The 72,089-nt window shown below is 34.4% G+C and overlaps 1 protein-coding gene across 1 annotated transcript; it reads left to right on the forward strand.

The window, feature by feature from the left end:
* Nucleotides 1-6,028: 6,028 nt before the first annotated feature.
* Nucleotides 6,029-57,601, forward strand: LOC149774317 (protein phosphatase 1H-like). Its single transcript, XM_089945448.1, has 11 exons — nucleotides 6,029-6,408; nucleotides 18,482-18,638; nucleotides 21,935-22,033; nucleotides 25,381-25,527; nucleotides 27,501-27,613; nucleotides 33,432-33,516; nucleotides 39,162-39,280; nucleotides 42,425-42,488; nucleotides 50,686-50,793; nucleotides 53,720-53,871; nucleotides 55,577-57,601. The coding sequence occupies exons 1-11, from the start codon at nucleotides 6,191-6,193 to the stop codon at nucleotides 55,782-55,784; spliced, it is 1,470 nt and encodes a 489-aa protein (XP_089801574.1). The 5' UTR covers nucleotides 6,029-6,190; the 3' UTR covers nucleotides 55,785-57,601.
* Nucleotides 57,602-72,089: the final 14,488 nt, after the last annotated feature.

Here is a 72,089-nt window from a genome sequence, read left to right on the forward strand (position 1 = left end):
GATAGCTTTTCGGATCGAAGAACATGTAAAGTATCAAAAAGGTCAACGTCGTTTGGAAAGGATATCCTCTTAGGTTTGATTCTTGGACTGCATCTTCACGTGTCATTAAGTATCAAAGGAAGAACTTTGGAGAACGAGTAAATCTCGAATAGAAGAACTATCGAACTGTAGATATTCAATTTTATTTAACAGTGCCTAAAGATGGTTCTAAAGACGTTTGCCAATAACAAATTATGTTTGACGTTTGCCAATAACAAATTATGTTTTTTCATGCAATTGGGCCACTAAGCACGCTAGGAAGGGTATTTGGTAGAAATAATTCATCCCGCTGAAGTTTCAGATAGTACCACAGATAAAGCCACTTTTGTCGTGGAAATACTCAGCTAACAAATACAAGAACACTTGGACAAATGATCCTGGTCAATACAAAAATGACAAACGCAAGCAGCAAAAAGGTGTGTGTGTGTGTGTGTGTGTCAGTGCGATTTGGATTTTTAATGTAGCTTTAACAAAGCTAATAAGTCATATCGCTACAATGCCTCCAGTGTGGTAGTTTATACTGATATCTACCACTGGGACATCATGCCGCAGACAGTGTTTCCCTTTATGCACATTTGTGCATCAGGGACGCACGCTGGAGAAAATTGATGCACATATTTTGTTGCCGTGCGTTTTTTGATGCAAAGGATTCACATAATGCAATCAGGATTTATTTAATATCCAATGCATTGGACGATGGATGGCATCGTGTATACTTCGAGCATAGGCATTGACGGGTTCCCCACCTTGTTTGCTCCCTGCGTTGCGCTCCTCTATTCGTATAGCAGAGTGTAAGGCAGGGAACATAAGAAACAAGGAACCAGATTAGCATAGGCAATGTTATGATGGAGTAGCTTCCCCTAATATTGCGAGCTCTCACGCGATTTCCATTGAGCTGAGCAAGATATCACTAGATGTTTAACCTCGTTCACCACAAGATGTCTGGAGAGCACATTATACCCCAATACATTCGTTCACAACAAAGAAATCAGTAAACTTGCCGAAACAAATGCGTTATTTGGTATACAAAGTCAGTGGGTAATTGCAAATTTTGTTGGTTTTTAACTTTGATGCAATAAAAGAAAGATCTTAAACTTCAAGTGTAACTTATTAGAAAGAAGATGAATCATCAGCCTTCTTAATTTTTGGAGACATTTGTTCTACGACAAAGTGCAACGAAACCGATGGTAGTACCCATTTTATGATAGGCAGTAAATTAACTGCCATTTGCTGAAAAAATGTATTAGCCTTTTTGTATTGGCTTGTATGATATGTGTTGGTGTGTAATATTGCTTCATAAAGATTATCAGGAGACTGTTACAAGTACGACTTTGAAAGAAAAATGAACTAATAAAATTATTCTTTGAATGGACAATGCATTTGTTTGTAAATTGTGCATGTTGATTTATTTGTATGTAGAGAGAGAGAGAGAGAGAGAGAGAGAGAGAGAGAGTGAGAGAATGTTGTGCAAGTTGCAGTATCCTATTGCAAGCTAAACAAAGTACGAGTCAGATGAAAATTTGTCAGTACATTTTTGACCCCCACATTTTTTATTTGACCCTCCGTTCTGACACCAAAGTTTTTTTAACCCTCAGTTTTACACCCCTCCGGGATACACTGACTGACATGTAGCATGTATCATCATGTCCCACCCAGTCACACAGTGCCGGATTACAAAATAGGCAGAGTAGGCACAGGCCTAGGGGCCCCGCGACAACGTATCAAAATAATATTGCTAAAACGTAATAGAAGATAATTTGCGAGGGGTCCCCAAGATTTTGACTGCCAAAGAGCCTCTACAGGGTAAAAATCCAGCACACCGGTCACATTATCCTGACACTAGGCCGACCAGTCCTAACACTAACCTCTTAATGCCAAGCGCCAATCAAAGCAGGTGCTAGGACCGTTTATTTTTTAGTCTTTGGTATGACTCAGTCGGGATTCTAACCCGTGAAGCAAACAGAAAAGGCAGCTAATCCTCGATTAAATAATTGTGACTTGATAATTTTCCTGAGGCGTATTTTTGCATTCCTCAACATTTCATCGATACGATTTAGAATGTTTTCAAATTCCTGCACGTATTTTTCTTATTGCTTATTATCATTTCGTCCTTTATTGGCGTGGACCCCTCGAAGCCTTCCACCTATGATTAAGATGGCTGGTTTTGAGAGGACGCCCTTGTTCCAAAAGATTTAAAGGCTTTTATGTGTTCTTGTTTTCTTACCCAAGTCTGTTGTTGTGTGAAACCTGAATTTTGATAAACATTTTATTAAGTTTGAAAAAATGATTCAGTCTCCACCTGACTCTAACCTGTATCACAAGGCTCGTACTCCCCTGGCTGGTTTCCCAGCGTTTTACTTTAACTAGTGATCCTTGCTAGGGATCAGTGTATGTCCAGTGTTTGCCATTTGTATGGTGCTATTTTGACCAATCTATCATGTGTTTATGTTTGGACGGGCTTTGAAAGGTCAAATCGAGCTAGTATGTTGTCACTATTTATTTCAAAACCTAGCTAATAAAAATAAAAATACATCCGGCTAGGGGGCCCATGGCCTGCATGTGATGGTGGCAGGTGGCTACCCTATCCACCCGCTTCCACTACAGAGGCAGGCCCCTTCTTTCCCACGCCTTACTTTTCCTATCTGTATTCTCTGTGGTTGTACTATATAGAAAGAAAATGCTATTTTAATTTTTTTTATACAAATAACCCCAAACGAACAGAAGTAGAGTCTGTATGTTGTAAAAATACGTGTTCTGTGTGTGAATTTGCTGCCTCGTAGGTTTTAGCAGTGTGTTTATGTTTCCCCGTATTTATGTTTTCGTAATGTTCTTGTATTTTGGTCGTCGTGTAGGGGAGATTAGAATTATATTAGCAGCTACGAGACTGCATGTTACTTTATTAGTTTTGTTATTGTAAGTTTTGGCGACCTACTCTCCTGTTAAAAAGGACAATAAATAAAGAGGGACAGTGGAGTTAGGAAGAGGGGACCCCAACGGCTCCATTTGGGAGCGACATGCCGTGTGCGCACCGCCCCTGCCCCCACCTTCTCCTCCTTCAAGCAGGCAAGTGAAGGCGACTATTATTATTATTATTATTATTATTATATATTCACTTGACTCCTGTGCCTTTTCAAGCATGTCTAATCTTTTGGACTCATTATCGCGACTATTTTCACAACTAGGTCATTGTATATGTCTGTGTCTCTGATCTGATTTGAATATAATACATTTTTAGCATCAATTCCTTCATATCTTTCTCTTATTTTATTGGTTAGACTGTTATCTGTCGGTAGCTGTTTTGTACAGCGTAATATTATGTGATGTTTGGAGTCAAGGCAATGTCCACAAAGGTGACAGGGTGGGATTGCATGAATAATGTGCCTTTTATAGGTTATCTCGCCTGTAATCCATACATTATGTAACTAGATGAACATCATGCTTTGTTTTGGCAGTTGACGAGATAGCCTCGCACCTCTTCCTTTCCAATTTAAGCTGAGGTTACTCGTGTCTACCGGAAGTTTTGCTTTTTTCTATTAGTTTCTTTGTTGATCAAGTAGTATATTTTTGCATCATTTTTTCCATCCCAGAGTTCATTTTTCTTTCTCCATTTAAATATGTCTCATATGATCCTACATTTATTAGGCGGTTCAGTTAGTTTCATTAGTTTATTGTTTTTGTATATATATCAAGATTATGTTTGCACAAATATTCATAGAAATAAATGCACATTGCCTCCCAGTGATACTGGTGCTTATTTGTAAGGGGCCTAATTTTGCTCAATCTGATTCTGTTCGATACTTGCTTATGATATAGGTGAAATATTCATAATCCTCCTTCGTTTTTAGGTTTATATAAGTTTTCGTTGGATATAATGTATCTTACGGTTCCATATAAAATGAATAATTTTTTCTTCAATCGTGTTTAACATTGGTTCGGTCAGATCTACTGTTTGTCCCACGGAATTAATCTGGTTCTGTATATTGGTATTAGCGACCTGGATACGTTCCATTAAGTATAAACCAGTGACGTCCATGGCTTGGTGTCATCCAATGCGGTAACTCATGATGTCACCCTCATGGACCTCCTTCCTACACAAAAATTCAAGAATTTTATAGACAGTCATGTGCGGTAACTCATGGTGTCACTCCCATGGACCTCCTGCACAAAAATTAAAAAACTGTATTGACACCACTGATGGTGTCAACCGGTGCGGTTCGCCCCCGCACCCCCTAGTGACGCCACTGGTTTAAAGTAACATATGACCAAATTTCTATTTTTCTTCTACTTTCTTTAGTATTTGTCTATAAGTAAGTTCAATTGAGTTTTTTTCCATAAATTATCCCTAATGCTTTAATTTGCTGTTTAATTAGGTGTGGGCGGAAGCCCAGGGTGGTTTCCCCGCCACTTTCCAATTAATAAAATTTCGGTTTTGTCACGATTAATGTCTTTCCAAACTGAGAAAATTCCTTTTGCACAAGTTTGAAGGATGTATCGTCCCTGATAAAATTCGTGCAATCATCTGCATGTAGTACAGTTTTAAAACTTTCCTAAATTTTGGAAGTTTACTCCTTGTATATTATTATTGTTTTTGATATTTTTATTTAGCGCTTTAATAGCGATAACGTATAGTAACATTGACAGTGGAGATCCCTGTTTTATCGATCTTTGTATTGGGATGTCCCCCGTCAGTGCCACATTAATTGTAATTTTAGAAGTTATTTGGTTATACGTGGCTTTGATGCAGTTATGAAGTTTTCGCCAATGCAGCGTGTAGCAAGGACTTTTACAATGAAGCCATTCGATCAAATGCCTTTACCTGAAGCATGGCCCCCCTTTCGCCTTCACTTTCTATCAATTCTATAATTGCATTATTAACGTGGAGTTAGTATTTATGTTCCTGCCTTTTTCACCACAACTTTGATTCTTATGTACGACTGCTCCAATAAAAGTTCTGAGTCTATTTGTTATAACCTTACTTAAAATGTTATAGTCGGTATTTAGTAATGTTATAGGTCTTCAATTTTTAACATCCTCCCTATACCCCTTTCCCTTATATACTAAAGCGATTATTCTCTCCCTCATTAATTTTGACATTCTCCTTTGAACAGGATATACAATTTTATTTTGACATTTTATATAAAAATCTGTGGTTAGCCCATCCAAGTCCAGAGAATTCCCTTTGGTCAAATCTTTAACAGCTTTTAAAATTTCCTCTGACGTAATGAATTTATCACATGTTTCTTTTTCATTATCTGATACTGCATTAAATTTATACTCTGAATGTAACCATCTGTAGTACCCGGGTCAATATTCTGCGATTCCATAAAATATATTTGTATCTCATTTAAGATCTCTTTTTTAGTTGTAAGTGTTCTATTATTAATACGTATTTTATCTATTTTTTCCTTCCACCTTTTGGTTCTCATGCGCTTGTAAATACCTCTCCCCTTAATGTAAATGTTATTGTACTTTCCCACTCAATGTATTATTCCCTGTGTGATGTTATTTTCTATCTGCCTCATCTGTTCTTCGATCTTTCTATCTTATTACGTTTTTGTCCCTTGTTTATTTTGTATTTACTTATATTTCTCTTTTACCTACTCTCTTTGTATGTTTTTTAGTTGAACTGTAGTATTTCGTAATTTTCTTTATTGTATGTTTCATGTATTCCTACAGCTCAGTTATATCCCCATGTATTTCTTCCGTCAAGTTGTCGAGTTGAAGATGAATAAGGCTCACATAGTCCCTATCATCCAGGTGAGCATTATTCATCTTCCATAGACCCTGACCCAAACACCTATTTCACATAAAAACGTAATATTATCCACTAAAGTCACTCCATAAAATGCTGTATAAACTGATCGTTATCCTGTTTTCAAAGCGTACAGTTTGCTCAGTGTCATGCAATACTTACGTATCGTACCAAAAGGGAGGTAACCCAATGACGCGATGACAGAATTTGACACTCACCTACTGTCACGCCAAAATATGGGAGGCTACTCGCACACGAACACGTAGATAATGTGATTTATACATGCATGTAGCCTAAACATGACACAATCGCTTCCTCCTTCCCTTGCGACCGGATCGAACAATATAAACTGATCACAGATGTGTCAGTAAGATATCTCTAAATGGAGGATATGCCGATATGTTCAACAAAATTAAAGCCATGGTCATGGAGAATTTTTCGAGAGGGTCATACAAACCTGTTCCTCCCCCGCCGAATCCAGAAAAGTTCCCATTCAACAGACCGCAGTTTCTTGGTCTCAGTGAAAGAGAGATCGAAGAAAGCAGGAACTACGCTGTCAGGCCAATTCTGATCCCCCGAGATGTGCAGAAAGTCCCATGGTGTGCAGGATATGCCGAGTATGATCATATTTTAAACAATAGTTGTAGTAGTCGTGCTCAAATGTTGTGCATTCTGCTGTCGTCAGCGTTTTGCTGACCACCATTATCAGCTGACCATGTTCTACGCTGACCGTTGTAAAAATAATGATGTCATTAATTTGCAGATTAATCTTGCATAAGTGATGATTTGTTATATTGGCTCGTCGTTTCCAGGGGAGGCTGTAGATTAATTCACAACATATATATATATTTTTTTAATTGTAATATTGCCGTTCATGACAATATAATCTTATACCGTGGAATATATATATGTGTCCTGGAATAATAATAATCATAATCATTAGTACTAAACCTGTCCATAAGATGGCGGACGTTGGCTTCTTGCGTGATCATGTTAGCATAATATCAACTCATATCTGGTCAAATATCCAATCTATAACACTGATAATTAGCATGAATTATGTTACATTTCAGTCCTTGTATTATGTGTACCACAAATCAGTCTTTTTTCTCATTCAAATAACTTTATTATGATAATGTTCATATTTATTTTATGTAATAGAACAGAACAAAGATAATGAAAAAAAGAATAATTCGTAGTTATTCTTGCTATTATTATTATTATTATTATTATTATTACAATAGTGATGGCATGAATTAAATATTATTTTTTAGATATTGAATATTATTTCGTAGTGGTAATTATTGCACCTATACAACATTAAAGACAAAGACCAAGGCATATTTGCATCCTGTAATACAGAGTGTATATAATAATAATAATAATAATAATAATAATGATAATAATAATAATAATAATAATAATAATAATAATCACAGTAATAATTGTAATAGTAATAATTTTTGTGGGGTTTGGTGCCATTGCTCAGCACATAATAGGCTGCACATGGCAGCCAGTTTATTTGATGTGAAGATTTTATATATATATATATATATATATATATATATATATATATATATATATATATATATATTTGTGTATGGCTTCCACTTTTGTTAACTACAAATTCTATATATATTGGGGTCAAAGGTTATTGTCAGTGTGACTGAAAGAAGAAAATAGCCTTGCATAATACCTTTACCAAAGTTTGTGTAGGGCTTGCACTTCAGGTATGAAAGTGTCCAATTTTGGGATCAAAGATCAAGTTCATCGTAGATTGTGGCTTAAAAAAACATTTTGTGGATGAACTTTTATTTTAGAGTAATGTTCTTGATCAAAGTTAGTGGGTAATTAAAGAAACCTATAAATCAGGGGTCGGCAACCTACAGCACAAGAGGTTTTGTGTGGCATGCGAAGGGCAGCCAGACATCGTGATTTTAACAGTTTAACTCTCTTACTGGTTACTGGTGGCATGTGCTCATTCATTTTGTAATTAATCCAGAAAAAAGTGACATGCTATGTAAAATAAGTTGCCGACCCCTGCTATAAAGTCTGGATTGAAAAGGTCATGGTCAGGCTACGAAGATAGTAATGTTTATGTACATTAAATTTAGTGTGTTAAGTACCTCAACAGGGCACTGTTAAATACAGGGCTGGCATATAATGTGCCAGTTAAGGTACTCTTCTTTTTCTTATCTAATCTTTTTAAAAAATAATTTTCGTGTATGAAAGTAAATACAGGCTAAATAAACTTTTCAGAAAAAATTCTATATCTTAATGCGGTAGTAAACACAGTAATAAATGTAATATACGATAAATGTAATAATAAAATTCATACTGTCGTCTGATATTTAATTTATGCTGACATCACTTTAATATCATTATTATTATTATTATTAATATTATTATTACACTTAATGAAAATATGGAAAAGGAATGTAATGAAAATGATATTAAAGATTATCATTATTGTATAATAATTTTAAGATTATTATTATTGTACTATTAAATAAATAACATGAAGATAATATATATGATGCAGAAGATTTCACTCATTGTATTAGGGATTGATCAGGGTGGTTTTTCTCAAATGGGTTTTGAAATTATGCTATTTTATTAATAATTTACAACCTCCCAATGTTATTTTATTAATAATTTACAACCTCCCATGACAGCTGATGAGGCAGTAGCACAGACCATTGTTTGTCATCTGGAAAATCAGCAAATGAATGAAAATAATGGAAATTTACAACAGTCAGCATGTCAGTATTTTAGCACTTGGTCAGAAGGTGATTGACATAGGAAGATTGGTCAGCAATTTTGCATAAGCCTTGTTTTAGAGCATACACATACACAACTGAAAACAATCAGGTAGATGGACTTCTTTTTTACATCCACTAAGTCATATTTTACTTTCTCTTGGGCTTCACAAGTCAAAAGTTTTCACTCTTTTCTTAAAGGATAAGTGAATTTTCAGCAGGAATTCCATAGCAATGCAAATATAATAATTCAACTACAGAGCATGAAACTTTTTTAAAACCGCCCACCACCTCCTTTGAAACGAATTTTGACAAAAAGTCAACATTTTACTTTGATGGATTGTGTTGAAAGAAAAGGAGTTGTCGAGAATGGCATGAAATCAAGGCAGATTGAAGTGAACCTCACTTGCTGGGCAGCTTTTGGTGAAATGATGGATTCTGTTGTGACTATTTTTCCAGAATCCCTTGTGTGGACATGATTCCTTATATAGCAGATGTGAAAAAACGTAGTCTTTATCCTTCATGAAGCCATCTAGTTAGGACCTCTGTTTGGTGGTATTGATTCTATCATGTGTTTAAGTAATGTTATTAAGGCGTTATTGAAGGATTTCTCTGCAAATATTTCAAAACTTGTCAGTGGCATATTAAGTATAGTTTGGAGATTGTAGCATACTTTGTGGAAAAGTCCATCATTTACCACCTCTTTAAGATGGGGCAGACTGTAAGGAATACAACAAACAGTGGTTGATTACAGTATTAAAACCAGCCTATGCTACCTATTTGAAACTGTGATAGATATAAGATTTTCTACACCAGAAGCTCACAAAAAATCTTTTAACATTTGTTTTTTTTATTGTACTTTTTAAAGAAATATAGCATCTTGTTGGAGAATATAGGATTACATTTGTTTTGGAAATTGAGCAGCAATCTTGTTGGAATATATATGTTTACATTTGTTTGAAGGACTTCCAAACCACAATTTGTTCCCCTATACCATTATAAACATTTCCCTTTTTCACAAGACCTGTAGAAAGTGAATGTCTTGCAGCAAATTGACTTTCTCCTTACAAAAAAGTAGAGATTGTTAAGATGTAAACCCATTGAGACTCTATACTGAAATTTTCATTAGGGCACACATCAAGACAGTTCTAAGTGCTGTTTATGTGGTAGATTTCACATTTGTGATATGGCATACCAATGTAGAGTAATCCCTTTAAGTCTGAACTTAGTCCCTGGCTCATAATTCATGTGAATGTGTGGAAAGTCAATTCAAATTTCAGTACCACCTCCACATGTGACTTTACCTCCCTCAGTGACATTCTGCAAAACCATCAGATGTATAATATTCTCCATCAGTACATGAAATCAATTGCTTCACTTCAACTTCACCTTGGATTCTTTGTCAGCAAGGACAGATCCATTATTGTGCAATCTTAACATTTTATCCACTTTGATTTGGAGTTCAAAACATGTGAACAGGGTCTGCATTCCTCAAGAACATGCTTTGATTCATGGAGTATTTCTCTCTTAGAACCAATCTATCCAGGGAAAAAGTCTTGTTGGTTCTGCTCAGTGCTGCAGCAGATAATCTTGAGACATATGTTTAAGAGACCATTACAAATTATTCTCTTGTTCCATTGGTACCCAAAACTTTGCCTATGAGGTCAGCATGAGATTCCATCACAGCAGATGGGAAAACCTCACATACTGCTGGTACTCCCTTGCAGATTCAGGCTCTGGTAATTATGATTTGCATTTATGCAAGCATAGTAGGCTGGGATCTTTATCTCCTACACTAGTTTTGTGAATTATGTGCAGTGTTAATTCTGCATTATTTTGAAGTCTTTTTTCGCAGCTTTTACCTTTGGCTCAACTACCAGTGGTCATGACTTTTGACTTGCCTGCATTTATCTTCATACCATTGTGTTCACACCAGCTGCTTCCTTTAAAACCAAATCCTGATTTCATTTTGTGTTAAGCTTATGACCAGTTCATATGATGATATATAATGTTGTGTCATCTACAAACAGGTTAATTTAGGATAGATCACTGAGATATGGTGAATCAATGATATACAGCAGAAAGAGTAATGGTCCAAGAACTGATCCTTGTGGAACAGCTGACTTGATGAGTTTCCTGTCTGAAAGTTTATTTAAAATAGAAACTTGCTGTCTGCCTTCAAGGTAAGATTGCAACAAGTTAAACTTTTGTGGTTAACTTGATATTTGCTGAGTTTTTAAATTTATGATTAACAAGGTCAAAAACCTTTATAAGGTCAAGAAACACTGCTATCTAGGCTACATTGATTTGTTGCTGTTAACCCATCATCCCCATTCTAGTTAGTGTAGTGAATATCCTTCATGAAAGCCCTATTGCCCTGAATGTAGTATATTGAAAGGTATGAATATCCTTCATGAAATCCCAGTTGCCCTGAACGTAGTAAATTGAAAGATATTAATATCGTTCATGAAAGCCCAATTGCCCTGAATGTAGTAGATTGAAAGATATTAATATCCTTCATGGAATCCCAATTGCAATGAATGTAGTAAATTGACAGATAGTAATATCCTTCATGGAAGTCCAATTGCCCTGAATGTAGTAAATTAACAGATATTAATATCCTTTAATAAAGCCAAATTGCCCTGAATGTGATTTGGATTTGGATTTTTTTAAACGTAGCTTTAACAATTTTTCAGTCATATCGCTACGATGTCTGCACTGTGGCAGTTTATAGTGATTTCTAGACATGTAGCATGATGTCCCACCCAGTCACATTATCCTGACACTAGGCCGACCAGTCCTAACACTAACCTGTTAATGCTGAGCACCAAGCGAGACAGCTGTTAGTACCAGTTTTGTAAGTCTTTGGTATGACTTGGCCAGTCATCGAACCCATGACCTCCCGCATCCGAGGCAGACACTCTAAGCACTAGGCCACCGGAGTGGTGCCCTGAATGTAGTAAATTGAAAGACTTTAATATCCTTCATGAAAGCCTAATTGCCCTGAATGTAGTAAATTGAAAGATATTAATATCCTTCATGAAAGCCCAATTGCCCTGAACGTAGTAAATTGAAAGATATTAATATCCGTCATGAAAGCCCAATTGCCCTGAATGTAGTAAATTTAAAGATTTCAGGTAGTTTCTAAATTCATTACAAAGATATATTTCGTATATCTTCATTACTGATGATAAAACTGATAAAGGTCTATAATTATTCATATTGGGAAAATCTCTGGTCTTGTGTATTTGGAGCTGCATTTGCATTTTAGACATTGGAAAAATACCTGTAGAAATATGTGTTCTTGGATTGAAGATGTACATAAGAGAAAGTGCCATGATTTAATTGATATAGGAATTTTAGGAATTTAGCAAATATCTCATCTAGACCTGTAACTGTTTTGACAACTAATTACCTTAACCATTTAAAATTAATCCTAAACTTATTTTAGGTATTTTGAAGGAATCTTGTTTGCCACATTTGGAGGAAATGAGATTATTTAAGCCATGAGATCCACAAGTTTTTTGTTTATGTTCACAGAGTAATTGATCATTGAGAGCATTTGCGGTATCCAGGGGTTCTTGCTGAATATCACTGTTCTCATCCATCTAAACAGCAGGTTATTGACAGGTTCTCTTTTTTAAGTCATTGAACAGGATGGTTTTCCAGAGACTTTTTAAAGTTCTTTTTCAAAATACCATCTGATATTTTAGTGGAGTAGTAAGTTTTCCAAGCTTTTTTGAATCATTGACTTGACTGGTTCTCCATAATCTGCAATTGTTATTTTTTAATTATGAAGTCTATCTCATCTTAATAGCATTCAAAGAGTTTTGTTTCTAATCCGACCCAGGAAGGGTTAGAGTGTTTAAGGGAAGATGAGTTGCTGGAGCTTGCCAACCTCTGTTCTCTTTCAGACATAAAATCATTTCTGTTAAAATAGACAATTTAAAAAATTTAGGTCAAGTATTTGGTGGAAAAGGAATGCAAGTCTCTATCTAACTCTGAAATGGAATTACTTGAAATGAAATTGAGAAACCAGATGGAAATAGAATTAAGAAAACTTTAGCTTCAAAAAAAGGAATAAGACAATCAGAAATGAAATGAAATAAATTCAGATTAAAACACCAAAGGGAAATATAGCTCAGAAAATATGAGCTTAAAAAAGAAAAAGAGAAATGCAAATGCAGAAAGAAGAAAGAGGGAAAGAGATATAAGTTCAAAAGAGGAAAGAGAAATTCAAATGCAGATGCAGGAAAAACGAAGAGATGAATGCAGTTGCAAGAAAAAAGAAAAAGAATTTCAAATTAAGAAGGAGGAAAGTGTAAGGGAAGACCAACAAATGCAGATGAAATTGTAAATACAAAAAGAAGAAAAAGAGATGTAGATGAAATTACAAATACAAAAAGGAGGAAGACAGATGAAATTATAAATACAAAAAGGAGGAAGACAGATGGAACCACAACTGATACACAAATTGCATTCCCATCATGAAAGTTCAGTTTTTGATGTTATAACATATATTGGATTAGTACCTCCCCACCCTTAAAGAAAAAGATGTTGATCAGTATGTTTCTCATTTTGAAAAAATAACAGAATTTAAAATGACCAAGAGAGCACTGGACATTGTTGCTGCAAAGTATACTTGTTGGTAGAGGTAGTGAAGTTTATATTTCACAGTCTGTGGAAGCAAGTGTTGATTATGGTTTGGTCAAGGAATATATCTTGTTGTTGTTGTTGTTGTTGTGGGGTTTAACGCCATTTTTCAGCACACGATAGGCTATGCATGGCGGCCAGTATTAATGGTGGAGGAAGAACCCGGGAAACCCCCGCAAAGAACCACCTACCCACGAGAAGCTACTGGCAAGCTTTCTCACATACCCACATTGGCTAAATCCGAGACTCGAACCGGCGCAGACAGAGGTGAGATGGGGAATATATCTTGACGAGTTGGTACCTGAGGCATATTGACAGAGGTTTCAGAATTGCAAAAAATTAGCCAAACCCATGTCAGGTTTGCCTGGGAAAAAGAACAACTATTTGACAGGTGGTGTGCATCTCAAAAGATTAATAAAAAGTTATGAGAAACTTAGACAACTCGTATTACTCGAAGAGTTCAAGAACTGCGTCCATAGTGATGTCAAGACTTACCTAGATGAACACCTTGTAGATACTTTGGAAAATGCTGATCATTCAGCTGGTGACTATTCCACAGCTTCATTTGTCAATAAGTTTTGCTCTCAGCAGCTTCTTAGTAAGAAACTGATTCAGTCACTCTCATTTGAGTCATTTAAGGCACCATAGTTTATTCCATGAATGGATTAACTGAACTGATGACAAGAGAGAGAGCTTTTTTATTTCTGCTATTGGTAGAAGGAAACAACAATACAGGCTATTGATAGAAGGTAACAACAATACAGGCTATTGATAGAAGGAAACAACAAAACAGGCTATTGATAGAAGGTAACAACAATACAGGCTATTGATAGAAGCAAACAACAATACAGGCTATTGATAGAAGGTAACAACTATACAGGCTATTGATAGAAGGAAACAACAATACAGGCTATTGATAGAAGGTAACAACAAAACAGGCTATTCATAGAAGGTAACAACAATACAGGTTATTGATAGAAGGAAACAACAATACAGGCTATTGATAGAAAAAAACAACAATACAGGCTATTGATAGAAGGAAACAACAATACAGGCTATTGATGAAGGTAACAACAATACAGGCTATTGATAGAAGGTAACAACAATACAGGCTATTAATAGAAGCAAACAACAATACAGGCTATTGATAGAAGGTAACAACAATACAGGCTATTGATAGAAGGTAACAACAATACAGATTATTGATCGAAGGTAACAACAATACAGGTTATTGATAGAAGGTAACAACAATACAGGCTTTTGATAGAAGGTAACAACAATACAGGCTATTGATAGAAGGTAACAACAATACAGGCTTCATTATGCTACATGCAGTTCTTTATTTGCTTTGCTTGAAAAGATTTTACTAACCCCAGCTCATGAGGATAGAACAGTAGCCCCAAACATTGCATTTGAGCATGATTATTCCTGAAGTAACATTTTCCAGGACTGGGGACAGAGGTCAGAGCTAGCTTTAATCTCACAAATGTTTAATCCCAAGGGGCTGTTTCACCTGGTGGGATCAATAGCAGCAGTACAGTAGGCTTCCATGTTGTTTCATTCAGCAGCTTCACAATGATGTGCCCACTTGACTTAACTAAATGCCGGGGCTGGGGGGGGTGATTTTCCCCAACAAGGTGCATCTGGGCATACGGAGTTGTTAATCTGAGCCAATGATTCTTCTGAAGCTGCTTCGTGTGCATTTGGGGATCAGAGATTTGTCATTTCTGGTTTAAGTGTAATTCCCTCCATTGCTTACATATTCTCCCAAAGTATTATGATCAGGTGATTATTTGAAGACAAAACCAAATTTTGGAAGAAAATATTTCTTTGATAATATTTACCCAATCATAATGCAGGCAATGCCTCCTAAAATCAAATTAGATCCGTTTTAAAACCTGACAATGTGCATATCTGTTTCAGTAGTAACTGGAGTACTGAAGATTTAGCTCTATTCCCTGTCTAAAGTGAGATCACTCTTGTCTGATTCCCACATTGGTGGGCAAACAAATTTTAGCACTTTATTGGGATTTATGATGCAATTATTGTCGTCCTAATGTATTATAAATTAAGGAAACATATTTTACTGAATTGGTATTTCTGGGGTACTCGGCTTTCAGTTATTTCCTTGATGCTTCACAAAACGTGACTGCTGTTATGTTTCACTCATGGGGATAGCTGTAACTTTCTTTGTAGGGTTGCAGTTTTCATCATTATGCTCTCTATCAGCAAAACTTAAAGACTGATATGTATTGTCTCATCTAAGTATATATAAGCCTTCCAATTTAAAAGAAAACAACAAACACATTAGAGTATCAAATAAATATATTTACTGGGTAGTCGATCTTTGAAATTTAACACTCTGGTATACACTAAAGCATTAAAATGCCATTCTAACCAGTTGCTGTATAGCCATGGGTGGTTAGGTTGTCTGGTATACACTAAAGCATTAAAATGCCATTCTAACCAACTGCAGTATAGCCATGGGTAGTTAGGTTGTCTAGTATACACTAAAGCATTAAAATGCCATTCTAACCAACTGCAGTATAGCCCTGGGTAGTTAGGTTGTCTAGTATACACTAAAGCATTAAACTGCCATTCTAACCAACTGCAGTATAGCCATGGGTAGTTAGGTTGTCTAGTATACACTAAAGCATTAAAATGCCATTCTAACCAACTGCAGTATAGCCATGGGTAGTTAGGTTGTCTAGGACACACTAAAGCATTAAAATGCCATTCTAACCAACTGCAGTACAGCCATGGGTAGTTAGGTTGTCTAGGATACACTAAAGCATTAAAATGCCATTCTACCCAACTGCAGTATAGCCATGGGTATTTAGGTTGTCTGGTATACACTAAAGGCCATTCTAACCAACTGCAGTATAGCCATGGGTATTTAGGTTGTCTGGTATACACTAAAGCATTAAAATGCCATTCTAACCAACTGCAGTATAGCCAGGGGTAGTTAGGTTGTCTAGGATACACTAAAGCATTAAATTGCCATTCTAACCAACTGCAGTACAGCCATGGGTATTTAGGTTGTCTGGTATACACTAATGCATTAAAATGCCATTCTAACCAACTGCATTATAGCCATGGGTAGTTAGGCTGTCTGGTATACACTAAAGCATTAAAATGCCATTCTAACCAATTGCAGTATAGCCATGGGTAGTTAGGTTGTTGCAGGTTTAATCAGCAATACCTTTATTGATAGCCAGACAAAACCTAGTCACCTTTTGATTTTCCTTCATCAAGTTATTTGACACTCTATAGTGATGATATAAATGTTCTGTGACCACTGTCTCGTTGTCACAACCTTTGACATGTTGGTCATGTCCAGTAAATAAATCAATTTTGATACATACATGCAAACATACAAACTTGAGAAAATCTACAATATGAAGTCATTTGTGACACAAAGTGGGAGGCCAGCATGATCCATTCATTGCTCATTTCAATGGACATTCAGCCTCTGCATCAAAATTTGCTAGAGAAAAATTTAATGGTTTGCAAGAATACTCTCCTGAAGCTTTTGGAACATGCACTTTGGTAACAGCTTTTAACTGAAATAAAAACATAAGGGACATTTTAGTGAGACCCAAAGACAAGCAGAGTTATTTTAAGTGTGAACTTGATGCTTGTAAATTGTGTGATTTTCTAATTAAAATCTTGTAAACAGGTACAAATTTGAAACTTACATAAGATATTTTATGTGATACACAAAGTGTAAATTGTGTATTGTATTGTTTTTAATGAAAAAAGCAGAATGTAGGTTCAACTGAAAGAAATTTATGCATTAGTATGGCTAAGCATCTTTCGGACATGCAGCTGCAAAGACATTTTTGCTAGCCAAGGTTACAATATGATAACCCTATCTACACCTTGGCAGATTGAACAGATATATTGGTGTTTTGTCCTAGCGACATCTATTCAATGTCATTAGTTGCCTCCCTTTGTATGTAACACCAGCTAACCAATAGCATGTACATTGGCTGCAAAACAGTTGGGGCAATTGATCTAAGGGGGTGCTCACCAGTTATTGTGTACTTTTGAGAGAGTGACGTATGTAAGGTGAAGTTGTTTGCATTTAAAACATGCATAATGGAGAGAATGTTGGCATACCTCAATGCTACATTAATGTAATGTGGATGATATTTCTTTGGATATTGAACTTTTGGAAATTGTACATGATCTAAGCACACTGCTAACTAAAATGACTGCTCCCTTGTGCTAAAAAATCAGCCTGAATTAGTCTAAAGTATACTATCTATAGCAGCTATTAAAATAGGGAAAATGAATTTTGCCAGACTAGACAATACCAGCTTCTGAAAGTGCAATGAATAAATTACCAAATATGTAAAATGTAAAAAAAAGTTATCAGCTCTTTTTTATACAATTTACCTCTGAAGTTCAGGAAGTGAAAATGACCAAGTGGAGGTAGCACTTTTTTGAATGGTGAACATCTGGAGTAAGGCCAAGCTGTATACTCTAAAACCCATATTACACCCATCAATCATACATCAAAATAAAGGGAATTAAAGGTTCTTTGAATTATACATAAGATATACAAGGTCTTTTTTAAATAGTCAGTATAACCAGTGAAGAAAGCCAGGGAAATTCTTTTTCTTTAAAATTCTAACCCTATGCAAAATACGAAACTGTAGAGTGCCACCTAAGTTTGAAAGTATGACTATGTACCAGAAGGAAACCATTACTGATGTATTTGAGTGAATGGTATTTGTGCAATCATGGACCAGCACTGGAATATTGCTTTTTTATCAGTCCATTAAAGTTGCATGCACCCCTTGTCTCAGTTATGTTGAAACAGTGTTCAAATTTGAACAACTTAATTTTGATTTGTACATGGTGGCTTGCTGCTGCATCCAATGAAATTCACAGACCTGGAGCACAGAAATATCTGCTGAGTATGCCAAGATGTAGGTAGGGTTATCATATCAGAATCTTGGCTAGTGAAGATGCAGCAAAGGCAAATAAAATGCCTGTCTAAACATTTTATTACATTTGCAGGTTGAAAGAAAAAGAAAAAGAGAACAATTATGGGTAAACCTTTAAGGAGTTGAAATTAACTCAGAAATTTCACTGATAGTATTTCCTTATAGTCTTTTGCAGTTTCATGCTTTTTTTTTCTTCTTTTCAAACGTTTTCTTTGTTTTCCCCCACAAAATATTGTGCAGGATGATGGAGATAGATCCAGTCATATCGATATTATTCACCTGTCTGTATTACTAACTTTCTGTCTTACTATTTTTTATTGCAGGTCAATTAATGGAGGAAAAAGTGACTTCAATGAGGATCAGGTGGCAACATGGCACATTATCATCAAAGCTCCGCATGTTGCAGAAAACAAGAAAGACAAAAGTCCTAACACCATGTCACCTGTAGCATCAGGCAGTAGAGATATAGCGCTACAGTCCGTATGTACATATGTTTAATGTACTTGAATCACTCTTTCACTTTTGGAGGTAGACATATAAAACTGGTCAATGATATGTCTTTGAATTTAGATTGTGTCAACAGCTTCTGAATTTTTTATTTTGCTTATGGAGGTGGGCCTAGGGGGCTTGAGTTATTTTACATTAATTTCAAATAACTCTAGAGTTGGTATTTCTCACATGTCTGAGATTCATTGTGATTAATGACCCAAGAGTCATCACATACCATTGACTGGAAAAGTCTCCCTCTTTGTACTTTGTATGAACAAAGGTCAGTACCTCTTACAGATTACCTCCCGGTCTAAAGCGATCTCCGTTACGGATCACTGCCATCTCACCTCTGTCTGCATGGGTTCGAGTCTCGGATTCAGCTAATGTGGGTATGTGAAAATGCTTGCCAGTAGCTTCTCGTGGGTCAGTGGTTCTTTCCGGGGGTTTTCCGGGTTCTTCCTCCACCATTAATACTGGCTGCCATGTATAGCCTATCGTGTGCTGAAAAATGGCTTTAAACCCTACAACAACAACAACAACAACAACAACTGACCCTGGGTGGGGAATCAATTGAATATGTTGAAGTCCAGGATCAGTGTTGATCAGATACCCTTGTATGTGTTGGAACCCAGGATCAGTGTTGTACCTAAAGGACAGGATTGTGGGGTTTTTGCAGGTTTCAGTCCTGCACTAAATTGGTGCACATTTCTGCTATCATGTGCATTAGGGAAAAAAATTAAAATAAAGCTACACGACTTTGTGGGTTAAGAAAAACCTCCAACATCTATCCTCACATCTAGATGGAGTTGCTGCGGCTTCTCACAGGGAATAGTGTGCACATGATGATTCTCATACAGTCGCATCCGATGATCACTGCAAAGTGGACATGGTCTCAATAAAATGGGCATGGTTTGTTGCTTATGACTCCTTCAAGCATGCTCAAAAGAGGTTTAGAGAGTTAGTCACTGATTTATCTACATCATTATCACTGATAGGCATTTTACTTACTGTCTGATAATGAAAAAATGATCATTCAGTTAATTATAAATATTTGCTAGTTCTAATGAACATAATACATCATACATAATGCCAAATTAAATTAATGTTTTACTGTTTTCTTTTAATTTTCATGTCGCATACTATGCAAAATGCAAAAATAGATGAACCTGATCTAAAGAAGTTATGGATCATTAACTGTTTTAGTAAAGTTCCTCTCACTCTCTCTCACTTTCATGAAAGATGGAATCCAGTTTGCTCCTGTGCAGGTTATTGTAATTAGATGTACTTAACATTATTAAGATTTGTTTGCTTTGGTAACAGTTTAAGATTTCCTCAGTTAGTGGCCTCATTCACACCAAACCAAACAGACGTTCCTGCCATGAAAGTTTTCCATGATTGTGCTTACATTTTGAAGCATTTTTCAGCAATGTGAGTTTGAGAAATAACACTTAAATGCTTATTAATATAAACCAAATTTTATTTGATTGATGCTTGACATATATTCATTTTTAGGCAATCTTCAGAATTAAAATGTTAAAAATCTGTATGTACACAAATTGAAATCTGGAAAGTTGATAAGTGGTAAGGAATTTACACTGTTCTTGACATTATAGTGTCATGTTGGAGACATAAACACATTTTCCTGCCAGCGGGCATGAAATCATGACTTTGGGATGTTTTCAGAATATATCAGTGGGAGAGCTTTTTAAGGATGGACCAGTTAAAACCTCAAGATTTATTTGTCATGGACCACTGCTCCGGTTGCCTAGTGGTTAGAGCATCTGCCTCAGAAGAGGGAGGTCTTGGGTTCGATCTCCGGCCGAGTCATACCAAAGACTTACAAAAATGGTACTAACAGCTGTCTCGCTTGGCGCTCAGCATTAAGAGGTTAGTGTTAGGACTGGTCAGCCTGGTGTCAGGATAATGTGACTGGGTGGGACATCATGCTACATGTATGCGGCATGATTCCCCATTGCTATACATCACTATGAACTGCCACACTGCAGACATCATAGTAATAGACTGAAAAATTGTTAAAGCAACGTTAAAAATCATAATCACGCTCACACTTGTCATGGACCAGGTGAATGCCTAGTCCAGTGCATATGTACCCTCATATAAGGATTCAGTCAACCTGAAGGCATCGACTCTTATGCCAATTCATGCAAAGTGGATTAACTCCACATGCCATGTCAGTTCAGATGGATTTGATTAAAATGGACTTTGATAAAGCTGGACTGACCTGCTTATTGGTTATTCAGCAGTTAATTGTATATATAAAAAATATTTAGTAATAATGACATGCCCTTGTGTTTGATAGCTCACTGGGATGGTGGATAGTACTTGTGATCAACAGAAGCAACAGTGCAGTGAAAATTTGTTTTGATTCATGCAGCACCTAGCTGCACATCAAATACATCTTACGCTAGTACATGTACTGATATTTGAAGTATTGTTGAGTACATAATTTCAATTGCAACTGTAATACCCCTGTACTTTAAGTACTCTCTTTAACTAGTACATAATATATCAAATATTGTCTTGTACTAGTACATATCAAGTATTCTCTTGTATCAGATATTGTCTTGTACTAGTACATGTATTTCAAGTATTCTCTTGTACTAGTACATATATATTAGATATTACCTTGTACTAGTACATGTACCTCATGTATTTTGTACTAGTACATATATCTTAGATATTGTCTTGTAATGTAATAGTACAGATTTCTAATGTTGTCTAGTACTAGTACATGTACCTCAGGTATTATTTTGTACTAGTATATTATGTATATCTCAGATATTGTCTGGTACTAGAACATGTACCTCAAGTATTGTCTTTCACCAGTATATATATCTAAGATATTGTTTTGTACTTGTACATATACCTCAAGTATTCTTATATGCTAGTACATGTACCTCAAGTGTTCTCATGTACTAGTACTTGTACCTCAAATATTATCTTTTATTAGCACACATATATCTAAAATATTTATAGTATTTTTCATTGTCCATTAGAAATTTTATGTCTCCTAGACTTGGATGACATGTGAATGGCTTTAAGATCCTAGGTGCCACACTTTTATGGAACCTCTGACTACATTGTGCAATGAAAGTGCATTACAATTACTCTTTCCAGACCCTGAGTAAGATTGATGTTATCTCCAGAGAAGAATTGGAACAGTTAATTAGTATAGTACAATTAAACATTGATTTGTCATTGAACTCAGATTTAAAAGGTAAAAACTCCATTTTGATGTTCTAGATTTACTATTCATGTACTTACAGATGGAGTCTGAGATCCTGACTTACTATGGAATGTTTGATGGGCATGCTGGGTATGGTGCAGCCATCATGGCAGCAAATTTGCTTCACAAGCATCTACAGGTCCGTAAGTTCTAGACTTGTTATGCGATCAGTTTATGAATTCATCAGTGGAATGGTTCAGATAATCACTGTTTTGGGAGAACTCAGACAATATGGCTTAGACTTTTAAGGCTATTTTGAACAGTAAACTCTTTCCTCATAAATCTCAGTTTTGCTTCATCCTCATTCTGCCACACACACAACACATAATATACCCCATTCTGCTATCACTCCTGTGATCCAAAACATAAAAAAAAGCTCAAAGAACTACTGACAGTATATTTATTTGTCTCTGTCTGTTTCCATACTTTTTTTTATGTCCCACTGCCATAAATGTGGTTGGTTTTTAAAGCATAACCCTTTTCCCTGGAGCTAAGGTTTTCATTTAGGTCATTTATTTAGGCATGTTGGTGGGGCATACATGTTTCATTAACACATTTATTTAGGCATGTTGGTGGGGCATACATGTTTCATTAACACATTTATTTAGGCATGTTGGTGGGGCATACATGTTTCATTAACACATTTATTTAGGCATGTTGGTGGGCATAGATATTTCATTTAATGATTAACACATTTCTTTTGTTGTTTTTTTATACTTCTGTCAGATTTTTATCTCACAGAGTTCAACTTGAGAAACTCCTAGAGGAAAACTGACATTAGATTATATCTCAAAGAGTTCACCTTGAGAAACTACCAACAAATTTTGTCTGAGCATATGAAAAACAACCATTTGTTGCCTCAATTTTAAAAGTTATCCAACAGTTTGGTTTGTTAAATTACAATAAATTTGTAATCAAGGTATCGAATAATAAAACAGGAGATTAAGAAATCAAAAAATCGCCATTTATAATTCATTTCATTCTTTTATTACTTTTTAACAACATATTTTTATATTTTCTTTATTTGAATCAATATGGAAGGTTCACATTTCAAATTACTTTGGAAAATACCGATGTATGATATATGTCAAACTACGAATACATTGTTTGCCGAGAATATGTTTCATATAATACCAAATGAAGAACATATCTATTTGTTGCCTCAGTTAAAACTGACCCAACATATTTGTTAACTTTGCACATGACATTGAATAATTAAACAGGAAATAAAGAAATAATCACCATTTATAAAAGCACAGAAAGGCCTTTAATTATCTCTTGCTGAAATGGCAATTCTTTGATTAGGAATCTACTCTCATTCATCAGTCTGCCCTACTTGTCATTTTTATTGGTGAGAAAATACAATGATTGATGCATAAACTCTTTTATTGTCATTCCAATCTCTTCTACTGCATGTTTATTAACAACGGGACAAAGGCCTTTACAGTAAATATCCTTAAACATTATCATTAATTAGTGCTCTTTATTATGTAGGTCACTGTGACACCACATGCATTTTAAAATGAGTTCGGAAGCCCTTTGATGTTTTCTTATCCAACAAAAATTATCTCGGTACATGCAAAAGTGAAGACCACAGACCATTAGTCAGTTTAGTCATATTGTTTCATTATTGTCATACAGACATAAAATCTAAAACCTTGTCAATTTTTATAATAAGTTTGAAAACCACTGACTCTGTTAAAACATTCGTACATATATAATATCTTTTAAGTGCTTGTACTGTTTTGAGATTGATATAATTAACATTTTTATTCTACGATACACCCCTCTATTGTTATCATTATTTGCAAGTACAAATAACAAGTGATGCATGTGATTGCTTGTCCTTACAACATCTGCTGTATGGACAAGTGATCTTGATAGGACAGTGACAGATTTTCATTTCCCTAAGGATAGCCTCATTTCCTTATTGGTAACCTCGCTGATTTGACTTCCTCTGTTGAATCTTGCCCTTTATCTGGTTTCAACTGGAATAACAAGGGCAATGGTCTTATCACATTTAATTAACATGTAAATAACACTGCACAGCCATGTGGTTGTTGTGACAATGTATATCGTAATGGAAACAAGAATGAATCGTTGGTTTAGAGGTGTTAATTGATAATGGAATATAGTAGTGTCCTAGTCCATGAGGAAGATCACAATAGTCTGATAACTGAAAATACAGATTTCAATCAACCAGCGATCTCTCTTTTTCTTTCTAAAAACTACAAACAAAATCCGCCCTGAATAGTCTTTCACACTGACACATCATTGTTTCATTTCTCTCACACACACACACATTAACTAAAAACAAGTTTGTTAGAGTTGTTTTATTTGTTTTAATTGCAATTTGATGAGGTAACTGTTGCTGTACGAATACAAGTTGCACTTAACTTCTTGACAGTGTTTTACACCGATAACTATCACCCATAAATAATACATGTTCGTAGCATCTTAATTATTTTGTCAACATAGAATGCTGTAATAACTACAAAGAATATGCTAAATGTAGATGAGTTTGTACTGCACATTGAGACATTACTGTTTCAGTCACCTCTCTCTCTCTCTCTCATGATAAAAGTTTGTTTTTGGACTTTTTTATTATAATTGGATTCTTTAGATCAGAATGAGACAAAAACTGTTACATTTATTTTGTACATTTGTGGATTGTCTAATATTGTGTTCTGGAGACCTTGTTTATGCACAATTCCTTTATTTTTCATACATGATCATTTCCACAAAATGATAACTATTTACTTTACATATAACTTAGGATACTGTGAAATCAATAATTGTTTTTTTCCTGCATGAAAAATGACATGAAATGCGGTATGTTTTTGTTCAGTTTGACTCATTCAAACCAAGGATTGTTTTAAAACTGAAAATTTTGGCTGGAATTAAAATTGTATTGTATGGTAGTAGACATACAGAAACTTTCAGTCACTACATCATTGCAGAGTAAAGAGTTATGTCCCTTTCAAGTGAAATTTACGGATTGAGAAAACACTGATCAGTTCCATCTAATTAAGCATTCTTAGCTTTGTTTAGTCATAAGTCACAGTACATTTTTGAGGTGGGCATTGGTTTTTATGAGAAAAATGTAAAATGAAGAAGAAATTCTTATTCAGAAGATGAAATTATTTTCAGAATGAAAAATTTACACCTGAAGTAAGACAATACACAAATATTATTGGATAGATTTTATAGCTTTGTGAATATCTTACCTCACATGTGGTAAACAAGTTACTTAAATGAGGTAAAAATTTATGTGTAGTTTACTTAAAGTTTCTTATTAAGCAAGATAGAAAACTATTTTGAAAAACTTTAATATATCATTGAGTTGTGTTACTTTTCCCTTAAAGACCAAATAATTCATGCATTTGTTTTGGGTTTTTTTGGTTACTTTTATAAAAGTACTTAAATTCTTATGATTTTACTCATGTGCAATCTTGTCGTGTGAATATTGGTGTATTTATCTTACAGGAGAAGCTTGCATCAGTAATAGAGTTGATATTGCAGAAATTACAGACTTCAGACAATTTAAACCAAAGAGATCAGCTTGATTTGACTGGTAATTTCAGTGTGGATGATCTTGTAATTGGTGCTCTCGAGTCAGCATTTTTGGCTATGGTATGATTTTTTTTTTATTATCTCACTTTTGTGTTCTTATTGAATAACCTTTGCATCAATCAGGCATCCATTGTTCATTCATCAGTATTTGCTATTTTTCCTTCTTATTCAGAATGGTTGAGTAGGACTAAATTGTATTTGTAGAAATTTTGCTTAAGACATATTCTACCAAAGTAGGGGACACTTCCAAGCATTGGTTGCTGTTTCTGTAGCAGAGCAAGCAGGCAAACAGTTTCTTAACCGAATGACAGTTTTGATCAAACTTCTTGCCCAAAATGTCTATAAGTCAGCTTGGATCAAGGTTCTTGTCCAGAATGTCTATAAGTCAGCTTGGATAAAGGTTCTTGTTCAAAATATCTGTAAGTCAGCTTGGATAAAGGTTCTTGTTCAAAATATCAATAAGTCAGCTTGGATCAAAGTTCTTGTTCAAAATATCTGTAAGTCAGCTTGGATCAAGGTTCTTGTTCAAAATATCTATAAATCAGCTTGGATAAAGGTTCTTGTTCAAAATATCTGTAAGTCAGCTTGGATCAAGGTTCTTGTTCAAAATATCTATAAGTTAGCTTGGATAAAGGTTCTTGTCCAGAATGTCTATAAGTCAGCTTGGAAAAAGGTTCTTGTTCAAAATATCAGTAAGTCAGCTTGGATAAAAGTTCTTGTCTAAAATGTCTATAAGTCAGCTTGGATCAAGGTTCTTATTCAAAATATCAATAAGTCAGCTTGGATAAAGGTTCTTGTCTAAAATGTCTATAAGTCAGCTTGGATCAAGGTTCTTGTTCAAAATGTCTATAAGTCAGCTTGGATCAAGGTTCTTGTTCAAAATATCTATAAATCAGCTTGGATCAAGGTTCTTGATCAAAATATCTGTAAGTCAGCTTGGATCAAGGTTCTTGTTCAAAAAATTATAAGTCAGCTTGGATAAAGGTTCTTGTTCAAAATATCTGTAAGTCAGCTTGGATCAAGGTTCTTGTTAAAAATGTCTATGAGTCAGCTTGGATAAAGGTTCTTGTTCAAAATATATGTAAGTCAGCTTGGATAAAGGTTCTTGTTCAAAATATCTATAAGTCAGCTTGGATAAAGGTTCTTGTTCAAAATATCTGTAAGTTAGCTTGGATAAAGGTTCTTGTCCAAAATGTCTATAAGACAGCTTGGATCAAGGTTCTTGTTCAAAATATCTATAAGTCAGCTTGGATAAAGGTTCTTGTCTAAAATGTCTATAAGTCAGCTTGGATCAAGGTTCTTGTTCAAAATATCTATAAGTCAGCTTGGATCAAGGTTCTTGTTCAAAATATCTGTAAGTCAGCTTGGATCAAGGCTCTTGTTTCAAAATGTCTATAAGTCAGCTTGGATAAAGGTTCTTGTCTAGAATGTCTTTAAGTCAGCTTAGATCAAGGTTCTTGTTCAAAATGTCTGTAAGTCAGCTTGGATTAAGGTTCTTGTTCAAAATGTCTATAAGTCAGCTTGGATAAAGGTTCTTGTCCAGAATGTCTATAAGTCAGCTTGGATAAAGGTTCTTGTTCAAAATATATATAAGTCAGCTTGGATAAAGGTTCTTGTTCAAAATGCCTATAAGTTAGCTTGGATCAAACTTCTTGCCCAAAATGTCTATAAGTCAGTTTGGAACAAACTTACTGTCCAGAACAGCATGGTCAGTTTTGATCAAGTTTACTGTCTATGATGACTGAGCCAGTTTCGATCAAACTTATTTCAGAATGACTGGGTCAGTTTTTATTGCATTTGGTAGGAAATCATCTAAGGGCATACATTATCCTACCAAAACTGTGTCTGGCTTAACTTCTCTTGCAGTGGTGTAACTACTGTAACAACCAAACGGAAAACTTATTTTTGAGTTCTCAGCCAATTTGTTTGAAGTTGAGTACAGTTAGTGTGGTTTTTTAACATGCAGGTCCTAGCAGCTTCTTGTGTTAGATGATTTAACAAGTTTCTTTGGCCATCGCAACTTTTTTTTCCAGGATGAGCAGATTGAAAGAGAAAGGTCAACATACCTGATCAAAGGAGGCTGCACAGCTCTTGTAGCCATCTTGTTCCTAGGAAAACTCTATGTTGCCAATGCTGGTGATTGCAGGTGAGTTTGGCTGACATAACCTAAGATCTGTAAGCATTATTCATGTGATTTTTATCTCACCTGTCGAATGGGAAGGGAATAAATATTACTTTCCAATGGGGGACTTGTTATTGTTGTTGTAATAACCAGCAATATTACATGTATTCTAGCACCATTCTTTGAAACTGGCATGAACAGTCATGTAACTTCCATGGGAGACATGCATGTTTTTCACAGATCTATTTTTTAAAACTCTTATGGTCATAGATCAGGAGTGTTCAGAGGATAGCCTGTTGTCATTTTTCTGTCCATTCACACAATTTGGTTATCACTACTTCCAATCTGTGTGGAGGATTGCCATGCGCACATTCATGTCATGTTGGTACTAAATGAAAATGTCAATCTGACTTCAAATATGACCATCACAATAACCGTCTTGAAAATCATGTTATTGCTACTTCTCCTGCATGGCTGGTCATATTGACATTGTGCCTTCACCAAAAGATGTTTTATTGGTCCTAAGTGGAAATGGTGCCTGTCAGGTACCCAATATGGCCACCATGGTACCCATCTTGAAAATTGTCATTGTTACACCTCAAAAACAGAATGACAAATTAACATAGGGTTTTTCATTAGAAGACTTTTTACGGTGTCTTGTTAGTCCTAAATGAAAATGTGCAAATCTGACAACCAATATGTCCACCACATCAGCTAATTTAAAAATCTTATCACTGAAGAATATCAGAGATGGTTTCACCACAGTTAAAAGGAAGAAATGGTCTTATCCTAAATTACTGGGAATTCTTGTTGGCATAATTGTTTGACACTCTTATGAAGTACTCATCAAAGACAAAAGAGAGTGTTTCTTGAGTATAACTCCATACATGCCAACCATTATGCTTTTGGTGTAATCATAAGTTTTTTTTTCACCAAATTAAATTTTTCCGCGAGACTGCATATGGATTATGCTTTTTTGCTACATTAAAAAATAAATAAAAATAAACAAATAAAAAGTTTGTTTTTGTTATTTTATTGTCATCTCTTTAATTCCACTCATAAATTTGAGTATTTTCTTAAAAAGGTGACTGCTGCTTAAGAATATAATAAGAATACTTTCCTTATTTGCTATTTATAGCAACTGTATATGACCCCATTTCCATTAAAACAGATGGGTTTCTTCAAAATTGAACTTTGCCTAACAGGTTCATTTTATTCATAAGTTAGTTAGTTTTTGAACCAGTCTATATTTCTATAGAAAATGGTGCCAGATGTTAAGTGAAACGTTTTATGGTTTGTGTTATATGACAAAAAATGTTAGAGCAGATGGATCTTTTCAAACTTCAAAACATGCCAGATCAGAAAAAAGTGACAAATCAATGCCGATTTAAAAGCTTTAAAAGAAGAATATGAGAATAATGTAATACAGCACATTGAGTACCTTTCTATCACTGTTACTGAAAATAAGAGAATCTTTGAGAACTTTTTCTAAAATTCACTCAACAGAATTTTGTCCAAATTTAACAGAGATCTCTTTGGCATAGATGCCTTTCAAATATGTACAACCGAAGGTAATCTGCCATCAGATTGGGCTGCTGTTACTACAAATATACATTTTTTTTATGTCTTTTCCAGAACTTCTGAACAGAGTTTTATCATATTGGATAGTTAGCATCCATATCAGGAAGACCTTTCAGCTTTTTGAAAATCATTTTGTTTTGCCGTCAAATGTATCAACCATTACTACAAATAGAAAAACCTTTAAATCACTTCTCCAAAATTTAATGACAACAAAGTATGAAAAGAAATAATGATGTGCAAACTGCAAAGCAGATGATACAAAGTTTGCAGTTTTTTCGTTTCATACTTCATTGAATTTTAAAAAAATAAAGTGAATCCTAAAATAAATTCAACAGCATAAATAGTTATATAAACTCATAGTTTAATAACATTCTTTTATGTAATCATAATTTGAATTTCATTTTGAAGGCGTAATGATACAGAACAGTGAAGATTCATGATATATATCTACAGCCAGAGAAAAGCATTTTTTAAGCCTTGCCCACTTCTCATTTGAAGACAAGGTCACCATATCAGTTACAAAATCAAAATCCATTCTTGCATGATAGAATCATCATCCACAAAGACTGTTTCATTGTTTTCAGGCAAAACACAATTTTGTTCTTCATTTTCAACTATGTTTGGGACTGTATACAAATCACCATGCATAATGCCATTTCTCACTGTACCGTCATGTTTTCACATCAAGATATGTAAGCAGATAATGTTAATTTATTCATTTAAAATGTGTTTCATTTGTAGCATTAGCAAAGATATCTCATCTGAGAAAAAAAAGGTCAAGTATTTGCTTCAAGATTTAAATCTCACATAAGAAGGCTATACAGGTTTTCTATCTAATACCTGGTATGTGTTTGCATAGCTTCGTTGGTTAAAGCATTGTGTTCCTAATGCAAAGGTTTCAAACCACATGTGGCCTCAAAATATTTTTCTTTTTTCTTTTATTTTGTTTCATCTTATCCTACAAAACAAATTTAAAGTTTCCACATTGTAAGGGTACACAGATTTCATAACATACATTAATACATGCACACAAATATTAATGAATTTCTCAGGGTACCTTCATGTCTTTCATATCAAGCTATATAAGTAGGCAATGTTTATTTATTCATTTAAAGTGTATTTTACCTGTAGCATTAGCAAAGATACCTTTTTTATTTGAGAAAGTCCAATATTTGGTTCATAAATAAAATCTTACATAAGAAGCTAAGTTTGAGTGATCCAACATTCTATATATAGTCCTCATTGAGTATTATGTACAGAAAAGTAGTGCAGGTGAGTGATCCAACATTTTATATATAGTTCTCATTGAGTATTGTGTACAGAAAAGTAGTGCAGGTGAGAGATCCAACATTCTATATATAGTCCTCATTGAGTATTACGTACAGAAAAGAAGTGCAGGTGAGTGATCCAACATTTTATATATAGTTCTCATTGAGTATTGTGTACAGAAAAGTAGTGCAGGTGAGAGATCCAACATTCTATATATAGTCCTCATTGAGTATTATGCACAGAAAAATAGTGCAGGTGAGTGATCCAACATTCTATATATAGTCCTCATTATGTACAGAAAAGTAGTACAGGTGAGCATGGCTTAAAAAAATTGGGTTCATACAGGTATGAACCCCAGAAAATTAAAAAGAGCCTGGCCATTCTGATTGCTATAAATTATAATGACAAAAGAAAATTTTAATAATATTTAATTTCACCAAACTTGAGAGAAAGAATCCTGGCATAAAGATTTCCAATTTTTTTAAATGATGATGCACCTCCATCAGTAAAGCTGCTGTTACTAAAAATAGACAAGCCTTGAAATGCTTTGTCCTCCAAAACTGCAGAACAGAATTTGACAGAACATTATAGCATCCTAGGATAACGAGCTTTCAGATTTGTTTAAAAGATGCTGATCCACCATCAAACATGGCTACTGTTGCTAAAAATAGAAAAACCTAAGTATGTTCTTCTCAAAAACCTTTCAGTGGATTTGGGCCAAATTTGATAGGAAGCATCATGGAATAGAGGGCTTTGAAGTTTGTATAATTGTTGCTGGTCTGCCATCAAGTAGGCCACCATTGCAAACAATAGAAAACATTGAAATGACTTCCCCAAAGGCACTGAACAGAATCGTACTTAACAAAAGCATGATGTCACAAAGAACATCAAAATTGATACAAATGATGCATATCCACCATAAGATATAGTTGACATTGCTAAAACTAGAAACAGAAAACCCTTTAAACTAGGTTTTCTCCCAAACCACTGATTACATTTAGGCCAATCTTGTTTGAACAATCATAGCATGAAGACCTTCCAAATTCACACAGTTGATGCTATTCCATCTTCAGATATGTCCTCTATTATGAAAAGAAAGAAAAACATTTAAACGACTTCTTCTCAAAAACTGCTTAATTGAAGTTGATAAAATTGTACAGAATATCTTGGAATGGAGAGCTTTAAATTTTAAACAACTGATACTGATCCACCGTCAAATATGACTGCTATTGCTAAAACTAGAAAAAAAATTCTTTAAATGACTTCTTCACAAAAAGCCATGAAAGAAATGTCACACAATTTGAAAGAAAGAAGCATCCTGGGATATATAGAGTTCTTTAAATTCATATAAATTAGGCTAAGCTGCCACTGTCAGAAATGGCCAAAAATTGAATAACATTTATTTAATAGCTTGCACAGAAAAACTTCTTTAGAGATTCTGACCAGACTTGACAAAACAGCATCCTGGCCTAAAGACTTAAAATTTGTACAAATAATATGATGTTATTCCACCATTAAAATCAGAAGCCACTTAGAAAATTTTGTCCAAAAGAAACTTCTGAACAGAATTTGACCAACTTTGTGTCTTGGCATAGAGGTGTTCGGTATTAGACAAATGTTGCTTTGTGACATCAAATATGGATAAAGAGAGAAAGAAAAAATTCAAACCTTGAAACAATTGTTCTTGTGACAAATGCTGTCAACACTATTGAAAGATTTTCTGCAGAAGCATCGTCTCTTGTCTCAGACACACTCACTTTTGGAACTCTGGGAATAAATTTCCAGTTTACAGTCCTTATGAATGAATGACTCACAAGATGGCAGATAGTAATTTCATGTTAGTTTACTATGACAGAAGGGGCCCCGAGTGGCCGAGTGGTCTAAAGCACTCTCCGTTACAGATCACTGCCATCTCACCTCTGTCTGCGTGGGTTCGAGTCTCGGATTCGGCTGATGTGGGTATGTTTGAAAGCTTGCCAGTAGGGTCGGTGGTTCTTTCCGGGGATTTCCCAGGTTCTTCCTCCACCATTAATACTGGCCGCCATGTATAGCCTATCGTGTGCTGAAAAATGGCGTTAAACCCTACAACAACAACAACAACCACTATGACCATCATCTTTGAACATCTTAACCCATTACCTCATAGAGCAAAGTTACCCAGTGCAGTGCACTATAAATAGAACACCTGTTACCTATTCGACTCCATACTCATAGGCCTGCCTGTTAACTGTTAAGCAGTGTAGTGTATGTTACGTTTAACAGCAATTTTAACCATTTTACCTTTTTGGTACACGTCTATTATGTGTGGAAAAATTTAAGAGTAAAGTCCGTTCGTTATAGTTGTGTAATTATTTTTCACAGAAGAATTTTTTATGTGCTTTAAAATCTTGAGAAAACTCGTTCACCGTCAAGTAAGTCAAGCTGCATGACCAACCGTAGCTGCCATTTCTCATACTCAGAATTTACAAGTGTTTTTGTCAGCGTCTACATCACTAAGTCATCTGAATTTGATAATTTATAAAAACTAATTGCTGCCCACATCAATATCAGAGCCTTTACCCAAGTTATTGAATCTTTCATAGTTGTGATTCTAATCGTGAAAACTTTGTAAGTACTGAATGAAATCCGCAGCCTCCATTAGGAAGAGTGGAGAATAAAAACCCAGTTACTTTAAATAACAGATTTCGACCAGAGCATAAACAGTGACCACGTGATCTGACGTAATGGTCATTCACAGAAATGAATGTAGTATCTAATATGGGTTTTCCCTCCGAAGGTGGCGCTACGAAAACCCGCTTAAAATTGCTGATGTTTATAGCAGGCATCAAAAGGCGCTTCCATGCGAATGGAGTAGATGCGTCAAAAGGTGCTTCCATGCTAATGTAGTAGAGGCATCCTAAGGCGCTTGCCTGAGGTAAAGGGTTAAGAAACTTTCTATTGTTCCAACAATGTGACATTTGATATATCTCTTACAAAACTTTTTTACTTACAGGGCAGTATTATTTACAGGAGAAAAGGTGGAGCAGATGTCCAAAGAATTTACACCCGAGTCAGAAAAAGACAGACTTAAATACTTGGTATGTTAAAACTGGTCAGACCTAGGCTAGTTCTCTTATTTTATCTAATGCACATATGAATTGTAATACACACTAAATTCTTCATGTAGAGTAGACAGTTCCCAGAAAAGGATGTTCTAGTTGATGGACTGTGTAGTGTGTTATGCGCTACAGTCAAACCCTGTTATCTTGATTACATCGGGGTGTGTAAAAAATCATCGACATAGCCGGGTCCCAATATAGCAGGATTTAGCTGATAAATCTACTGCAGAACAATGATTATGCATCTGAAGTACCAAAAAATGAGAGTTTTGTTTCTAAAAATAAATGGCATTTCTAATGCACAATAAAAACAATAATTCATCACGCCTGGTTGCAGAAAAAAGAAGATTGGAGGTATTTTAAATGAGATTAAGTAAGAAGTCGCATTTTTAAAACAAAATGTTACTGCAACAATGTCAGTAGTTTAAAGTTGTTTTTAATTCCCTGTGAATAGCCTCATCCCATTGGTAGCCTCAGCAATACAATCATTTTCTCATGCTATCCAAAATCTAGGCCGATTGAAGTACCTGTACATGTAGGACTATACTTTTTTTATAAGTATTTTCTTTTGCTAGAGTTGACTTGTGACTAGCAGCAAAATGTAACTGACCAATACTGTGCATGAAAATCAATCATGTTTTTTTTTCTTTCGTCAGAAGTTCCTTTACACCAGTATACTCTGGTTTTTACTGATAAAAATTTGCTTCTGTACTGGAAGAAGATGGGGCTGTCGGTATTCATGTACTGACAAACTGTAAAATGTGTTTCAAGTCGTTTAAGTTAACTGTCTCAACATTAAATTCTGTATGAAGCCAACTTATTCCATTCATACAGTTGTAGTCCGTATCCCTCCCGACTTTGATCGGTGACCATCGGCAAGAACACAGCACCAGAAGGAGAGTCAGCTAATCTCTTTGATGGATTGCAAGACTTTTATATTCAAGATAAAAGCAATACAAATGAAAACACTCTTCTTTTTGTTTCAAATTTTGATTCTATCAATCGCTTTCTGCTTCATTCCGTTTGTGTTGAAGAATATGTAATCATGGGACAGCGATCGATAATTGCATTATAAAAAAATACTGGGCACTATGGATTTTTTTTTACAATACTGTTGCTGCATTTATTTACTCTTCTTCAGAACAAATCAATAACCACTCGGGGGGGGCTGCTAAGTTTGGAATTTTGCGGGTTTCTATTTATAGATTATTGTGAGTCACATGATCTAGCCATACTGAAGTTGAAGGCTTACACTCACACCAAGCATAACGTATTGTGAAAAACAAAATAGGTATTTGTAGCTACATTTAATGATGTTAACCTGATAATTTTCCGAGTTATAGATAAGATCAAATTCATGATGTTGTGTGGGACAAACTATATTGTCATGGCGTTGACATGTGATAATGTCCATTTTGAACGCAGCTTATGTACAGATCAGAAACGCGTTCATTCAGTTTCCTTACTCTAAATTATTGTTTACAACATGATTTTCTCCACTCTATGCAAGTGATAAACCATGCATTGATGAGATTGATTGATTAGCATTTGTACCCATAAAATCTGGTCTTGTGCCGACTTTTTCCATCCTTGCCAGTACAACATACCAGTAGTATCGGAAACGCTGGATCATTCTTGTAAAATTTCTTTGAGGTAGACATTAAAAGTTGTATTTCATTGAATTAAGTGGGTCCACATGTTACTTTGAACTGAAACTTATGCCCAACATAACCAGGTTATCGACTTAACATGGTTTGAGATAAGTGGGAATAATTAGCATAACAAAGAAGGCTTGATGGATGGCATTGTGTATTATGGACAGTTTTCTATCGTCTACTTGATGGATGGCATTGTGTGTTATGGACAGTTTTCTATCGTCTACTTGATGGATGGCATTATGTATTATGGACAGTTTTCTATTTTCTACTTGATGGATGGCATTGTGTATTATGGACAGTTTTCTATTTTCTTCTTGATGGATGGCATTGTGTATTATGGACAGTTTTCTATTTTCTACTTGATGGATGGCATTGTGTATTATGGACAGTTTACTATCGTCTACTTGATGAATGGCATTGTGTATTACGGACAGTTTTCTATTTTCTACTTGATGGATGGCATTGTGTATTATGGACAGTTTACTATCGTCTACTTGATGAATGGCATTGTGTATTATGGACAGTTTTCTATTTTCTACTTGATGGATGGCATTGTGTATTATGGACAGTTTACTATCGTCTACTTGATGAATGGCATTGTGTATTATGGACAGTTTTCTATTTTCTACTTGATGGATGGTATTGTGTATTATGGATAGTTTTCTATTTTCTATTTGATGGATGGCATTGTGTATTATGGACAGTTTACTATCATCTACTTGAGGGATGGCATTGTGTATTATGGATAGTTTACTATCGTCTACTTGATGGATGGCATTGTGTATTATGCTCTTCTTTATGTTCTACTTGATGGATTGTATTGTCTACCAGCATAGGGGCATGACATACAACTCTTGCTCTCACCTTACATATTAACTGCTGTTTCATTGTAAACTCTGTTCTTTCCATCAGGCAAGTATTTTATCCAAAATTTGCTGTGAACACACATTGTTAGAATTGCAGGATTATGTTTTAACTTTCAACAAGTTAATATCTTCTTAGCATAAAAACACTTAATATTGGCCACTGCCCTTGTTCTTAAGGGAAATTGACTGCATTTGGAAACTTCTGTCTTCCATTTGTGTATCAGTCACTGATTTATGCTTTGTAAATTACTCATGAACAGGTGCCTTGTGAATGCCACATCATTGTTCATGCCATTGGTAAAATATGGTCCCAAGACACTAAGTATGTAATAATTGATAATATATAGTCCCAAAATACTCATTATGTAACCATTGGTAACATATGGTCCCAAGATGTAACCATTGGTAAAATATGATTTAAAGACAAATGGTATGTAATTATTTATCTTGCCATTGGTAAAATATTGTCCGCAGACACTCAGGATGTAATAACTTGTTTCAAACAGCATAGATTTTACAAGAAGTCTATGACAACTGAAGGCTCTTGCCTTAATTACTTATATCCAGCACAGTGGACAATTATTTGCACTTTTGATTCTTTTAGCACACAGATTTGTTAGTGGAAAGTGATATTGACATGTGGGTTTCACCAGAAGACTTCTTCTATTGCCTAGTTGGTCCTGGGCAAAAATGGTACTTTACTGAGTTGATGTCTAGTATGGCCAACCACAGTCACCATCTTGAAAATCTTGATCCTCCTGAATAGATGGTCATATCAATATGGACTTTTCAATGAAAGAATTTTTATGATGTCTGTTTAGTCCTAAATGAAAACGTCAAATGCACTCACCGTTACGGATCACTGCCATGTCACCTTTGTCTACGTGGGTTCAGGTCTTGGGTTCAGCCAATGTGGGTATGTGAGAAAGCTTGCCAGTAGTTTCTCGTGGGTTGGTGGTTCTTTCCATGATTTTCCCTGGTTCTTCCTCCACCATTAATATTGGCCACCATGTATTGCCTATCTTGTGCTGAAAAATGGTGCTAAACCCTACAACAACAACAACAACTAAATGAAAATGGTGTCAATGTGTTGACCCATATGACTGCCAGTCTAAAATCTTGTTATTGCTACACTTCCTGAAATGGATGGTCATATCAGACTGGGTTTTCACTGAAAGTCTTCTTATGATGTCTGGTTGGTCCTAAATTAAAACGGTGCCATTCAGACATTCCTTATGCTAGCGATAATAGTGATCTTGAAAATGTTTGTTGTAGTTCCTTTTTTCTGAATGAATGGTCATATTAGCATGGGAATTTCACTGAAAGACTTTGTATAATATCTAGTTTGTTGTAAATGAAAACACTGCTGATCTTACTTCCAATATAAGTGTTACAAAGGCCAGCTTGAAAATCTTGTTATCATTACTTTTCTTACATGACTGGTCATATTGACATTGTGCTTTCACCAGATGACATCTTCTGGTGTCTGGTTGGTACTAAATGGAATAGGTGCCAGTCTGATAATCCAGTGTGGCCACCATGGTACCCATCTTGTAAATCTTGTTATCATTACTCGTCCAAAAGAGAAATTCATATCATCATCATGGGGTTTCCACCATAAGACTTATTGATGTCTTGTTGGTCCTAAATAAAAATGGTGCCAATATATCCACCACAAAAGCTGATTTGAAAATCTTTTTTATCACTGAAGAATATCAGAGCTGGTTTAAACACTCATCAGTTGAAACAAAAGAAGAATTGGTCTTATCTTGAGTTCCTGGAAAGTTTTGTCAGCCAGCACAGCATCATTCCTATCGAGACAGTTCAAATTTTTTTCTTCTTCAGTTTTTAAGAAAAGAAGGTAAGTAATCATACTGTCCATAGGCATATTTTGTTTTCTAGTTTTTGATGACATATCAAGAATAAAAAATAAAAGCATGATGTGAATGGTTTTTTTCTAGTTGCATGGGCATTTCAGTTGCATGTCTAAACAAGTATTCATCAAATATCTTAATTCTTCTTTAAGTTAACATTTGAAAGCTTTTTTCAGTTGAATGTCAAAGTTTCTTTTAAAGTAACTGGATAGTTGTGCTAAATAATGCTGCATGAGGATTTTTCAGGATGCAATGAAATTTAGTAACCATATGTCATGACTACTAAAGTGTCATTGTTTTCTTCAGTTCTGATGTAGCTGTATAGCATTTGAGAGTACTGTGGAATATGGTTATTCATATTAATAAGTGAGTATGGGAATGTATTAATTTATTCAATTTGCTCAGGTCAGTCACATACGTAATCAGTACCTGTAATCATTACCTTGTTGACATGTAGTGGCCAAGAGGAGATGTGGAATAAGTTTTTCCCAGAAAGGTCTACGTTTTAGTCATCCAAATACTCTTATTAGATATGATTTATACTAATGATGGTGCCACAATGCAGTCAGAAACAAAAAAGAAGTATGATCTTCCATATAAAATTTTGTCTAATGGGGGAAAAAAAAATTTTGTGTGATACTGTTAAGTAGGCCCAAAGGGTGATGGACTTAGCTGGCAAACCAAGAACACAGTTTGTTTTTCCCTTCGGTTAATTAGGCATGAGCCCAAGCAAGAACATTATATACAATTTGTGTATGTGTTAAATAATTGCAACATGTCTCCTTTAAAAAATTAAGCATGTTTGCAACTGCATTTAGTTTTTGAGGACTTTGAAGATGCCAAAGTAAAGTTGGTGCTTTTTTTGTTAATACAAGCCTATTTAGGAATCAAATTCACCGTTTGCAGTGTTTCATTATCTTGTGTTGATGTGCATATGTGTGTTTATATATATATATATTTATATATATATATATATATATATATATATATATATATATATATATATATATATATATATATATGTGTGTGTGTGTGTTTGTTGTAGTGGAAAGTACTCTTAAAAACTATTCAATTTATCTCTTATCTCGGGGCATAAATCTGCCCTTATCAGTATTTGTCCATTTATTAATTATTTACTATAATTAATAATATTTTCTGCTTAATCAAGTCTTTAAAGTGTGAAAATTTGCAGTTTTTATAACAAAAAGTTTCTTATTTTTCTACAGGGCTTTATCAAGCCACCACTTTTGCATGATGAATTCAGCTGTCTTGAGTTTTGCCGAAGACTTAATAAGGGTGATATAGGAAAACACGTCTTATGTAAATTTCCCCAAACTGCAGGTTGGTAAGTGGACACTAACTAAATTTTGTGTAGATAACAAAAAGAAACTTTTTCTAAAAGCTTTTTAATTGTAATACACCTTTGTGGTTGTATGTCAATATCTGCAGCAATAAAATCCATGACACTAAGAAACTCAGACATCATTATGACATGAGACACTGAGAAACTTGGACACCATTATAACATGCCACACTATGAAAATCTTTGACTTCATTATGACTTGACACACTTTTTGAAGCTTTGATATCATTGTGATATGACACACTGTACAAAACTTTGATATCATTGAGCCATGACATTGCAAACACTTCAACTTCATTTTGACAGGACACACTGTACAAAACATTGACTTCATTGTGACAAGACACACTATACAAAACTTAGGTAGCATTGTGACATGTGCAAAGATTTGGCATCATAATGACATCCTTGTTGTATAACAATGTGCAAAATTATGACATTCCAACATAACACACCGCACAACTTTGACATGATTGTGATGTGACACACTGTGCGAATCTTGGACATTATTTTGATCTCATGACATCCTTTCAGTGTATTGCCACATTTTTGTATGGCTCCTTGACAACATTTTTGAGAGTGTTAGATTGAGTACTGCAGTCTTGTGTTTGAGGATTTGAGTACATTGATGGTGTCTTACCTGGCACAAATATCTATTCTACAGAGATCATCCAATGTTTAACTTGTCACAAATATCCATTTTACAGAGAACATCCATTGTCTTACTTGTCACAAATATCCATTTTACAGAGATCGTCCATTGTCTTACTTGTCTCAAACCTCCATTTTACCGAGATCATCCAGTGTCTTACTTGTCACAAACATCCATTTTACAGAGATCATCCAGTGTCTTACTTGTCACAAATATCCATTTTACAGAGATCGTCCATTGTCTTACTTGTCTCAAACCTCCATTTTACCGAGATCATCCAGTGTCTTACTTGTCACAAACATCCATTTTACAGAGATCATCCAGTGTCTTACTTGTCACAAATATCCATTTTACAGAGATCATCCAGTGTCTTACTTGTCACAAATATCCATTTTACAGAGATCATCCAATGTCTTACTTGTCACAAATATCCATTTTACAGAAATCATCCAGTGTTTTACTTGTCACAAATATCCATTTTTCAGAGATCATCCATTGTCTTACTTGTCACAAATATCCATTTTACAGAGATCATCCAGTGTCTTACTTGTCAGAAATATCCATTTTACAAAGATCAAACATCACTAACACAGAGAGAGGTCACTTCTCTTTCATGGCAATGCAAAGAGGAGTTAGCTGCCTCCAGGGAAACTTAATGAATTAGTCACAGTAAAGTTAGTTTTTGGTCATATGGTCTTTTGATACATCCTGAAAGGTTTGGTTCATTTCTTGGTTCTTCAGACAAAGCATGACATCCACATTTCAAAACCTTAACATTTCAGCGTCATACAAATTCAAACATTGAAAGTTGTTGACAGAGATGGTTCTTCGAGTCAGAAGTGAAAATACTTATAAATTTACTTGATTCCTTTTCTGATAAGATTTTATTGTCCTAAATGTCAAAAGTAAAGTTTTTGTTGCATTCTTAATCTATTTTAAATGTGTTCAGAGCTTTTCATCTGCACTGTTCTATAAAATAAAGGAAAGTGCAGAGAAAATTTTGAAATTGACTCTTACACAAATATATATGTCGTGGTGTTCAGAATTTTTTAAATGACAAATAAAAGATCTATCAGTAGCAGTAATACCAAGTTTTGTCACAACATTTCTCATTTATTTCCTTTCTTTTGTTGCAGTTTGCGCAATAAATGTTAAGTATCTTAAGAGAGTTAGTATTATTGCACTCTTGGCAGTGAAAAGAATGATAGATGTCAAACATTTTACAACAAAATTGCATTCATACTTGACTGATATGAAATAATATTGCACAAGTTCTAATAGTTACCCCATGCATGAGCATGGCCGGATCTGGTCAAGTGTTGGTGGGGAGATGTTTTCAGAATTCAAAAGCGCCCTGACTTTCCTTGAAAGGGTACCAACGCAAAAATGTACGTTTATAATTATTCAAAGTGTGTATAATACCCAAGAAACGTGTGCAAGAATAATAAGATGGTCAAATTTCAAGTGACAGTTGATGATATGTTTGTCTATGTGTACATTTTTAGTGGGGTGGGGTGCGGGTGGGAACCCTGATTCTGCCCTGACGATTTCTCAGTAATATCTTGTACTATTTCTACTGACATCCAGTCACAAGATTATGGAGGTGTGATTGAACTTTAGATTTTAATTATACAAAGGACACCATGCCATTCCTTTTCTTTTTTAAATAAATTTATCTGGTGATGAATGAAAGAATAAAATATATGCCTGTCAGAAGAACAATCTAGCACCATAAATGAAGTGGCCAGTCCCTTGCAGTATATGTGGAGTTAAAAATAAACATGTATGTATATTCAGCCTCATGATTGGGTCATTATGTGATTCATAAATTGAGAATTCACTCTCGATTTTGTTGGGTTTTTTAAAACAAAAGTGGCTGTGAACTGGAATTTAATTGTCTAAACCATGGAGGATTACTTCTCATGTTTAAACAGCAAGATAAATTTACACTGCATGTACATGTACTAGATAATAGACATTTTGTTTGTCAAGCAAAAATGAAAGGAACTACTACCATATGTTGGTGTGTTGACAGAAGAGAAACATTCACAAGTCTTGTTTTTTTGAGGGTTCACTCTGAGGGACTTGTAGAATGAACTGTGATTACTTAATCAGATAAGGAGTAGCTGACACATGAATATTAGCCAGTAGCAGTCACCAAACTCTCAACTTTGGAATTAAATGGAAATAATTGAGGCAACCTGCTGTAGGTACCCGGGGGGATTAAGTCAATGACCAAATGTTTGCCACTGAGAAATGTGCAAAATTCCATAATAGTCTTTTACATGATCATTATTTTTTTCTATTTTTAATTTACCTGACCTGGCATTCACATTGGGAAAAATAGTTGCCTGGCATTACATTAACTAATTTTAATGATACCAAACAGTATCAAAATATTACAAATCAAAAACACATTTGGTTTAAGTTATTAATAATTTTGAACCAAAATATCATTTTATTTAAATTTAAAGGTCGATGAAGAAAGTAGATGAACAAGATCTCAGGTTTCCACTGGTGACAGGAGAGGGAAAAAAGGTAGGGTGTATAATGCAGTCTGTTCTGTGCATTTACAAAGAAGAAACGAAGTCCTTAAAATTTATAGCATGCAGTTGTAGTAATATGATTATGACAGGATGTTCACTTTTGGTTTGGTTGGTATATGGGTTTGATGCCATTTTTCAGCACAGGATATGCTATATGGTGGCCATTATATATGGTGGAGGAAGAATTTAGGATGAACCAGGACATGCAGGAGGCTACTGGCATGTTTTCTCACATACCTACACTGGTGGAGCCTGAGACTTGAACCCATGTGGACAGTGGTGAGATTTCTGTGATCTGAAAAAGCTAGTGCTTTAGACCACTTAGCCACCAGAGATCCCTGTTCATTTTTGACACACATATGAAGAATATCACAGAGGGCAAGACATATCAATCACTATGTCCAAGATCAGATGTTGCTTTGTTTTATTTAAGGTCAATGCCTTCTGTTGCATCAAGGGGTTATCAGCAGTCTTTGCCCACAGCTGTGTTTAGAAATAGTGAATATCCCAAGTGACTGAAGGCCAAGGTCAAAAGCCAGTTTTAGTTGCATGACCAATGCTTCACATTTGAGGATTTGGCAGTACAGTTTAATGGATAGATGACTTTCAGACATTACAAATAAATATTTGAAAAAAGCTCAAGGGATTTTGAGGTCAAAATGTCAAAGGTTCGGCCCTAGTGGTCAGCTTGAAGTTGGTTTTTTTTATTAAGTGATGTAATATGTCAAGATATAGGCATCCATCCAACTTTGAACCAAATTTACCATGGACACAGAGCATCCTTTGGAATGATGGATGAAAGCTCAAAATTTATCTCAGCATAGTTTGGAGCTTTGGAAATACAAAATTTAATTTGAAGTTGTAAATCCTGTTTCTGTAAACAGATTTTTGTAAGATATGGCACACAAGTTTATAAGGGACCATAGAAAACCCCATGCAATGGGGCTTTAAAAGATCAAACTTTTTGAGTCCTTCCATATTATTATATAATTACAAGTGAGACAATAAATTTGACATAACTTCCTATGCAAGTAAATATTTAGGACACTATTCATTATAGGACTAGAAAAACTTGTGGAGCAGATGTTTTTATTGGAGATCTGTGTGTTACTGCTAGAAATTGGGTCATTGTTAATATTTTTGCTCAACTGACTGTGTACAAAGTTTAAAGATAATGATATATTTTTACGTGACTCAGTGGTTCCCAAACCCCAGATTGCAACCCAAATCAGGGTCATGAGGACATTCTGGAGGGATGCCAGGATTTATTTAGGGTGGCAAAACTTATCAACATGTGTAAACATGGTCATGAGGCTCAGAAAAAAATATATTAAGGTCATGACCGAAAAACGGTTGGGAACCAATGACTTAACTTAAAGAATGCAGACAATCAGAATAACCACATCTTATGATGTTAAAGTAATTTATATAGCAAATTAATTTTACATGTATATGATGGAGATGGAGGGCTTTGATTTTCACTTTCACATTTTGATGTAACAGTTTTAAGATTCAGATACCTCACAAGCCAAAAATGTACACTTACATTAGCAATGATATTACTTGTCTGATGTAAAGTGTTATATATCTATACTTAATATGAATTGTTTGTTAAGTTTTTTTAATTCATTATATGTGGTGAGTTGCGTAAAATTTTTATATTGTGGTTGACTTGGTCCAAAATTAAAAGTTCATTGTCTACCTGACTCTAACTTTTATTTTTGTAAACAAATAATACATCACTAATATTTTCTCTAGGAGTGTTGGTTAAATATTAGGGTCATTATCAGTAGAAGTAAACATATTTATTTGGGTCTAGATCATAGTTATTGGAATTCCCCATAAAATAATACCTAGCCTTCCTGTTTAGGCTGGCCTTATTTATTCAAATTATTGTTTTCTAGAATTACAGTGCTCAATAAAACTTCTTGGACATAGACATTAACTAGGAATTATAGTGAATTCAAACAAGGACATATTGGATTATATTATTGTGAATTAACTGGAAGGCTGTTGTCACATCACTGGTCACTACAGGCACATCAACACCTTAAGTATTGGATCTTATTTTGAACACGATTGGAATGAATTAGTACTTTATTAAATAGTACTTTATTAAATAGTACTTTATTAAATAGTACTTTATTAAATAGTACTTTATTAAATAGTACTGGTGATAAAACTTTTTGTACTCTTTGGGATTTTATTCACAATACTGTAAGTTTGTTTTAAAGTTTTCACTTTGTATTGTGGGAAATTAAATTATTTGTTGAATTTTACATAACTTGTTGATTTTGTACTTTTCTGTTACATAGAGTCATAATAAAAGTAATAATGGCGTCACTCAAAGAAGAATAAATTTAAAATTTTCATCAAAGATAATTGCATAGATGTTACAGAAATGTAAATCATAAATAGCCATTTTATGATATAGTTCTTTTTGATGTTAGCTATATTTATGAGGTGAAATAAATGAAATAACTTGATCAATACATGTACTATCCTTTTTATCTCTTCTTTTTAAAGCATGATAAATATTATGGACTTCTTTTCATGATAGTCATTGATTGGTGATTTCCGGTAAGAAAGTTAAAATCTGAATCTGGGGTATAAAGAATTTTACCAGGTATACAAATACCATCATGTTTATTCATCTTATAATGCAGAGATGTTTTTGTGATTCAAACAGTAATAAGAAGACCCTTTTTCCTTATCTAACCAGAAAACTCCAGTGACCTACAAGTTAGAGCATCCGCCTCAGATGTAGGAGGCTGTGGGGTCAATCCCTGGTTGAATCATACCAGAGACTTATAAAAATGGTACTGACAGCTGCCTCGCTAAGCACTCAACATTAAGAGGTTAGTGTTTAGACTGGTCAGCCTGGTGTCAGGATAATGTGACTGGGTGGGACATGACGCTACATGTCAGCGGCATGATGCCCCAGTGCTAGATATCACTATAAACTGCTACACTGCAGACATTGTGGTGATATGACTGAAACATTGTTAATTCTGTGTTAAAAATCAGAAACACACACAGAGACACACACCGTATCTAACCCCTCATGTCAGCCTGTTTCTGTTCCAAATCTGTGATCTGTGACTGGTACATCTAACTTGAGCAAATGCTTTCCATAAATAGAATCAAATCAATATTACATATCTTTCAGCATTCAGTAAACCAGTCTGTTTTATGTCCTGTGTACAGTCATAACTCAATCCAGGGTATTCAGTACCCAAATCAATCAACTAGTGTATTCAACCGTGAACCAAACAATGCCTTTCTTTGAAAAACAGTTGTTAACCTGAATTTATAAATCAGTTAAATTATACCTACCTAATTAAGTAATTACTATACTAGAAGTCAATGTCACTGCTAAAGGTTATTGAAATTGTCATGCTCCATGCATAAAAAATGAAAGCTGCTTGGTCATGTTGTCAGACATTTATAACAATCCGTCAATCATGTCATACATTCCCCATGAAAATTACACATTGTTCATTAGCAGTTTATTCATGCTGTAAGACAACTAAATAGTAGGTATCAAAGCATAAATTAAATGTTTGAAATTTATTCAAACACTCTTTTTGGTGGCCTTTGTAGAAATGCAGTTATACTGAACTGTAAATGTGCTTTCAGAAATGGATTCACTGGTGGATGCAATGAGATTGAATGTATGTACTTTAACTATTCATGCTACACATGTATGTAACAGTGCATTCTTACCTGAATAGAATTAAATATTAAATATTTAATCACTGTGTCTTCACTATGTATATTGGTGTAAGTTGGTATCTGTGCTAATCAAGCACATCATTTTGCATGTAATTCTACTTTCTCCCTCCCAATTTGTTTTTAGTTTAAGGGATACACATGTATCAGTCAAGTTAACTGACTTGTTTTACTATTTCACAAAAAGTTAAATAGCACAGTGGCACCCTGTGGATGCTGATCAACTTATTATAGTGGGGTTTTCTAGCTGCAGTTTGCATAGTTCTTTTATAGCATATCAATACCATTTGTTTTTTCATACCAGCATAAATTATAAAACTCAGGAGAGATATAGGTGAAATACAGTACAATACCACACATACTGAGGGAACAAGAACCTCTAAAATATAAAGCAGTACTATTTTCAGACTGTCCACATGTGTGTTTCATAATATTATTTTTGATGAGGAAATCTTTAATAAGAAATCCCTGATGTTTTCTTTCATACTGTACCCCAATAAGTCTAGGTCAGCATGAAATGGATGAATTCCCCAGGGTGAATTAATCTAAGTTTCACAAAGTGCAGTAACACCAACTTTCTTTAGATATTTGTTTTAGCCCTACTGGTCACAGGCCAGTAGAGCTCATGGAATTATTTATCATTTGTCATCTGTCCATCTGTAGGCATAAATTTGTTATCACTACTTGTTGAGTTGCCATGAAATTTTACATATTTATCACATGGTATAATTTGTTTTAAGTGCAAAATGGTGCTGCAAAGACAACTAGTGTGGCCACCAAAGCAGCCTTCTTGAAAATCTTTTTATCGCTACTCCTCCTGAATGGTTGGTCAAATTAACATGGGGTTTTCACTAAAAGACGTCTTGTGGCATCTGGTTGGTCCACATTCAAAATGGTGATAATCTGACATCCAGTATCACCACTGCAGTAGTCATCTTGAAAATTTTGTTCTCACTACAGTGGTCCCCCTCTTATATGGTTTCCCCTTGTGCACTGGGAAAGTGGGAGTGTAAGACAGGTGGCCTTTCCAGAGGGAGATTGTATTTGTCAGAAGTATATGTATGTGTATGCAGTAGGAAAGCTACATATAACTTTGAAGCATTTAATGTCTTAATTTAAAAGAAAGCAAAATTAATTATTAAAAGGTTCTTCCTGTCTTAATCAGAGACTTTTTTCAAATGAACATACATGAATAGTTCTTTCTTTTTAAGCATGAAATGCAAGTGGGGTATTCTTGACTTGCACATAGCAAAGCTTTCAAAAACATTGATGTGTTTCAATCTTGGTACAAATATTGCTTGGTGTTTAGAACAGCCTCTTTCCATTTACTCAACTTTCCCAATGATGGAGAATATTCTTCTCATCTCTTATGATGTTTATTGGATCCAGCATCTAATTTTTCAGCAAGAACTTTTGACCTATCCCCATTATTGTTGAGTCAAATAACTTACATGATTTCATGTTAAAGTTTCATAAAGATTAATTCATATGTTGCTAACTGTACAATACTGAAGTTTAATCATGCAGATATAACTTTTGTGGAGGGATGAAATGCCTTGCTTATAAGAGATTTGATATATGTACTGTCATCTGATTTTTCAGTCTTTATCTGGTACCCAGCTTTGTTCAGGGTTAATTTCTATGTTTGAATCCACAAAAGCTACATTTAGTTCATGTTGAACATGTTATGATCTTGACAATTACATCTGGTTGTAAGCATCAAAGAGAAGAACTCGGCAGCTGTGTAAAGCCCAATATTTGATCACAACATTGTTGAGCCCATTTCCTGTAAATGTCAGCTTTGTAGATAATGATGTAATATTAACTGTAGTGGTACGTGTTATAATGTACATAGGTTATGACTGAAAGACATCTTATGATGTCTAGTTGGCATTAAATGAAAATGGTGATGATCTGATGTCTGGTATGGCAGTCATAGGAGCCACCTGTAAATCTTGTCATTGCTGCTACTGAACAGAAAGTCACAATGACAGGGTTTTCATCAGAAAACACCTTATACCATTTTTTGATCATAAGGGAAAATGGTGTTCCTCATAGATCCAGAATGGCCCCCACAGTGTCCATTTTAAAAATTTTTGTTTTCATTTAAGTCATGCCTCCAGAATTTTGGGACATATCAGCATAGGGTTTTCACTGTGAGACTTAAGACATCTAGAAGGTCCTAAATAAAAATGATGCAAAACTGATGTTCATTATGGACACCAACATGGAGTTTTCACCAGAAGACTTGGTTGTAAATGACAGTGGTGTTAATTGTGTATCCAATATGAAAGCCATCTCTAAAACCTTGCTGTCACTACTTTCAGAATAGGTGGCAGGTTAACATGGGTTTTCACCAGAAGACTTTTGATGATGTCTGCCTGGTTCTAAATGAAAATTGTACCAATCTGACACCCAAAATGTCCATGTCAGCAGCAAATTTGAAAATCTTGTTATTGCTGAAAAATACAAGACTGGTTTCAACATTCAGCAGTTAAAAGGAAGAACTGGTCTTGTCTTGAATTCCTGGAAAATCTTTTCAACTACTAGAGCATCCATCTCTTTGAAGGACTCTTATTTATACAATCATCATAAGTGAATTTTTTTATTTGTATGTCAGTATATTTAGATACACATTTATTTTATTGGTATAATGTCTCTCTTAGATCTATGTAATTAAGAATAGGCTTATGTACATATCAGTATTTCAATGAAAATATTTTGTCATGTGTTAGTAAATTATTCATTTTTTTTCTTTTTTGTATGCACACACGCTTAAATGTAACATATTATGCTAGTACCCTAAGTCTATCGATATGTCCAGTAACTTTTCCTTTTCTGCATGTTAGTTTAATTTCCATTGCACATACCTTCCTGTGTCTAGCATACCAGATGACAACTGAAAGATTGCAAATTTGAATCCTAGCATAGGAGAAACCCAGGTCAGCAACTATTGTCAGTCTTTGGCCAGGGGACTTTACCCCCATTGCCTTTGTGTTGCAGTGTTATAAAGCACCAAACCAAACCAATCCAAAACCAGACTAAACCAAACCTTTGCCAAATTTGTAGATGGATTACACTTGGGGTAATGAAGAAGGCTGTTAATTTGGGGGTTATAAGGTAATAGATTGAAATCACCGACGGATAACAGAAAAAATGGTTTATGTGAAATGACATTAGTACAACCTGGATCACACTGTTTGGACAGCCTACACTTAGTATAAGGATGACGCCTATCACGTTCCGAGTCAAAATGTGTAAGGTCAGGGTCACCAACTGTAATGTCAATAGTTCTATGTCATATGTTGGGACAAAACTTCGTGTATAGCTTGCAGTTGGGATCAGGAAGAAGCAGTATTATTGGAGGGGGGGGCAGAGAGTTGAAGTTAAAAGTCATCGTGATTTGAAGAAGAAAATTGTTTCTGCTAAAAAGTTTCAGTTCTCAACTGTGTGTACCTTCACCAAAGTTTCTTGATTTGCAAGTTGGGTAAGAAAGAAACCTATCCAGTTTGGTGTCAGAAGGTTCAAGGTCAAGGTCACTGTGATTGAAAGAAGAAAAATGATCATTGCACTACACTTTTAGTTTTAGACCAATGTACGTACGTTGACCAAAGTTTTGGGAAACCCTTATATTTAATGTATGTATGATGCGGAATAAATAGGTCAAAGATCATGCTCATAGTGGCTTGAAAGAAGGATGAGTTTCATAGAATACAATTTTGCCTCGAGTGTGTTTTCAACCACATTTTGGAGATGGTTTTCAGTTAGGGTAATAAAGAAACATGTTCTGGGGTCCGGAGATCAGAGATCTTGCAGTCATGGTAAGTCACATAATAAACAGAGTATTTTTAGTTCAAGACCACATTTCTTGACTAATTATCCAGGTCATTGAGACCAGTTTTTTAATTGTATCCATAAACAACCATGCCCTACTAGTTCATATAAAAAAGGCTTTTAAATATGGGTTGGGTGTACAATGTCATTCACAATACTTTTGTTATTATTGATGATACACATGCAGGAGATTGGAAATGGCGACGATTAGTAGTGTTTGAAAATTAGAAATAGAAGGACCCTTTGGTAAAAATAACCTTAATGTTACAATTAATAATCATGTTGAAACAACCCATCAGGGCTCCAAAAGATACATAAAAATTAATAGAACATCATTGGGGTGAATATCATGCTGAAGTGAAAAATTTGTTTAAGCTCTCTGCACAATTTAGAAACTGAAGTCCATTTTACAGAAAGTTGTTAATATAATTTGAAAACTGAGTGTCAGGATGAGAAACTAGATCATAGAAGTAGGGTTTTTCACCATAAAGAAGTATGATTTGTACAGACACAAAGTGATGCATTACAGGAGGAAAAGCTCTCTGTCTTTACTTATGCATGGCATCAGAAGCAAATGTATAAATGGATATTATAATTTTTAATTTGCATTTTTCTTTCTGCAGGCACGTTTACTGGGCACGATCGGTGTGACACGAGGATTTGGGGACCATGACCTTAAGGTGTTTGAATCAGAAATTCAAATTAAGCCATTCATGACACCCATTCCAGAGGTCAGACATATTTCAGCATTGTGTTTGCATTATTACAATCTACAGTAACTCATTTTCTTTAATCAGTTAACAATGTTCTATTAAAAATGCCAGTTGAATATGATAGAGTGGAAATAGAAGTTACAAAAATGAATAATGTAACACAACCTAGCATACCAAGTAGTAGTCAGAATGGGAAGATTTCCAATCCTTGCATAATCATCACTTCTCAACACTTCAAGTTAAAATATAGTTCATAGATACCAACTGTCTAATTCAGTGATGATTTGCAGCCATTTTTAGTTTCTTGTTTTATATCATGAATGACTAACTTGCCCTTACACTCCACACCTGATCACTCTGGTGGCCTAGTGGTTAGAGCGTCCGCCTCAGAAGCGGAAGGTCGTGGGTTCAAACCCCGGCTGGGTTATACCAAAGACTTACAAAAATGGTACTAACAGCTGCCTCACTAGGCGCTCAGCATTATGAGGTTAGTGTTAGGACTGGTCTGCCTGGTGACAGGATAATGTGACTGGGTGGGACATCATGCTACATGTCTGCGGCATGATGCCCCAGTGCTAGACATCACTTTAGACTGCCACACTGCAGACATCTTAGCAATATGACTGAAAAATTGTTAAAGCTACATTAAAAATCCTAATCACACACACATCACACACTCCACATCTCTTGTTTTTATCATTTTTATCCAACAAATTCTATGAATTCTCTGAATAGACCTACATGCCCCATGCATTAGTTTCATGTTTTGAAGGTCAAGGTCAAAATGAGTTTTTAAAAGCAAACTCTGGGTGTTTTGTGCATCTTTCATATGAGATATTTTTTCTAAAAGTAATTAACAAAATTTGGGAATCATTCAAGACTTGTGATTCTTCTCTCAATATTCTGGCAACTGTTTGAACTTTACAGATGCATTGTGACACATATGAACCCTTGAGTAGGGGACAGTGTGTCCCCTCTCTCCAGATTTGGGGGACACATAACATTTTTGAGGGGCAATTAGAAGAATAACACAATGTACTAATAATGCAATAAAAATTAGTGATCTCAGTTGCTTAGACAGTTTTGCCACCTTAACTTTGTGGTCTGCACTGTATAATCATCTTTTCCTGGAACACATATTAATGGAATAATGGTTTTCTTTTCCTGGAATATACATTAATGGAATAATGGTTTTCTTTTCCTGAAACACATATTAATGGAATAATGGTTTTATCATGTGCTCATTTAATTTGTGAAACACTTTCATGTTTGAATATATGGTTAACCTGAAATAGCTGCACTATGGAATTTTCCAATCGGGATCTCATTTAACTGTAGTGTACACTCATTAAATACCAGCACTTATTACAATAAATACCCATGTTTTCTTAACTACTTTTTTTTTATATACAAAACTTACAGAACAAAATGAGTATTTGCCTAAATTGAATCTCTTTTGTGATTAACATCAACCTCTAAATGAATTGAATCTTCCTCATTGTTGGAATGACTTTAATCTCAAAAATACATTGTAGTAGTGACCATCAAACACTATACCTTGCAACTTGGCTGACACTACCTACTTTCAGACCTGCCAACCCTGACGAGACCAACTCAGTAAGGCTGTTGATTTTTGTTCTTTAAATTTGACCAGTTTTCAGTAAGGTATAACAAAATATCTTAAACTGCTATTGTAAAACTGGAGAATGTATGTAAAAGTTTGGTATTCAAAACATGCAGCAACGGTAAACATGTTCAACTGAAAAGTTTGTAAAGTGCAAGTAGACTTTATTTATCACTAGTACCATTCCACAAGCTTCAGGTCCAAACGCTATGCTGCTAGCTCAGTGGCTTGTTACTATCTCTCAACTTGATGTAATTCTTGGAAAAAATGTTTCCATTTCACATGACGACAATCATATCTACCACCACGAGACATGCTCAAACTGGCATGTGATGTCCAATAAACGTTATTGCGTCCCTTCCTGCTTTTATTCACAAGAATCTGAATAATCCTTTTTATTCCCTGTACTAATTATTAACACTTTTTAAGAGGCTTATTTTTTCTTTTGTATTCAAAATGCATCACTTGCTGGACACCATTTTTAAAAAATTCTATAATCAACAGTTTGATCATGCAGATGCTTCCCATGAAAAAAATGTGTAGTTTAAAGCATCTGAGGTTCTGCTGCAAATTTAGTCTGGTGCCCTGACTAATTGCACTAATTCTAACATGAAACCCAGATCCAAATCAAACCCTGATGAAGAAATTATCCTGATTTTTTGGCAACACTCATTTTTCTGTAGTTTTTGCTTTAATGCCATAAGTCCATATTTTAAGGGTAATTTTCGTAAGACTTATGGCAAAATCTTAAGGGTTTGCAGGTCTTTACTTTAGAGCTTTTAATTATTAGATACACTGGTTCAAATGGTCCTTGCCATTTGGAGTTTTATCACCTTTTCCAACTTTGGCTATTATTAGTATCAACAGAGACATGGGTGGACATCCAGATGAGAAGTTGTAGGCTTATCTTTCGATTTTTTTAAAATGAACAGAATGCATGTTATGCAGGGTCAAGATATATGGGACATGGAACCAAAGATTGTAGGAAACCCATGAGCCTGCATTCACTGTGCGACACTGCTGATGGTGTACTGTCATAGGCCATGTCTTGTGTCTATATTTACCTTGATCTTTTATCTGTTCATGATACAGCCCTCAATATGTGTAAAACAATTGTTTTCAAACAGCCTGTGAAATTCAACTAAATTTGAAAACCTTGCAGTTTAAAATTACCTCTCTTAGACCAGCTGTAAATCATTAGATTATCCAGTAACGCTGTTTTTGTATTGATTATATAAATGTAAATGTTTTAGAAAGTTTTCACATTTTCTGTTGAAGAAGGGTTGAATATTTTTCTTAAGTTCATTTCATTGATGGCAGGTGAAAGTTTTGGACTTGTCAGTTACAAGTTGGACAGAGGATGATGTTCTTGTCATGGGAACCGATGGATTGTGGGATGTGTTGGACAATTCCTTTGTGGCAGATTCAGTCAGAAAATCTCTCACCAAAACCAACAGTGCAGATCCAGCCAGGTTGATAAATTTATACTCCCATTATTATAGAAAATTTGAGTTCATTGCTTTTTATCATGAGCGTATATGATGAGCGTTTTTTATTTAAAAATTTTCCTTTTTTTCCATTTCATAGGCTTTATTTCACTGTTAACTTTCACTTAGGACTGGACAAAAGAAAGCTGGGGTGATTTTTTAACTTTAATGTTGCAGATAGTGAATTTTTTTATATTAGTTTACAAGCTTTAGTTCAGTGTGGGAACAAGGACAGGGATTGCATTTTGAGATTGACCCAGAGGTTCATAGGAGAGGGAAAGACCATTTTGCAGAATAAATTGTGCTAACTTCATATTTATTCATCTAAAATACAAAACAAATAATCACTAAAAGTTGGATAAACAATAAAAATAATTTAATTACGCCTTGAAAAATCAAAATGATGAGCAGTATATTTTCTGGTTGTATGAGAGGGGACCAGTGTAATTAATTTTGCAATAATTTTATCATCTGCATTCAATGAACAACATTATTTTCAGGAAAAAGATCATTTGTTCAAGTCTTCAGGTTGGTTTCTAATTTCATTGTAAATCTTGAAAGCAGGATAGTGCTGTACCCATCTTGGAAATGTTTGCAGACAAATGAAACAGATCATTGAGAATGACCATTTTACTTTTTATATACCTGCTAAGAAGCAGCGCGTATTATGTTACAATGTTGTCTATCCATCAGTCTGTTCCCAGTTTTGTTTTTGCATAATAACTTTAATTGCCCACCATCTAAACTTTGTGAATAGCTTGAACATATGGTAAGAATGAACCTTAGTGCTTTCAGAGTCAAATGTCAAGGTAACTGGCTGAAAGAAGAAACATTGTTTCTACACAATAAATTGAGTTCTCCATATCTACAGTTACCAAACATTGTGGATGGCATGCACTTTGGGTAAGGAAGAACCCTATCAATTTCAGTATCAAAAGGTCAAGGTCTCTCTGACTGAAAAAATAAAAATGGTTACCAACAATAACAATAGTGCATTACAGACCTGGCCACACTTTCTGGATGGCTTTTGCTTAGATAAAGAAGAAGCCAGTAAGTTTTGGGTTCAGAAGGTAAATGGCCATAATCACACTGACTAAAAAATAAAATGATCTCTGCACAAACATTTTAGTTTTTTGCAATAGAGGACTATTGAACATGATATGGGCATATAATGTCTTTCTTGGTACTTCTGTTTAATTTAATATACAGGAAACATGTGACAAAGCACTCTGCAGCAAGTCAAAGAAACTGGCCAAGTGCTTTTGGGATCTTTGGATCCCATTCTAAAGACAGATGATGCAAATGCAAACAATGATCAAGTACAATCACAAAATTGTAAATAAATACATACATACCATTTTGTTGTGGTGAAATGGAAAAAGTTGATAAATTTTCTAATCAAGAATATAAGCAAGATACTTAATAAAGTTCCTTAGTAATCAGGTTTTCACTAAGGTTAGCATATTTCTGTGATTTTGAAATGAAAATATTAAATATTTAAAAATTAATTGTACCTTTCTTACTTTATATGGAGTTATTACTACAAATGTGTGATCCCCCTCTGGAAAGGCCACCCCTTTTATAATGCCACACTTTCCTGCTTCAAAAGGGGTGGTTTTATAAGAGGGTAACTACTATACTAAATTTCAGAATTGATGCATTCCATATTCTTCATCCCTCTTTTGTACAGGTATTGTGAGGCAGCTCAAGGCTTGGTACATGAGGCAAAAGGCAGGTTTACAGGGAAGGACTGGAAGAGGCAGGATGATTCTGTGGGTTCCTTTGACGATATCACAGTATTAGTTATCCCAATCAAGCCGTATATGGACGCTTACAAAGCAAAACAGCTGTGGGACTGCTTAGCTGAATCTAATACATATCCCTTGGTTGTAAAATAATACAAGAAGTTTTCAGAGATTTATCACTGTCCAGTACATTAATCATATGAAATCTCTTAAAGCTCCCATGTAGAAAAGGTGTATAGCAAACCTTTTCCACGTTGGGAACTGTGTATACATTGGGAAAAGGTGTATAACACCTTTTGTATAATAATTATAAATACTTTATTTATAGATGATGACTCATTTAGTCGAAGATGATTCTCCTTTGAGGACCTCTGAAGAGGAAAGAATAACAATGCACATAATGCAGAAAATTAATAGGGATTAGGGCTGTTCCACTTAAACAGATGTCCCTTGGGGGACAGCACTTTAAAAATAAAACTTGTGTAGGAAGTATTATTTCAAACTGTTTTGATTCTGACAGTGAAGGTTGGTTAGGAAAATCACTTCTAGTGTGGGTTGTGTCAACAAAATCAGAAATCACCAGTGCTTTGTTGGGAAAAAATATATATTTAAAACTGCATCTAACCCCCTCTTGGCTAACTTTTGGCAATCAACATAGTATATCAGTCTGTTAGGAAAGTGTTACTGTAAATACCAGTATGTGATTTTGAGCCCAATCTTGATGTTGAATATGAGTCCAATCTGCATGCTGGATGGATAAAAAGAATGCGTGCCAGTCAACCCCTTATTCAGTGGTATTTCAAAATTGAATGGAGAATACCAAGCCTAAATTAAAATAAAGGAAATTTAAAAGTAGATTGCAGATTTCATTTCTTTTCTCAAAATATTCAGCACTGAGTGATTTTGTGCAAAGTTATTATAAGGGTTTGGTTAAATTGAAGGAAAAAAACCCTTGGTTAGAACAAACAGACTAAAGCATTGATGAACTTAAACCCTAATACAGCATTTTGGGACAGAAAAGAAATCTGGTATATTAGGTTATTATTATATATATTTATCATGTGGTGATATTTTCTGCATTCCTTTTGGCATTTCATTCCAAACCATCATTTGTAATTTCTGTTACAAAATGGATTGATATTATCAACAAAAAGAACGTTTGAAGCAGTGTCATTAATTAATGATGAGATTGATGAATAAGGACCATTGATGTCGTTCATATATATGGATTATGTACTATTATGTGTATCAGGAGTCTTCATTACTATCTCTTTTTGTTTACTGGTAGCAATATTTTTAATAAAAATCATCCTTTCTATTTTTTTATATTTCTAATTTTTGCGATATTGTATTGTTGTCAAATTTTTTTATTTTTGTGGTAAAACCTAAAACTAGTAATTAACACGAAGTGGTTAGCTGTAAAAAGTGGGCCAACTTCATGTATGCAAAATTTGTCACATTTCATAGTGTTGCTAGGGACAACAAAATAGTCAAAAACATGTACTTCAGAAAGTTGTAGAGCCAGCACTCATATCATCACCACATATTCCATTTAATACAATAAGATTATATCCTTGTATACTTGCTTATAAGTTGCCCCCCACCTTTTAAGGCTACAAAAAGCCAATTTCGCTTTGACAATCCTATAAATAAAACATAAAAACCAGTGTAAAATATACTTATATTATTGAGTGGAATATGTTAAAAATAAATTGACAACTTACAATTTGTCCATCTTTGTGTAATAAAATCCATTAAATTTCATGATGCTTGACATTTTAAATCCATTTATGTGATAAGTCCACTAATTCAGTTATAGGTCACATACTGATGTTGCAATTGTAATTCAGAATAAATGTTAAGTTCACATTTTTGAGATTCATATTATACTATAAATGTCATTATCTAATGTTATATGGTACAATGTCCAATAATTCATCTTCATTGTATGATAAAGTTATACAACCCTCCATCGTTGTCTAGTCATTTTAAGCCATTGTCTAGTCACATTACTAAAAACATCTGACAGCCCGACACCTGGGGCCCCTCTAATTTCAGATTTGGCCCGTCTCTATTCTAAGTGAGGTGTCTATAGGGCTTATTAAAAAAAAAATAACTTGCTTGAGAAAACTTTGATCATGCTGATGAAATGCAGAATGTACTTTCAGGATGTTGATGTACTTGCTATAACATGGCACAATCCAATTAAAATCAGATCACCACTGTCCTATGTGAAGTGGAGATCTGATTTTAATCAGATTATGACATGGCATGTCATAATAAAAAACATGATCTTATACTCCCAAACCCCTCACACAGGTTGTATTTTGGAACACATTTTTCAGTAATCTTCGAAAATAGAAAGAAAAAAAACCCACCACTTCAGTATATACCCATTACATATAGCATGTATTATGGTAAACAGTCATGAATGGAGCTGATATAAAAATGTCCTTTGGGCAGTTTAAATAGCAGCAATTAAAAGGCAGAGAGGTCAGGTATACACCACCATTTCACATATTACTTAATTGGCTGTTAATAGCTAGTGTGATGTGTTTAAAGACTGCAGTGGGTGATCCCATTGTGCTTATTTGCATAGGTAATGATCATGAAGTGAAACAACTCAGAGATAGATAAATCAAGAGATGCTAGATGTGTGTAGGAGAACAAAAGTTATTACATGGTTTTTCTGCCACTAAGATGAGGACCCACCACCACCAAAGTGACCATGCCCATTGATTTATAGCGATAAACGGCTAGAGAGGACATCTTTTGAGTCCAGATTTTTATTTCAGTAGATCATTAACAGAGTGAAGCAATTGAAAGAGTGATGGATATTTAAGTGCTAGGTTAGTATTGAACTATGGTTGTTTCCTCCCCCACCTTATTTTTAATTATCTACTCCCCCTTATTTTGACAAGGGGGAGATTCCATCTCCCTGTTAGATAAAGTCCTGGCAGCATCTTTGCAGGGGAGATAACTTGACCAGGTTATTTGATTTTGTTGGTATTGAGTTACCATGTATTATTAATGTTACTTGGACATTATCATACAGTGTATTCGGTTAGCATGGCTGAAGAAAGCATATGATGATTGGGACTCTCAAGTTTATATGGAAACATGGAACTCTAGTGGAATACATTCAGAAATTTAGAGATTTGCTATATTGGAATTCAGTCTTCCTGTTCTGTTTCACATTGGTATACACATTCTCAGGTTGACAGACAATTAGCATATTAGACAAGCATGTAACAATTTAGATATGTATCTAAAACAAGACAAACAGTATGGAGGATAGAATCACCAGAAAGGATTTGAACAAAGTATATAATAATGACAACAATCAGCAAAAGTGTGCCTCTTTTTTAATATGTGTGGCATTGTTTTCTCATCTTCAATAAGAAATAGCATGAGTGGGAGGACTGCATATGATACATCAGAGTCTGTCTTTGCAATTGGACTCGACTTGTGAGTATATGTGGTATATTGATTTAAGGCACATATGAAAATTCATTTTTCTTTAAAGACCCACTGAACACGGATCCTTGTGTCGAGAAATAGAACCCCTTCCCGAATCCACATTTTAGTACCAGTAAACATTCAAACTTATGAATAAAAATTAGAACCTCATCCCCCAGTCCATATTTTATAAGTACCATTGAACATTAATCGTTCTGTAGATAAAAATAGAACCCCTTCAGAGTCCAATTAAAACTGCCAGTGAATATGTCACTTTATAAGACCATGAAAATGAGTAAAATCATGGTAGTCACTTTAAATTTGAAATAGAATTTTTTTATGAAGAAACTCCTGGAGATTCTTGTCATTTTCACCTGAAACAGCTGTAGGAAATGCATTTTGGGGTTTACTTCTGAAAAAAAACAAACTTCATCTGCCTCCAAGAATTTTTTTTTTTAGCTTGATATTAGGCATATTGAAGATGTTTTATGTAGCAGGTGCAGAAGGGTACAAATTTACTGGGGTTTTTGTGTGTATTGGACCCATCATTTTCATGTCCTGACCACTTTTTGCTCTAAATCTCAAATTTATCTTACAATTTGCGAAGGTTCACTTGTCTGTGTGCATCCAGTTAAGACCAGTCTGCTTTAGATTTCAGACCAAAAAGTCTCAAAGCCAGACATAAACTCTGGTTCCAGAAAACAGTAACTTTTGACCTTAAGAAATCAGGTCTCAAAATTGGGTTTTCCCAGCTGTATTTTGTAATGTGAGTAAAAAGTCTATAATACTTGATACCATTGTAAAGCTTCATGAGTCTTTTTTTCTTTAAGTCTACATTATTTGGCATCATTTTAGAGCTACATCAGTCTACTGTAAGTCTACATTATTTGGTACCATTTAGAGCTACGTCAGTCTACTATAAGTCTACATTATTTGGTACCATTTAGAGCTACATCAGTCTACTTTTCTGTAAGTGTACATTATTTGGTATCATTTTAGAGATACATCAGTCTACTTTTCTGTAAGTCTACATTATTTGGTATCATTTTAGAGCTACATCAGTCTACTTTTCTGTAAGTCTACATTATTTGGTATCATTTTAGAGATACATCAGTCTACTTTTCTTTAAGTCTACATTATTTGGTATCATTTTAGAGCTACATCAATCTACTTTTCTGTAAGTCTACATTATTTGGTATCATTTTAGAGATACATCAGTCTACTTTTCTGTAAGTCTACATTATTTGGTATCATTTTAGAGCTACATCAGTCTACTTTTCTGTAAGTCTACATTATATGGTATCATTTTAGAGCTACATCAGTCTACTTTTCTGTAAGTCTACATTATTTGGTACCATTTAGAGCTACGTCAGTCTACTATAAGTCTACATTATTTGGTATCATTTTAGAGCTACATCAGTCTACTTTTCTGTAAGTCTACATTATTTGGTATCATTTTAGAGATACATCAGTCTACTTTTCTGTAAGTCTACATTATTTGGTATCATTTTAGAGCTACATCAGTCTACTTTTCTGTAAGTCTTCATTATTTGGTATCATTTTAGGGCTACATCAGTCTACTTTTCTGTAAGTCTACATTATTTGGTATCATTTTAGAGCTACATCAGTCTACTTTTCTGTATGTCTACATTATATGGTATCATTTTAGAGCTACATCAGTCTACTTTTCTGTAAGTCTACATTATTTGGTATCATTTTAGACATACATCAGTCTACTTTTCTATAAGTCTACATTATTTGGTATCATTTTAGAGCTACATCAGTCTACTTTTCTGTAAGTCTACATTATTTAGTATCATTTTAGAGATACATCAGTCTACTTTTTCTATAAGTCTACATTATTTGGTATCATTTTAGAGCTACATCAGTCTACTTTTCTGTAAGTCTACATTATTTGGTATCATTTTAGAGCTACATCAGTCTACTTTTCTGTTTGTCTACATTATATGGTATCATTTTAGAGTTACATCAGTCTACTTTTCTGTCATACCACCAGCTTTGGTTTATAACAAAAGATGTTGATGGTACAGAGCTCAGAAGTAGTGTACAACCTCATGATGCATAAAGTTAGGTTAATGAGTAAAGTGTGTAGTCTCATTTACCCAATGTGTGATTATTAGACAAATTTGTTTACATAATGCAAAAAATGGATACTTTTACACTGGTTATTCTAAATTTGATTGGTAGATTCAGTCATTTTGATAGTTTACTATGGATTAATGAGAGAATGATTTTTGTGCTACTTGAAACCAAATCATGCACCTTGACTTGTAGCATACCAATTAGGAATTCTATCCATCTTCTGATATTTGTATGAAAATATTCCATTAATTACACCTATCGTTTCTTATATACCTGTTACAAAATATTCCATTAATTACACCTCTCATTTTTTATATATCAGCAGTATTTTATGAAGTGCTGATACATTAAATATTTGCATACAAGCGTACAAGGGCCAGGTGAAAAGACAAAATTACAAAATTTCAATTAAAATTTGTTAATTTCTTACAAAAGTAAAATTTACTGATTGAGTGGACTGTAGTTGTGTCACAAAGTATATCCTATTTATATTAAACCTCAAGGAAGTAGTGAATATGTTAAAAATAATATATTTAAGAAAACGTGCAGAAAAGGTATTGATTATATAGTCATTCTTTTGGAATGGAATTATTTAATGTTCTTTACAATAAACAAAAGTTTGGTGTACAACGTTATTGTAAAGTGTGTATTCCACTTCATGTTGCTATTAAATATATCGATAATTTGATCTATAATGAAGAAGATATTAAAAAATTTAGCTTCAAATGTATGTAATAGATACTGATCAATATTTTCATAAAAAATATAATATATTTTCTAGAAATTACAACTTTTCATGATAAAAGAATTTTTTTGATAGGTCAGTGTTGCTCCATTTTTGTCTTTTTTTTATCTGTCTCTCTTTACACCCGCACAAAATAGTACTAATGAAGATATATTTTACAGTACTGTACACACGCGACTACTCTACATTTTTTCATTGACCCGTTAATAAACACTGAAAATTGTGAACATGTTCAAAATATGAAAGTGATCTTATATAAGTCATGTCACATGAACATGCAGAATTTTTATTTGACAAGAAAAAGTATAAATTTTAGTGAACCCTTGGGTAAGAGCCTTGGGGTAAAATGGTCTTTGGTAAATCCTAGGGTTATTGTTTAGAGGTAAAATAGTCTTTGGTGAATCCTAGGGTTATTGTTTAGAGGTAAAATGGTCTTTGGTGAATCCTAGGATTATTGTATAGAGGTAAAATGGTCTTTGGTAAATCCTAGGATTATTGTTTAGAGGTAAAATGGTCTTTGGTGAATCCTAGAGTTATTGTTTAGAGGTAAAATGGTCTTTAATAAACTCTAAGGTTAGGATTTGGGTGTAAAATGGTCCTTGGGTAGTACTTGCTGTCATTCATACTACTTTTTATCTTAAGATTAAAATATATGAGCAGACCGTGCTAGTGTTTGAGACAGGGTGTGCCATTGTAGGAAAATAAAAATCACCTCCTACAAAGAAAGAGATTTTAATATGCCAAAATATCCAGAAGCAAAAAGAACAGGGTCTGGTTTCTTTTACCTTTGTTCTCATACAGACTGGCTAACCAATCATTCAATGTCCAACTTGTTAAGTTAATGTTCTTATGAAAATGAAGAAAATATATAAATTTTTCTGACCGTGCTGGATTCTATTGTATATTTTCCACAATTCTTTTAATCCCATATATGGAAAAAATTGTGTTCATCCAATTGTGCATTTAGTATATCCCATATGTTTACTTAGCAAAATGTGTGGCATGAACCTGAGTGTCATCATTCACATATTTTGTAACAATATGCGGTGCTTGCAAACAAAAGCACATGTCCCCAGAAACTCATGATGCAGTACTTACAGAACATAGCAAAGAATTTGTTGTTTCTGTTTGCTTTTTCTTTCATAAGACTGGCATAGTTACCCAGATTCTTCTGAGATAATTTTAAAAGATTTCATAAAACAGCATACAATCTTATGATGTATATAAAAAGTGAGAGGTAATAACTGTTCCTTATTAATACTTCATGCACTGAATCTGCTAACTATATTGCAGAAGTGAAGGGTTGTTTTAATTTGAACAGAAAAAGATCAGGTGAGAAAAATTAAGTGTGTTGGTGTTTGTACCAAGACGAGGAAATCCCATTTGTGAGGTTACGTTATTTTTATCTCCTCAAGGCAGATTAATAGTGTAACCCCATGACTGGAATTTCCCCGTTTCAGTGCAAACACCAACTTTTTATTCTGTTAATCTTTCGTCTCAGCGTGGTGACCACTTACATCATGTTTTAACACAATTCCATTATCATATAGCCATCCGATGTAATTTCGTTACCATACCGCCATATTAGGTGTAGGTGCAAAACTGCTTCAGATAGCTGATAATTTCCAGAATTGTTTTAATAACAAAATTGGATTTTGAGCAAATCAACTAAAAACAATGGAAAACAGAAATGATAAAGACAAGAAAACTAATCAAAGTTTGAAAACTTTCGTACTAAAATGTAGATACTACTCCAGCTGGCTTCAAATAGGACATAATTAGTTTCTCTTGGTAAGCTTTACCCAAAAATACAAGGTCACTAACGTTGCTTTGTTTGAATTTCATGTTATATAATGTTCACTAAAGGTAATGGAGAATATTTCCTCTCTTCAATCTCAATGCTTTGGCCTAGTGGTTAGAGCATCCGCCTTGGATGCAGGAGGTTTGATCCCCAGCCGAGTCATACCAGAGAATTAAAAAAATGGTACTAACAGCTAGTGTTGTTCCGATTATTGATTATAATCGATCATCAGTTGGTTGAGCAAACCAATAAGATAATCGATTGTGAAACTCCATAATTGATTATGTGTAAAGGGAGATTACTTTAAAGTTGTATGCAAAGGGAGACTACTTTTTAGTTGTATGCAAAGCACAAAGGTTAGAAAAACTCCCAGCCACTAAAGTTGACCTGAAATTTATTAATTCCCTTCACAACTACAAATATAAAACCATATGATACTTCATAGGTGCAAAATTTCATAATTATGAACATATAGCCATTATTACATGATCAAGTTGTTAAATAGTTGAGTTAATAAATTAAAACACATTTTGATGATTTGTTTCAGTTTTAAATGCAACATTATTTGTAGTATTTGTAAACAATGACAAACAAGAAAAACATGTCCTTCTACACTTAAAATTATAAACACATCACATATGAATGAAAGGATTTTGGGGGATTGTAGCAGTATTTCAGTTGCACATGACTTATCAGACATAAAAAGTTGCGTTCATTTAACAAAGATGTAGAACAAAAATAACACACAACACAATAGACAAAAATGTAATATTATTATCAGGTTAAAGTATACATGTCATTAAAAGAGATTACTCCTGTACATTTGCTAACATTTTGAACTATTGATCAAAGATATAACTGAATAACAAACAAAAATTAAAATTTGCTCTTAGTAACCGATTATAATTGATTATCAGTTGGTTAAGTGGAACCAATTATTGATTATGAATTTCTGACCAATTCCCATCACTACTAACAGCTGCCTCGCTTGGTGTCAGGATAATGTGACTGGGTGGGACATCATGCTACATGTTTGCGGCATGATGCCCCAGTGCTAGACATACTATAAAATGCCACACTGGAGACATTGTAGCAGTATGACTGAAAAATTGTTACAGCTACGTTAAAAATCCAAATCACACACACACACTCAGCTTATCTACCTTTCATTTTTGTTCAATCTAGATTTGATTTTAATTAACCAATTTTTTATGATGGAAGTCCTGAGACATCATACTTGGTGAATTTAGTTACAAATGTGACAATAAGTATTCCAACTAAGTAAACTTGACCATAAATCTCCGCGAACAACTTGGAAGAAAAAATTATCAGGGCGGGGCATGGAGATTCAGATTATCTGTAGTTCAAGGAAAATTACCTTGACGGTTTCACTAAAGACCGTTTTCCCTCTAGGCTCTGTCCCAAGGGCTTATAGAAGACCATTTTACCTCTAGGCTGTGTCCCAAGTTTTTATAAAAGACCTTTTTACCTCTAAGCTCTGACCCAAGGGTTTATAGAAGACCATTTTACCTCTAGGCTCTGTCCCAAGGGTTTATAAAAGACCATTTTACCTCTAGGCTCTGTCCCAAGGGTTTATAAAGACCATTTTGCACCCAGGCCCTAACCAAAGGGTTCTTTTCCATCTAGAGGACACACCATGCCCTGTGCCACACCCTCCCCCCCCAAAAAAAAAAAGCAATAAGAAGACAAAACTATTTATGGAGAAAGTTAGATAAAGCATGGAAATAAAATCCCTTTCACAGTCCATATATAATAAGTACCAACAAACATTGATACTTTTGTAGAAAAAAATCAAGCAAAACCCCTTTCCACAGAACAAATACAAGTGCCAGTGAATGTCACTTTCATAAGACCATGAAAATAAGTAAAACATAGTAATTTGAAATATGAAGTAAAAGGTTTTATGGAGAATTCCTTTAAAAGTATATTCTCATTTGCCCATTGTCTGCTTATCAGACTCTATTGTTTACATAAAACAAATGTTGGATACTTTTACACTGGTTATTCTAAATTTGATTTGTTGATTCAGTCATTTTAAGAGTTTATTATGGATTAATGAGAGATTATTTTTTGTGCTACTTGAAATCAAGTCATGCACCATGACTTACAGCGTATAACTCAGGAAGGCTATCTGCATTCGGATATCTGTTGCAAACTATTCCATTAATTACACCTATCATTTCTGATATACCTGTTAAAAAAAATTCCATTAATTACACCTTTAAATTCTCATATACCTATTACAAACTGTTCCATTAATTACACCTGATATTTAGTATATACTTGTTACAAAATATTCCATTAATTAAATCTAATAATTCTTATATAACTGTTACAAAATATTCCATTAATTACACCTATCATTTATTATACATGTATATCTGTTGCAAAATATTACATTAATTACACCTCATATTTCTTATAGACCTGTTACAAAATATTCCATTAATTACACCTAATATTTCTTATATACCTGTTACAAAATATTACAGAAATATGTTACTGGTAATGAAGCAAAGAGTGTCTTTGTCAAATGGGTTAATCGTACGATAAAAGAAAAGATCTACAAATATCTTACAGCAAACAACACCAATAGATATATTGATGATCTGCCAGTGATGATAATAGACTACAATAAAACTAAACACAGCACAACATGTATGTCACCAAACAATGCTATAAAAAAATCAGGTTCTTGCAAACGAGAACATATATCGCAGACACAAGTTTAACGTTGCTGATTGTGTCAGAATTTCATTAGCTAAGAAAACATTTGAGAAAGGTTTTACTCCAAACTGGTCTGAGGAAGTATTTGTCATCGACAAGATTTTAACAACAACACCGGTAACATATAAGCTAAAAAAATCTTGCAAACAAAGATGTCATAGGAAGTTTTTATGAGGAAGAACTTCAACTAACAACACAAGATTTATTTGTTATCGAACGAGTGAGAAAGAAATGTGGTAGTAAAAGTTTGGTCAAATGGTGCGGTTATGGTGATAGTTTTAACAGTTGAATTCCAACTAGTGAGATCAAAGATCTTTGACTAGATTGCTAGTGATCTGAATAGATCGACGTAGATCATTTCATATTTTAGAAGAACAGACTTGTATTTTATAGGTCTGCACAACGATATCAGAGGGCGTCTTCGATCGTCTGTTAAATCTGTGAACAATTTTTAAAAGCGTTACAAAAATAAAATATAATTTTATATTTTTTGACGACCATAAACTTCTAGTTTCCAATACACATAAAGGGCTCGAGCATCTCCCAAAATATCTGATGCTCTGTGACAGTAAAATCAATTTTTAAAAAATCTTTTTGGCAAGATAATATTTGACATTATATCGTGATTGCGCCTTAACATAAATTTGTTCGTGCTGAGGTATAATACCTTATTCGTCGGCAAGTTGATCATCAGGTACATGAAACAAATACGTTTCTAGATCAAATTGTGATTGTTCCTCATGCTGATGCGATGTTGTCAGTCGATTACAATCTTCAATTTTATCAAGATCAGCTCGAAGATCAGACAATCCTTGAAACATATCATATTTTGTCAGCGACATTATACATAAAACTTTTATGTAGAAGATGTAATAAATGCCAGATGAAATGAGACGTATTGTCAGAGCTAAAATATTGAATATGAACCTGCTGTTTGACGTTAAATTTTTTATCGGCAGTGATAAGGCATATCTCAAACATGTTAATCTTATCGTTGGATATGATATTTACTCGGCTTTTGGGGTACTGTTAACAGAGTGCCAGGTATCAGAACTCGAAAAAGATAAAACGATCTTTGTCATATATGACAGGGACACTGTCATGAAATGGACTCATTGTTGATTGACCAGAGAAAATCTTGGGGATATTCTAAAGATCGATCTGCGATCAATGGAGTGCAAACCACTCTAATTTTGTGTTATGTAGTTGAATAACATGGAACGGTTTGTCACTCGAGCTAATGTCGTGAACACATATCAACTTGAAGAGGCTATAATAAATATGCTTTGTGGTGACGTAAATGTGATGGCCTACTTCGAAGTAGAACGAGAAAAAATAATCTCATTTTACTTAACAAGGTCGAAGTCGATCGCATGTTGAAATATGGATACAGTACGACAGAGAAGCACTAAACAAATATGCAAATTGCTGCCTAACCAACAGCAATGTTGCTGCTATACTAAACAATAAATGAGAATCGAAAGAAGATTCTATCAAATGTTTTTCTTGAGAAAGCTGATTTATAAGTACCATCAGCGGCATATTTTACTGATCGTTTATTAATATTAAAATATTTTAACGCTGATGAAATTGAAGGAAATAGTCTTTCTTCACCTATGGCAGAATTTGCTGCTATAATAGATTTTTTTTTAGGACTCTTGAAATTAATATCACCTCGTCTTCCACGTCTCGTATTTTCCTCTAGTGTAACAATGTCAAGATATTTAGGTGAGTTGTCCATCTTTATTCCGTTTATGTGATCAATGATAAGACCTTCGTGGATAGGTCCATTAAATACCTCATAAACAAAACGATGCAAGTAATAGTTAATAAAATTAATATTTTTCCTCGTACTGTTATATGAAAATATCCTGTATTATTGATACTACCAACAACTTTTCTTCTTCTGTTTCTGACAACTCCTTTTATGTGAGCCTCATACAAATCGTAGATCGGATGTGGTTTAAACTCCTCTTTCAAATCCAAATTAGCAGTGTTATTGTCGGTTACCTGATCACTGACATGATAAACTTTCATTCCAGCAGGAATATCGTCATTGATCAATGTCCAGATAAAATCATGTAAAAACATTTTACTATATTCAATATCATCTTTTGTTTTTACCGTTATCTTATAACCTTCTCATGTTAATACTTCGATACCATTTTTCATCTTGAGATTTATAATGACACCAAGTTCATTGCCAGCAAACAAGTTATAGTTTGGATGACACCAACATATTTCCTGGCACCTCGCAATACTATTGACTATGATAGATCATTGGTATAAATTTGCCATCATATACTATACATTTTTCAAATCTCTAGCAATTTCGTATAGTACTATTAGAGAATTCTAAAACATTATATTATATGATGTTGAAACTTGCAGATATCGCTAAACGAAGTTTGTTCTTGATAAAATATCAGCCCCATAAAATTGCAACAGCATTTGCTGGATTTGACAATAGCTGGAGATTTGATAATCAACTTTTACTAATAAATTTCTCATCTACAAATCTGTTTCATCTACTTCAACTTACCTTAACACCTGAGCTTGCAAGGCATAAGGGTCTAAAAATCATTGTGCAATTTCATGCTCATTTTTCAAAGATAAGTATATCATCGGATCGTCTAGCCGATCAGATGCAATCATCTCAACAGTCATTCAAAAAACTTGCTGATCCTTACATTACTTCGCTATCCTGCCGAGTTGTGATTGGAACAAATTTGTTGTCATTGTCAGATGATATATTTCAGGAGATACAGAAAAAGATTGATGATTATACAACATCTGGATCGGATTGGAGATTCGATAAAATAACAGAAATTTTGTTTCATACTATGAAATATAATCCATTGTGAGGTAGCTCATATTTCGATCTGCCAACTAAATTAAAATCACAAAATGTTCTATCAATGTCAAGAATAACGATAACAAATGTTTTCAATGGGTGTTATTGTCAGCGTTATTCCCAGCAGATAAGCACACCGACAGATTATCAAATTACATTTGTCATTCTAACAATCAAAACTTTTTCGGAATTATATTTCCCATTTCTGAGTATCAAATTCCAAAATTTGAGAAACAAAACATTTTAATTTTGCCAGGTAGTATTAATATATTTGGAGTCGATGAAGATACACAAAAGATCTACCTAATATATATCAGCGATAGAGACACATCAGATTCTGCAAAATCCAAGCAAATAACAATAAGATTGATGTTCTATAAAAGCCACTACATGTGGATCAAACAGGTTAACGGATTAGTCGGTGGGCAGTATAACAAGCACAACAAAAAGACCCAGCTGGTATTAGGTCGTCACCTAGAATATTGTTCTAACGTACAACGAATATCTATGCCAAGTAAAGATGAAACCATATTGCAGTTCATGAATTACAAACGCAAGATGAAAGTTCCATTTATAATATACTACGATTTCAAGTCGATTCTACTTCCTGTACAAGGAGCAGTAAATAACCCTGATAAATCCTCAACAAGAAAAGAAGAAGAACATGTTCTTTGTGGGGTCGCATACAAAATTGTATGTGCTGTTGATAAAAGTTTATCAAAACCTGTTAAACTTTATCGTGGTTCCAATCTTGCTTTGTGGTTGTTGAAAAATCTCATTAGCGAGGTTGATGCCATCATGACGTTGCTCGTTAGGAAAATGAAAATGAAACCGCTTACTGTAAAACAAGAAACAGAATTTGTTTGGTCAGAAATGTCATATTTGCAAGCAGGCGTTTACGACTCAAGATCGAGTAAAAGATCACTGTCATAACTCCGGTATGTATCGCGGTCCAGCTCATGGCAAATGCAATCTTAAATAGACCGCACCAGATTTTGTTCCTGTTGTCGCACATAATTTCCATGGATACGATTCTCATATTATCGTAGAAGCATTCGTCACAAAGATACACATAACCGCCTAAAAAAATCAATAACAACGATAAAATAAAATGCATTTCAAACAATACAGAAAAGTACATGTCTGTAACAGTCAGCAAGTTGAGATTTATTGATAGTTTACAGTTTATGGCGGCATCATTAGACGAATTCATGAAAGGATGTGGAAAGTTTGAAAACTGTACTATCATTTCGGTGACAAAGCAAACTTACAAGAAAAGGTATCTTTCAATGTGAATATCTTGACGATTGGAGCAGATTTAATGAAACAATTTTAGCTGACAGGGAAAGTTTTTATTCTCGATTAAATCTCGAAAGTGTCAGCGATGACGACTATGCTTACGCTCAGCAAATTTTGAATGATTTCGACTGTAAAACATTTGGAGATTATCATGACCTGTATCTGATCACAGATGTTTTTTTTGCTTGCAGATATATTTGAAAATTTCAGATATGTCAGCGCTGATAACTATGGACTTGACACTCTATTGTATTACTCAGCACTGGGATAGTCTTGGGACGCATTACTGAAGCACAGTAAAATAAAACTGGAGTTGCTGACAGATACTGACATGTTTTGTTTCATGGAACGTGGAAACCGAGGAGGAATAAGCGTTATAACAAAACAAAATATGCTTAAGCTAATAACAAGTACATGAGACACTGTCGTCATTTTTCATAGTTTATTTGAACACCAATAACCTCTATGCTATGCAATGTCTGAGCCAATGTCGTACGGCGGATATCACTGGATAAGTCCAGAAAAATGTTTTTCAAAGAAACGGAAAAAACTGTACCTGATAAAATTGGTTATTTTATTGAAGTTGATTTTGACTATCCCATTGATCTTCATGACACACGTAATGATTATCTATCTTGTCCTGATCGATTACAGTTTGTTATCAGAGTAACAACGCAATTACTTATCTAGTTCTAGCACTAGTGGTAAATCAGTCGTTCAAAAGCTAGTACCAAATCTTCTTGACAAACGGATATATATTTTGCACTATAAAAATCTGAAACGAGCAATTGATCATGGTCTTCTACTTAGAAAAGTGTATCGTGTGTTAGTTTAAACAATCGTGTTGGATGAAAAATTATATCGACTCTGATACTAGATGAAGAGCAGCTGCAACAACATAATTTGAGATAAACTTCTTCAAGCTCATGAATACTAGCATTTTCGGAAAGACCACGGAAAGTATCAGAAAGAGAGTCAATATTGAGATCGTCAATAATGCTGAACATCGTAATAAATTTGTAGCATCTGATAATTTTGTTAGTATGAAAATTTTAATGAAAATCTTTTCGCGATACATTAGAGAAAGACAAACTTAAAAGTCGGATAAACCAGTCGTGTTGGTATGGCTGTGCTTGAGATATCAAAGACGTTAATGTACGACTTTCATTCCAATTTTGCTAAGGTTGAGTGGCCTGATGCAGAGTTGCTATTTACAGATACTGACTTGTTGATGTACAAGATAAAATCTGATGATATTTACAAAGAATTTTATGAACAGCGGGATCTGTTTGATCTTTCTGATTATCCAACAAATAGCGGATATCACTGCGATGATAACAAAAAAATGTAATAGAAAAGTTTAAGGATGAAATTTCTATGAAAATTGTAACGGAATTTTTTGGATTACGTAGTAAAATGTTTTGCTTAAAACTATCATGTAATATGGTC

Source organism: Sinohyriopsis cumingii, unplaced genomic scaffold (assembly GCF_028554795.1).
Source record: "Sinohyriopsis cumingii isolate HCF-2022 unplaced genomic scaffold, ASM2855479v2 utg000349l, whole genome shotgun sequence".
NCBI classification, from domain to species: Eukaryota; Metazoa; Mollusca; class Bivalvia; order Unionida; family Unionidae; genus Sinohyriopsis; species Sinohyriopsis cumingii.

What these genes read in the sequence shown, in the direction of transcription:
- LOC149774317 (XM_089945448.1), top strand. Translation starts at nt 6,191, where the DNA reads ATGTTCAACAAAATTAAAGCCATGGTCATGGAGAATTTTTCGAGAGGG. An exon ending in TGACAGGAGAGGGAAAAAAG is followed by an intron (nt 42,489 to 50,685) that starts GTAGGGTGTATA and finishes TTCTTTCTGCAG; the next exon opens with GCACGTTTACTGGGCACGAT. An exon ending in AACAGTGCAGATCCAGCCAG is followed by an intron (nt 53,872 to 55,576) that starts GTTGATAAATTT and finishes TCTTTTGTACAG; the next exon opens with GTATTGTGAGGCAGCTCAAG.